At 33.7% G+C, this 52854-nt stretch overlaps 1 protein-coding gene and 3 pseudogenes across 1 annotated transcript; 1 reads left to right on the top strand and 3 right to left on the bottom strand.

Annotated features, from left to right (window-relative positions):
* The first annotated feature begins 12223 nt into the window (after positions 1 to 12223).
* LOC120113623 lies at positions 12224 to 13332 on the top strand (annotated as a pseudogene).
* Positions 13333 to 14786: 1454 nt separating this feature from the next.
* Positions 14787 to 30477, bottom strand: LOC120113634 (annotated as a pseudogene).
* A 4953-nt stretch (positions 30478 to 35430) lies between these two features.
* Positions 35431 to 37009, bottom strand: LOC120113646. Its single transcript, XM_039134727.1, has 4 exons — positions 36616 to 37009; positions 36322 to 36389; positions 35921 to 35973; positions 35431 to 35840 (listed from the first exon to the last, which is right to left on the bottom strand). The coding sequence occupies exons 1-4, from the start codon at positions 36865 to 36867 to the stop codon at positions 35431 to 35433; spliced, it is 783 nt and encodes a 260-aa protein (XP_038990658.1). The 5' UTR covers positions 36868 to 37009.
* Positions 37010 to 49190: 12181 nt separating this feature from the next.
* LOC120113645 lies at positions 49191 to 52009 on the bottom strand (annotated as a pseudogene).
* Positions 52010 to 52854: the final 845 nt, after the last annotated feature.

Here is a 52854-nt window from a genome sequence, read left to right as displayed (position 1 = left end):
AAGCAGCGCACCGGTTGAAATTCAACACGTCAAATTCTAGAGGCAAAAATGTTATAGAATTAGTTCATCTGACGTATGGCAAGCACCAGTTACATCCCTAGGTGGAGCAAATACTTTGTCTCATTTATTGATGACTACTCTAGGAGCTGGGTGTATCCTATTAAGAAGAAGTCAGATGTGTTTTCAACTTTCAAAATCTTCAAAGCGCGGGTGGAACTTGATTCTGGAAATAAGATCAAGTGTTTCAGAACATAATGGAGGTGAATACACAAGCGAATAATTTGATGACTTTTGCAGGAAAGAAGGCATCAAACACACAGTGGCAAACACTCCTCAACAAAATGAGTGGCATGAACAGAACCTTGTTAGAAGAACAAGCAATGTTGAGGGATGCATGCCTAGAAAAATCATTCTGGGCAGAAGCAGTCAATACCGCATGTTATTTGGTGAATCGAGCTCCATCAACTGCAATAGAGCTGAAGACACCAATGGAGATGTGGACTGGTAAACCAGATGATTATTCAAACTCTATATATTTGGAAGTATTGTGTACGTGATGTACAACTCCAAGAAATCTCAAAGCTGGATCCAAAATCCAGGAAATGAATTCTTGGGGTATGCTGATGGAGTAAGGGGTATCGCTTGTGGGATCCCACTGCCCGTAAAGTGATCATCAGCAGGGATGTTATCTTTGTAGAGGATAAACTACAAAGAAAAGAAGACGATGATAGCACTGAAAGTCAGAGACTACTCAGATACATGTGGAAAGGAATTTGAGCAAGGAGATTTTTTGAAGCAGAACCACATGATGAAGAACCAGAGTTCTGAAGCTCCAACAATTCGTCAATTAGATCGTGTGAGAAGACGTCCCAATTGCACTCAGATTATGTTATAGAAGGAAATGTTGCATACTGCCTTTTAATAGAGGACGGTGAGCCATCAACATACCAGGAGGCAATAAACAGTTCAGATGTTTCACTGTGAATGATGGCGATGCAAGAAGAAATTGAAGCCCTTCATAAAAATAATACATGGGACCTTGCGCCACTACCACAAAGGAAGCTGATTGGTAACAAATGGGTCAAATCAAAATGGTGACGATCAAGTTGAGATTATGCAAGACTGGTGGTCAAAGGATATGCTCAAAATAAGGTATTGATTTCAATGAAATATTCTCCTGTGGTTCGACTAACACAGTTCGAGTAGTTTTGGCAATGTGTGCTACATTGACTTACATCTAGAGCTAGATGTTAAAACAGCTTTTCTTCATGGAAATCTTGAAGAAGAATTTATATGCTCCAGCCTGAAGGTTTTGAAAAGAAAAGAAGAACTTGATTGCAGGTTGAACAACGGTCTAAAGCAGGCGCCGAGGTGTTGGTATAAGAGATTTGATTCCTTCATTATGTGCCTTGGATACAACAGACTTAACGCATACCCTTGTACTTATTTCAAGAGGTCTGGTGATAACGATTTTGTTATATTGTTGTTGTATGTAGATGACATGTTGGTTGCAGGACCCAACAAAGATCATATTGAAGAATTGAAGGCATAACTGGCTAGGGAATTTGAAATGAAGGACTTGGGATCAGCAAACAAGATTCTAGGGATGCAAATTCACCGAGACAGAAGTAATAAGAAGATTTGGCTTTCACAAAAGAATTACTTGAAGAAGATCTTATCAAGATTTGCAATATTGTAAGCCAATTTCTACCCCTCTTCCTATTAACTTCAAATTATCCTCCAATATGAGTCCTAGCAGTGAAGAAGAGAGGATGGAGATGTCTCGAGTACCGTATGCATCAGCAGTGGAAAGTTTAATGTTCGCTATTGGTTAGTCGGTACATGACGAATCCAGGCAAAGAGCCTTGGAATACAATAAAGATGATCCTGAGATACATCAAAGGGACCTCAAATGTTGCATTATGTTATGGAGAATCAAATTTACTAATCAATGGGTATGTAGATTCTTATGCAGGGGATTTGATAAAAATCTACTACAGGGTATTGTTCAAAGTTGCTAGTGGAGCTATAAGCTGGGTTTCAAAATTGCAGTCAGTTGTGGCTACATCACAACAGAGGCAGAATATGTAGACACAGCTAGTAAAGAAGCAATTTGGTTGAAGATGTTATTGGAGGAGCTTGGGCACAATCAAGAGTAGTGTCTCTATGTTTTGTGACAGTCAAGCGCCTTGCATCTAGCAAGGAATCCAACATTTCATTCAAGGACAAAGCACATACGTTCAGTACCATTTCATTCGTAAAAAGGTGGAATAAGGGACGGTAGATATGCAGAAAGACAACCAACATTTCATGACAATCAATATGATAAATTTACTTGGTGTCGATCCTCTTGTGCCTCAAAACGTAAGCAACATGATGGTACAAGGTAGAAAGAATGGTGAAGATATGATTGTTCCAATCAAATCTTCAAGTGAGAGATTGTTGAAAGTAAACAAATAATAATGGGCGACTTGAAAAATGGTTTTGGCTAATATAGTCAAAATTAGGTAACCAAATTGTTGAAAAAAAATAAAGGGATAATTACTAAATTTAATCACTAAACTTTAGGGTATTTACAAATTAGTCCATAGGTTTCAACTATAAATACCATAGCTCATTTAGCTTCAAAACCATCTCAAAGCATTCTAGCTTTATTCCAATACTAGAGAGAATTTATAGAGTTTCTTGAGAGTTGTTTTCTCTTTTTTATCAAGAGAGAATTATCATTGTTTTCTCCTTGTTAGATCGAGAGATGTTGTAATTCCTATTTTCTCATAGTGAAATTCTTCTACCATTGCCCGTGGTTTTTACCCTATATTATTTAGGAGTTTTCCACGTAAATTTTGTGTCTTCTTTATCTTCATTTTTATTTTCTCAAATTATCAGTTGCGATTTTTCTCTATCCGATAGTCGTTTTCCGCAATAAAAAACTCAAGAATTGCTTACCTTTTTAGCTCATGTTGTATTTGCCAAAGCTTTCGCATCTTATTGCATGCGGCTTAAAATCATATGTTACTTCTTGGGATCACACTTACTCAACATTGTATGTTATGAAGGTTGTAGATATAGCAGAACCAGATAATGGGGCTCCCAGATCATCCCAAATAGGTTTTATATGCAGAATGGTACCTCCGGCTGTAGTTACAACATCTTGCGGGCTTCCACATAATCATTTATATCACAAGTATTATGATTTTATGTTAAGGAACGAACTTATAGAATTTTAGAGAAGTCCAAACTTATAGAATTTTAAAAAAAGAAAATAAATTATCAATAGAAAATCTAAAAAAAATCTAAAATATAAAAGAATTTAAAAAATTCAGAATACGATTGTCTCCGTCCGTCTCCCTCGAATCCCCACAAGTAATATCTCTTGCTTCACTGTCGCTTCCCCATATGAAAATCCTGGGAAAATTCATGTTCCTTTCCCCTAAGCTTCCCCTACTATCCACGGATGATCTTTTCCTCGACATAAGCACGAAACTTTCCCCTCCTTTTAGAGAATGGTCCTTCCCGTTGTTCCCATGAAAGAACGTATCGCTTAGCTGTTGAGCTCTCTTCATATTATCTTTGTTCCAAGTTTCAAAATAACAACTTCCGTCCGGCCAAGAAAAAAACTTGGTTTAGCTTGAAATAGACTCATCTTTAAAGACGATGTTTTTATTGGAGTCAAAGGTTGGTCAACTTTTGTCTAACGTAGTTAAACGGTGCGAAGTAAGCTTGAAAATTAAAAATCATACACAAAAGTTGAGATGTCGTGGGCCTTACAATAAGTTCACACTGAATTCAAATGCTCATCCTTGAGATCAAATATAAATTAAGATGAAACCATTGCCAAGAAAGAAACAAGATGGGGAACTATTAAGAAGGAATTTAGTGTTGCAAATGATGTTTTCAGGAAGCTTGGAAATTGGAGCGATACATTTGACGAAATGCTTGTTGTTGGACAAGTAAAATCCAGGCACAAAGGACTCAACTGAAAATGGTAGGAGGTTTTCTCAAGTCAATTTTGTAGATCAAAGACATGTAGATGCTGCAGTGAAGCATAATAGTACTACTCATATTGAACATTTTGAAGATATTTCTTTCAAGTGTCGTGAAAAGATTGTTGGAATACTCAGTCTTATCCCCTTTAACAATTATGATGAAAACTTTCATGAATTCTGGTTTGTTCATGTTTAACGTGATCTGCATTCTGATATTTATGATTTCCCTGTTTTTATGCTTTTGATTGGACTTTTCTGCTCTGTTCTATGATCCCCCTTCGTTGTTTTTTGGTGCTGCCGATTTATTGTGCTTATCCCTGCTGTTTTTGAGCTGTTATGCTTCTTCTATTTTTTTTCTCGTCAGTAGAAAGGCTTAAGCAGAGGTGTTCATTCACTAGCTTAGCTGTTTTTCAAATATAATGTCTTTGCTTTTATCGAAAGCAGTTGAGCAGAAGTTGTTCACTGGTATTAAGATGGGTAGCAAATCTGTAATGGTTTTTCTCATGCCAACGAAATTTTCTCTTATGATATGACTATTCAATGAATGCATCACAAAGTATACAAACTGTAACGTCAAATCCTTATTATCTTTTTTTTTCCTTTTATGAAGGGATAAATTTTATTTATTCATCCAAAAGAAACCTCAAGTACAAATAAACATTACATCACTCAATTTTCAACACTTAAAGAAATGTAATAAGGGGTTTTTTACTCCCTCTTGGGATGTTGGTTGTTTGTTGAACCTTATTCTTGGATAATAAATTCTTACTTATCCAAAAAAAAAACACTTAAAGAAATAAACCAATAAAAAAATCAAAGAACAAAACAACCAACAACAAAGTCCAAAACTAAACACCCCAATTAACAACTAAACTAGGATTTGAAATAGAAATCTTCATACTTCCAACAAGTCTTAGACGAGTATTATTTTTAATATGTGAAAAAATAACATTGACCTGGTGTTATCTACTCTCATGATGCATATGATTCTTCTCTTGCCAAATATAATAGTTAAACGTATAACAAACTAACTGAGTGATAGTAGCCTGCAAATACTTCCCTTTACAAACCTTTTGCAATTAATTAATCAAGTCCATCCAACCATTGTGAGATCCATCATGCCTACAAGGTTGCAAAATAAATTGTCAAATTTGACAAGCATAATAACATTCACCAAAAAGATGGTAGCACATCTCCAATTCATCACCACAAAACAAACACCGAGGATCTATTTGACAACCCCATCTTAGCATCCTACTCTTAATTGGCAGCCTATCCAGCAACACCAATCAAGAAATAAAAGAGTGACGAGGATTGGCCAATCCTCCCCAAACAACTCTGAATCAAGGCACCTTATCCTGTTTATGTCACCCAAAAGTCCCCTTGCTTTATATCTCCCTTGCACATTTCCAACCAAAGACAACTCATCTCTATGTTTTATTAATTTTTTCCAAGCCCAGCTATGGCTAGCCTTAATTTGAAACTTTCATATAGTGCACCATTTCAATAGGTAATTCTCCACCCAAACAATTCAAAGAGAACGAGATTGAGATAAAATCAACCACAAACACTTCATCATGCATCTTTATTTCAAACTAATATGTCTTTAATCCTGAGCCTCCTTTCATACTTAGGGTGACAAATCCACTCCAACTTACTCTAACCCCTCAACTAAAAACATCATTTCCTTTCCAAAGAAAGACATTGCAAATCTTAGGGTGTCAAAACCTTATATCATTTATCAATGTTTGGCAGTATATCATGAGACTGGAAATCTCAATCAGTTGTCAACTCATTTAACTCGTGTAGTTAAAAATAATTATATGTCTATAATCAATTGTCCTATTAACGCAATTATTTAAACTTAAAATTTTAAAGAATAATATTCTCTTAACACTGTGACCACTTAATGAGTTAAAAAATAAGTATATTATAAATTTCTTTTCTAAAAATAACTTTATAAATATATTATATTTTTAATGATACTTGATTTATTAAATAATATTTTAAAATTTACTTATCATATAAAAATTATAAAAATATATGTATATCTTAAACGATTAGAGAGTCATTTATAATAGAATTAATTAATAATGTAATAATATAAATAATTATATTTTAAAAATAAAAAATTAAATAAATATATTATACATAAAATATATAAAATTGATTTAAAAATATTTTAAAAAATAAATAGCTCAATTTTTTCCATTTAACTCTGTCAAAAACTTGTCATCCAACCCTTAATCATGACTATGAGCTTCCTAAATGCGGCCTTTGCACAACATAAATACAATAAATGGGTAGTGCCATGATCACGTGATTCCAACAAATTACTCTGGTTAAAATATGATACCTAGTCCGGCCATACACACACAGTACACACTACACAGGTTGTCTCTTGGTCACGTGATTCAAATAGAATTTTTCCTTTCTTCTTTCCCGAGGCAAAATCGAAATCCATGCAATCGCCTACATTGTTTCTAAAATCTCCTATGCTATGGCTCAGATAAATCCATTCAAGATTCTTTCATTCAGATGCCAACACGTGGAGTAGAAAAATCCAAACCGCTTACGTACGATTTAAATGCCGATTATGGGTCCACCCATTTCAAGGAGGGAAAGCCGAAACTTAGGTGTGTTTGTTTGTTGTAAAATTAATTATAGAATTAGTTTTTTTTCGTGTTTGTTTCATGTAATTTGTTTTTTGGAAAATGTTTTTCGTGTTTATTTTACGTAATTTGTTTTTCGGAACGTAATTCATTTTCCTAGTAATAGAATTTCCTTAGTGTTTTCTGTAAAATGACTTACAGATTCATTTTCCGTAAGTCATTTTTCGAACTTTTCACTTCAAAGTAAAAATACTCAAAATAATTTTATTTTATGAATTTAATATTAATAAAATATTTTAATATCATTTTCATCAAAATATTAATTATTAAAATATTTAAAATATATTTATTAATATTTATAATAATATAATTATATTTTTAGTTTAATAATATAATCAATTATATATAATAATATAAGATATATATTTTTATTTAATAATATATAATAATTTTTTTATTATTTAATAATGAATAATATTATTTATATATTTAAAACATATACTAGTAATTTAAAATATACTAATTAATATTTTTAAAATATAATATAACACTATTACTTTAATAAATAATTAATATAATTTATAATATTTTATTTCACTAAAATATACCAATATTAATATTTTTTAATAAATTATAAAAAATATTTAATAATAATAAATTATTTTATATTTTAAAATAATAATATTAAGTTTTATGAGAAATAATATATTTATTATATTTAATATTTGTAATAAATAAATTTTAAAAAACTCTTCAACCAATGAAAAAAATATTTAAATAACATCTTCTAAACATCATAAAACGTTTTCCATATGTTTTCCAGAAATGTAATTCATTTTCCAGAAATGTAATTCATTTTCCAGAAATGTAATTCATTTTCCAGAATTCAAATTCCAGTAATTCATTTTCTAGTAATTCAAATTCCATTAATTCATTTTTCGGAAAACCAACTACAGGCAAATAAACATGCCCTTAAATAAAGAATTGAGGCTAGAACCAGCAAATCCACACTCACTCCATTTCAAAGAGAGCGACGCCGAGCGGACAATCGAGTGATTCTCTGTATCCATTTTAAGGTATTTTTTTCTTTTTGTTCTTAGCCTTCATTATATTTGCTGATTTGCATTTCTGTTTTGAATTTCGATGATCGGATTTATTTTGAAAGTGATTTATTTTTGTGTTCATTTTTTTCGAGCTTGCATTTTGAATTTTTGGATCTCTCTGAATTCGGATCTGAACTTCTCATATTCCGGATCTTAATATGTTTTTCATTGACCGAAACGATCATTAAACCACAGATCCTTGGGTTATTTTCCATATCCTTTTTTCTGTTTTTCTTGCTTTATTTATTTTTCAGCATAACTCAGCATTTACCTTCGCTTTTATTATTATAAATTATAATCTGTTTATAATAAAGAATACGAAACTCGTCGTCTAAAAAAATTGGTTAATTATAACTTGTTTCTTATTGTTTGATGAGCTGATTTAGTCATTCAATCAGATATTGAACATGCTTTATATCTCTTTTGAGGGATAAGCGTTTTCTTCGGGTTAGATTTCATATTTATTTTAATTTAACACGAATTGATGTTTAATAGAAACATAGTAAGAAGAATTGTCTCTATTTAAAAATACACGGATCAAATTTTTATTTATTTACAAAGGTATGAAATGTGCATCATCAAAGGAAAATCCTTTGGTCCCAGTGAAGAAATCTAGCGATTCTATTCAAAGAATATAACGCGATTTCGTTTATAAAATTCTCAAACTATATTAAAATGGATTTCATGTCTTTAACTTGGTTGTAATATATATTTTTACAAATGTTTAACATTATCACTTATCAACTATGCACATCTTGATTTAATTTATTTTTACTTGGCGAATACATATGAACGACAGCTGATTAGATAAAAAAATGTTTAACATTATCACTTCAACTATGCACATCTTGATTTAATTTATATTTGTACTTGGCGAATACATATGAACGACAGCTGATTATGATAAAAAGAAATGAATTTTTACCCTTTTTACGGCTGCCTTGTCTTGGTTTAAAGATTAAACTTGATTTAAGTCTATACTTTATTATAGACAATTATTATGTTTGCAATTGGTAGATATTTTCTATTATATAAATAGGTTAAAAAATCTTCATTATAAAATAATAATTATTTTATTTTACACAATTAGTAAAAAAGTAATTGGTTTTTAAAATTATATTAATAGAAAGATATATATAAAATATATGAAGAGGTAGTAAAAGTTATGAAATCTCTAATTTACCACCGCGTTTACTATCTAATTAGATTAGGGTGCAATCATTATTTGATGTGATATATATTGTCCTGTTTGTATATATAATACTTTTTTTAATATATATATTAGTGCGAGTATATATTCGACACAGAAGCACAAGAAAAAGTCATTATTATAGATAAAAATATGAAAAACATGAGTATAACATCTCAATTTTTAATTAATAAATTTTGATTTATTATTTTAAATAACATATAATATAATATATAAAAAGTTCATGAAAAACTTTTAAGCGTAAAATAATAAAATTGAGAAAAAAAATGAAATAAGGTGGTGGAAGGTGATTCAAGCTACTAGGACTGGATGGAGAATTGTTGTATACGTGGTCAGTGGATCGTCAAAGAACTACAAAGATTATTAGGTTGAAGAATATCTTGATTGGTCGTATTTATTCTCATTCTTGCAATAGTCATCAAAGAATTGTTTCTGACACAATTAGAACGAGCTGAGATGTACCCAATCTGGTAATAGAAATTATTTCATTGCGGATTCACAGGACGGTAAGGTATATCCACCCAAAATATTGAGATACTTACCTCATACTTTAGGTGTTACATCTCATTACCTCATACTGTAGTTGTTACACCTCAAAGAATCATTCAAAAGAGTGATGAGATATCTCGAGTTAAAAATAGGAATATTTTTGTTGTTATTATGAGTGTCAAGAGGGACATAAAAGCCTTTCAATTCTTTTATCAAGGTGAGATCTCTCTGCTCGACAATCGAATTCATTTGAAAGTGTAGAGTTGCATCTTTAATGGACAAAGGCGTGAATATGCCTTTGTCCCATTGTAAGAGGATATACCACGGTCTCTTCACCGGTCAAATAGAATTGAAATGCCTCTATTAAGTTTAAAGGAACTTACCATAATGTTGAGATTTTGTTGTTACCCAGATAGATCACACCAAAGCGTTTAGAATCCGCCTATGCATGAAAATAACTTCAACAGGCCGAAATGCCCTGTAAAATTGAATCATGGACTCTACCGATAATTTAGAAGTGTTGAGAATCCTTCACAATATATATGTATGGGCACAGAAATAATTTCGCCTAACCTAGGGTTGCTTAATTTGTACAAAAAATGATGCACCTCTGAACTGTGAATTTAGACAATTTTTTTAAACGTTGAGTTGCTATTTCTTTCGTCACTTTCTTAGGAAAAAAATTGCCTATTGAGAAAATTGTCTGCTTAATTTTTAAAAAAAATCAAGACAATACATCCAGATTTTAGACGCAAGCGTAATTTATAAAAACTTTGAGGTCCTCTACAACTCGTTTAGCGTAGAGAGATCTTCGTCCATTCGCCAGTTTAAACACTCTAATAATGAAAAAAAAAATAAAACTTACTTGAGGTCCTCTACAACTCGTTTAGCATAGAGAGATCTTCGTCCATTCACCAGTTTAAATACTCTAATAATGAAAAAAAAAATTAAAACTTACTTGACCAACAAAATGTATAACTCATCCTCAAGTATTTCTTCGAGGGTGTCCACTTACCTTCTCATTGATCGTTAGTGTTGAGTTGTCTCGTTTCCTTTTTAACTAAGTGAACTTTTTCACTATCTATTTGTTGATCGGTAAATAAAAGTCGAGATGCCTCCATTACAATTATATGAATTTACCTATTTCCCTTATCGAGCATCGAGCTGTTATTGATTTCTTATTGCCTCTTCAACAATATCGAGATCCCCGCAACATATTTAATCCGGAGATGTCTCCGCTTCAGTTCCTGCGTGATTTCATCAGAACATTGAGAATCCTCCACTATGGATGTAAACATGCGAGCTTTCAAATTAACGTTTGAAATAAGTCATCACACTTATTCTCAAGAAACAACGTCATAAATGCAATAAATGTTTTCTTATGAGTCTCGGGTCAAGTCACTTTATGATATTACCTCGACCAAGAGATTATTGTTTTACCTCATCTAGATCTCCTTGCGAGATACCACTCCACCTATTAAGCGTTAAACCTTTGGAGTTCTTCGAAGCCTCTAGAATACCACATCATTTAGGAATGGCAACGGGGTGGGTTTTGTTCCCCCGTCCCAACCTCGATCCCCGTCGGGAAATTTTTTTGCCTCGTTCCCGACCCGAAATGTTGTACCCAACCCGATCCCTAGAAAAACGTATTTTTCATAAAAAACGATCACAAAAAATGGAAAATTAGTCTACATTATTTACAATTCAAACTACAGTCACAAATTCAAACTCAATTATAAATAATTGCCTAAACTCCAAAATAAAACACATACATAATTAAACACATACATAATTATAAAAGCTAGAGTTTAGGGTTTAAATATTTAGGGTTTGAATTATATAATTAATATAAAAATATTATATATTATATATAATTAATATATAAAATATTATATATAATTAATATAAAAAATAAAAAATATTATATATATATAATCGGGGCGGGGCGGGGATACCTTGCTCCGAACTCGAACCCAAAAAATCCCCGAAAAAATCCTCAATACCCGACCCGACATGATTTTATTCAAACCCGACCCGAACTTGGCCGGGTTTCCCCGTCGGGTTCGAGTCATTCTGCCATCCCTAACATCATTTGAGTAATTAAAAATCACTTAATCCGACCTATGACATCTCCACGTGATTTACGATCTATTATTTAATAGTCGGATCTTTTTAATTTACCAACTTACGAGTAGGCATCATGACTCTACGTGTGACATCAATACTAAAGGTCATTGTAAAATCTATTAGCCAAGCCAAAGAAGGGGATCTTCTTCTTCATCAATTTTTTCTCTCTTAAAAGTTCATAAACTAGTTGATTTTAACCGTTTGAAATTCCACCATGACTAACTGACTCTAACTCTCTATATATACTAAAAAAGATAATTCACTTATAACCGTCACAAAACAAATGGCATTATCAATTATATTTATCATATTAATTATTTACTAATTAAAACTAATGAATTTTTGCTGTCATAAATTTTTTTCGTGACGACGCCTAGTTGGTGGATCCCATGGTCACAAGAGATTACCTATTACGTTGTACTCGTATGGGTGATGAAAGTCAAGAATTCTTCTCTATTACTCGTACAAAAAATGATTTTAGTGGTAATGGGTGGCGTGTAATTGGTGAAAGCGACGATTTTAGTATTGTTTCAGGCCTCTTTTAACATTGAAACAACCATGTGAACTTAGCTTAACAATTATTAGGGATGGACATAGGTCGGGTTTTGGATAATTCGACCTGATTCAAAAAATTTACATCCTTCATCCGATCTGAACTCAACTCGAATTTTGAGATAAAATCCGAACTCGATCTAAAGAAACCAGAACTCGATCCACTGAAGCGAGTTCCGATCACAAAGCCGCCATTCAGTCTGAGTCAAATAAAAAAGGCCATCGCACCACACTGTTTCCGACGCTCCGTTTTACGCTAATTCTCTTACGTAATTTACAACATCATATTGGCCTCTCTTTTCTACTACGTAGCCACCGATTACTTCCCCCGCCTTCCTCAGCCTCTCCAATACATAACATGGCCACTTTATTGGGCCATGCAAGGCTGCGTTTTGACCGGAGTTTGGGTAATCGCCCACGAATGCGGCCACCACTCTTTCAGTGATTATCAATGGCTCGACTACACCGTCGGCCTTATCCTCCACTCTTCACTCTTGGTCCCATATTTCTCCTGGAAATGTAGCCACCGTCGTCATCATTCCAACATCGGTTCTCTTGAAAGAGACGAAGTCTTCGTTCCGGAAAAAAATCCGGTCTAAGATGGTGGGCCAAACACTTCAACAATCCACCGGGCCGGTTGTTGTCAATCACCATTCAACTCACCCTACGCTGGCCACTTTACTTAGCCTTCAACGTCGCCGGCCTTACGACCGAAACACTTGCCATTACAACCCTTACGGCCCAATCTTCTCCGACCGAGAACGTCTCCACATCTATATCTCCGACGCCGGTGTCCTCGCCGTGGCCTACGTGCTCTACCACCTCGTGTTGGCCAAAGGGTTACCGTGCGTAATTTGTGTTTACGGAGTTCCATTATTGGTGGTTAACGCTTTCCTTGTAATGATCACATACTTGCAACACACCCACCCTTCTTTGCCTCACTATGATTCCTCGCAGTGGGACTGGTTAAGGGGAGCTTTACCAACCGTCGTGACAGAGATTATGGGATTTTGAACAAGGTTTTCCTTAACATTACCGATACACACGTGGCTCATCATCTGTTCTCGACGATGCCGCATTATCATGCAATGGCGGCCACCAAGGCGATAAAGCCAATACCGGGGGAATACTACCAGTTTGATGGGACACCAGTTTATAAGGCGATATGGAGAGAGGCGAAAGAGTGTCTTTACGTGGAACCAGATGAAGGGGACAAGAAAAAAGGTGCGTTTTGGTTTAGAAACCAGCTTTAAATATGTTGCATTACGTACCTGGGCAATGTTTTAGTTCTTGTTGTTTTACAGTGTTCAAGGATATGTAATCCGTCATAATTTGGTTGTTTTGGCCTTTTGGAACTTTCTATCTTTGTATTTTGGAGATGCCAATTGTTGATATGTTATGTATTGGTAAAAATAAATGCACAGCATGGTAATATGGATGGGCGAGCATTAATTACTTTAAAAAGGTGATCCCTAATAAGTTTTTATCTCAAATCAGCTAATTCAATATTGATTCCAACATAAATAATTTTTAAAAAGATTTATGAAATTATAATATTAAACTTTCTTATTAACAGATTAAATTCATTATATATTACTCAAGATGTATGCGTGACAAACGTGAAGTTGCATTATCTAGGAGTGTTTTAAGCATTCCGTCGTCGTTGGTTGTTTACTGGAACTTTTAGAGTTTGTATTTGCAAACGGCGATAATATGGATGACTGGTAAACACTGATACAAATAAAATAGACAGCATCATATTCCGGAAATGGCTAGCATTAGAAGTTTACTATGAAACGTGATATCTGATAAGTTTTAAGTTCAAATGTTAATCTTTATAATTTGCAGCTTTAAACATGGGATTCAAGTAACGATATACATATGTTGATAATCATTTCATTACCCATTTAATATATCATATTTCTAATAAATTAAAGATAATGCACTATCAATTGTGGGTAATTTACATTCTAACAACACTGAATTTAACATCAGTATATGCAAGTTACAAATATATTTTTTGGTTTACATCACTGAGGTTCTATTATTATTAAATAACTTAATGTCTGTTTTAACCTTTGTGGCTTTGTATTTTTGAAAAAAAATCACTTTGACTTTTTTTATTTATTTAAAATGGAATAAAAGAATTCTTGTCAAACAAATGGAATAAAAGAATCTTATTCATTTAAAAATGGAATCTAATAATAATTATTAATTTAAACTTAGTCATAACATAAACACTGAGAACTTAATAATTTTAAACTGAAATAGAAAAAGTAAATCATAAATTTTAACGTACTAAAATATAAAATTACAGAATAAACCTTTTTACAGAAGTTTTTTTTTAGCACTCTCCTTTTCACAGAAGATGCTTTATTATATAATGATGTTAAAAAAGTTGATAAAACGGACTAGGTAGCATTTCAATGATGATATTACAGTTGTCAACTTTAATACCACGAGTCTCTGAGAAAAAAGATTTTGTTCCAGAGCAGTATATATGGGGTATGTCGACTTTATATCTACAAAATGTTTAGTAAAACTTAAAGATTCATTATATTTAATTCAAATTTCAATACAGAATTGATTGATTATAAAATTAATAATTTGAATATAAAATATTTGAATTCAATTGATGAAAATTCCAACTAATAAATTCAAAATTAATTTCTTTTTAAACACCAACGGAAGAAGAAAAAAAAGGCAACCGAAAGGGGAAAAGGAATAGATAAAACAGCAACCCAGTTGGTTTATTAGCATTGCCTTGATACCAAAATGTGCAATGTTGATCTCTCGTCACCCAATCTCTTGCGTTTTTGCATAACTAGAAGCATTTCATGTGGACAATTGATGGTCCAGACTCATCATACTCTGCCTTTGCAATCCACATCTGCAAACAAATAACCCAATATTACTTGGATTGGGTTTGCAATCCACAAGGGTTTTGACCTGAATTACTCAAACCATTGTTGTTGCTTTTTTTGTCTTTTCTTGGTTGTTATAGTCTTAACCTAACCCTAGTCTGCCGCCTTCATACTTCTTTTCTTTCTTCCTTTCTTTAATTTCTGATTAGATCTCAGCCATGAACGACAACACATGAAAGTGTTGAAAACTAAACAAATCCACCGAAAGGTGGATTAAACAATGCACCGAAAGTGTGCACAATTAATGGCACATGACATTTGTTGATTTTTTTGGAAATGCTAAAATCATTTTTAGTCATTGTAATTTAGGGTATTTACAAATTAGTCCTTAAATTTCAACTATAAATACCCTAGCTCATTTAGCTTCAAAATCATCCCAAAACATTCTAGCTTTCTTCCAATACTAGAGAGAATTTAGAGAGTTTCTTGAGAGTTGTTTTCTCCTTTTTATCAAGAGAGAATTATCATTGTTTTCACCTTGGTAGATCGAGAGAGGTTGTAATTCCTATTTTCTCATAGTGAAATTCTTCTACCGTTGCCCGTGATTTTTACCCTATATTATTTAGGGGTTTTCCATGTAAATTGTGTCTTCTTTATCTTCATTTTTATTTTCTCAAATTATCAATTACGATTTTGCTCTATCCGATAGTCGTCTTCTGCAACAATTGGTATCAGAGCCAGATTTGAGTGTAATATCTGCTTATTGTCTTTGTGGTTGCCACCAAAAGGTGACCCTCCAACATAAGAAAGTAAGAAGATATTACACATTCTTTGAAGGTTCAATAGAACTATTCATGATAGTGAAATAGTGGGAGCTATCCGTAATAGAAGTCATGGCAACAAAATTTGATATTGATAAATTTAATGGGAGAAATTTCTCATTGTGAAAATTGAAGATGGAGGTCATCCTGAGGAAAGACGGTTGTCTAGCAGCTATCAGCGAAAGGCCGGTAGATTTCACAGACGACAACAAATGGATCGAAATAGACGGGAATGCTATGACAAACTTTCATCTAGCATTAGCAGATGAAGTATTGTCAAGCATCGAGGAGAAGAAGACAACTAAGGAGATATGAGATCATCTCACCAAATTGTACGAGGCCACATCGTTGCACAATAAAATTTTCCTTAAGAGGAAATTGTACACTCTCCGGATGTCAGAATCTACTTCAGTGACAGAGCACTTAAACACACTGAACACTTTATTTTCTCAGCTTACATCCTTAAGCTGTAAAATAGTAGAACAAGAACGTGTTGAACTTCTACTTCAAAGTCTATCTGATTTGTATGATCAACTCATCATCAACTTGACAAACAGTAATGTCACCAGTCTAGTCTTCGATGACGTTGCAGCTGTTGTTCTACAAGAAGAAAATCGGCGTAAGAATAAGGAAGACAGATAAGTAAATCTGCAACAAGCAAAAGCGTTGACAACGATGAGAGGGAGATCAACAGAAAGTGGCCAAAGCACAGTCACAAACATGGTAGTTCGAAGTCAAGAAGCAAGAAGAATTTAAAGTGCTACAACTGTGGAAAGAATGGTCACTTGAAGAAGATTGTTGGAGCCTAAATAAAAACTCCAATCCACAAGGCAATACTGCAAACACTTCAGATGATGGAGATGCTATATGCTGTGAAGCGTCAACCACCGTGGAAGGTAGAAAGAGATATGTAGACATATGGTGTAACATCCCAAAATACGGGTTAATGATTAAATTGTAAAGTTTCAAAATTTGGTGATTAAAGTAAGATGATTGAATAATTCAATGATTTGTTCGGAAATATTTCCTAAAAGTTTATAGTAATTATCCAAAGAATTAAAGGGCAAAATGGTCATTTAGCATGAAAGATATTTTCCCCCAATAATATGAATGAATCACGTGGGGGGGTGGGGGAAAGAGTTATCTGAAAACTCTTTCTTCTTCCTTTCTTCTTCTCCCAACCGTGGAAGCTAGGCAAAGGTAAGTGTTTTCTGAGTTGTTGATTATTTGTTAAATTAAAGGTTAGGTTTTGATCATTAGATGATAATTAAGCTTAAGGAAAACTTAAGTTATCTTATAATCAAAAGATGAAGAAGTTATAAGAGATTTAAGAAAACGAGTTTTTATATGAAATCATGAAAAAGAGTTGATAAGTTGAATTTGAAGTTAAATTTGACTTGTCATCATGATAATTAAGGAATATGAAGTGTTAGAATTGTATTTAGAACATATTGAAATTTGAGTATGATTCTTGAATTACATATGAGGGATAAAATTTTTAAGTTATAGATGATTTTCATGTATATAAGTTGGTTTAAGTAATGCTAGTTGAGTTTAATGACATGATAGGGGTTTAAAATAGAAGAATTAAGTGAATAATTGATGATTTTCGGGCTTAAAGTACAATTTCTGGGCAGAGGGAACCGATACCTATGAAGGGGAATCGATTCCCCTTCTTGAATGAAAAAATTTCCAGTATGTTCAGGGGGGCCCTAAAGAAAAAATGAAATTTGGTTCAATAATCTGGCTTAAGTTGTTAACATCAAGGTTAAGGTTTAGGCTTCTGATAGTTGTTTTGAAATGCTATATTTATGTAGATATTGAGCCTAAACAAGTTCTGGAATAATCAAAGGATTAGAATTGATTCAAATCAAACAAGGCTAAGGTGAGTGCAATTTTAATTGTACTTATATTATTGAACGAACATTGGCTTGCGATGAGCCAAAGATAGAGTTACTATGGTAAGAAGTGACTCCTAAAATGTTATTTGATATGTATATGTACATGAATACATGATGTGCATAAACATAAGAGCCTGAAACATAAGATATATGATATGATATACATGATTATATGCATATGTGATATATGCTATGAGATATGACCAATGTGAAATGAAATGAGCTATGTGAAAATATGAAATGACATATGAATATGCAATACGTGATACATGTGATATGATATGAAATACATGGTTACACATACATGTGGTATGTGACAGAAGAGAAAGAACAAGTGATGAGAAATATATTCATAAGAAATGCCCATAGTATATGATACGAGAGCTATAGGTATAGTTGGCATGCCAAGAGTCGAGGGGGTATTGTAGTCCTTCGGGATGTAGTGGTCCTACGAGACATATATAGCAGTGGTGACAACATTAGTGCACAACCTCACTGTACTCACATACGAGCTGTGGTGACAGGATTAGTGCACAACCTCACTGTACTCACATACCTCTATTCTCAATAATATACATGGGCAACAACAACAACAACAATTGAAATATAAATTAAAGTGAAAGTGATGCAAAAAGGTAGGTTTCATATGTGCATGACTTGGTTATATATGTCATAGGAAATATATCCATGCATTTTGAAATATCATGATCAACTGGTAAGAATGCATATTCATGAATCTACTGTTACATGTTTATTTATTGCCTCACTAAGTCTATGACTTAGCGTGTAAGTGATTTACACGTAGGTACCAAGAGACGAGAAGAACAAGAATAGAAGTGACAAAAACAGTATCATTACTACTAAGAGATCAGATAAGAAGTAATCGACAAAGTAGGTATTTTGTTGTGTATAAAGTGTTGGCATGTAATAAGTCGTTAATTACGAGTACTCTGATCGAGTTTGTATTTTGTGGTCATTTTTATGTAAATTAACTTATTTTGTTTTAAACAAAGTTTTAAATTTCTCTGTTTTTCAAAAGAGTCAAAGTTTGAAAAGTCAATATGACACCTCAGACTCGTATTCGGGTCGGGTACGGGTTGGGTTGTTACAGTTAATGGCATCAGAGTTAAGGTTTAGTCGATTCTCGGCATAAACCGGAGTCTATAGTGTTTTATAAGGTATACATGCCAACAAAATAGTGAAAACTTCTGATATGATGGAATAGTAAGTGTACTGTCTTGCTAATAGAATTAAAATATTATGTTATATTAGATATATGATCATAAGAGTTTCTAAAGTGAAATACAAGGTGATAGACCTGAAGGTAATAGCATTCACCTGCCTTGGCCAGGCAGGGAGAAGAGCGAAAACCTCAGGGAATGCCTGTATAAGATTAGAGAGTGATTCATGATGTTGAATGATATTATGATGTGTTTTAATTTTATACTTCTATAATTCATAGAATTAATGTATTGAAAAGAGTTGAGAACACCTAAGTTTAAGGGTGAATTTGAGAAATGTTCCATTGTTATGGAAATTTGATTAAATGGTAGGAAGATAATATTAGAAGATTTTAATTTCTCCAAAGTGGAGAAGTTAAATTGAGTAGTTTTATTACTACGTAGGTAAGCTAGAAGTATGGTGAATAAATGATCATTTGTAGAAGAATTTATGAATAAGTATATGAATGATCACTTTATAAAAAAAATGAAGCTCGATATATAGATTAACAAAGAAGTACAGCATGTATGAGTAAGTTAATAAGTTAAACAGATTTATTGTTGTGTTGATTTTGATTATGAAGGATAAGGAAGAACACGTGATTGGTTGAAGAATAAAAGGATTGGAGAACAAAAATTTCAGATGATTAAGAGAATTAGTGTTTAATAGAGTTAAGCACCATTAAATAAAGATAGAGATTCTAGCTTTCAACTTCAACCATAGAATTAGTTGTATTCTCCGCCAGAGAATCAAATCAAATGAGAGTCAGACAGACTAAAGCGGTAAGGTCTGATATTGAATATTAAATAAGGAGTTAATGATGATAAGTCAGGGTTAAAGACAATCTTTGTGAATTGGGGTTAAAGCTCTGTTAGAAGTTATGAAATTGAAGGAAAAAAATTATTTTAAAGGGATATAAATAAGTTTAAGTATTTGTATGTGAGATAAGGATTGAATGTTCCAGAGAAGATATAGAGTAATAGAAAAGTTTGAGAATGAGTAAGTCGGTGAACAATTTATAAGATAAAGGAAGTTATAATGTTCGATTTAATCAGAAATAATATTGCGTTGTGAGTAAAAGTCCAAGTTTGAAAAGTTGAGTAAGATATCATTGGAATATATATATATATATATTATATATATATAATTTGATTGAAAATATGGTATATGATGAGTGGATAAGGGTTGTACCCTAGATTAAAAATTAAAGATTTCGTTTAAAAAATTAAGGTGCTATTAATAGATTAAAAATTAAAGATTTCGTTTAAAAAATTAAGGTGCTATTAAATAATGTTAAAGGATATCCACTATTATAAAGTGGAGAATTTAAATGAGATAATTTAGTTGCTATGCAGTTGAGCTAAATATGGTAAATAAATATGGTAATGATAATGGAAGATTATTGATGTGAATATTGTTTCGGAAAAAGTTTAAGAAATAGATATGTCATTAATTATTTTATAAGATGGAAGATGTTGAAATGTTGAGAGTGAAACAAATAAAATTTCATGATACATGAGAATGAATGTGGATTTGATAAGTTAAGTAAACAATGTTGAGATAATTTGATTGGAATAAAATATAAAGTGAATTAATCAAGTATTATATGGATTTGAATATGGTTAGGTATTGGATCATATATATATATGATTAAGGCAATGAGAAGAGTATTTACAGGTTTTAAAAGGCGCTTTGAGAATAAAATAATGCAAGTATAAAAAAGGATAAAGAATAAGTATGTGAAAATAATGTTAAATATTAAGGTTATGAAAATGTGATAAATATTAGTAATCAAATAAAAGTATAAGTGTTATTATGATGTTTTTCATATAGATATGAAAAACGTAATGGAGTACAAAAATGAATGAATGATTTAGATTGCAAGAAGATTTTGATTTGTGAAGGAATAAAGAGATAAGGAAATTAATGATAGAGTTTAAAGGTTTAAGAATGAAAATGGTTATGATAAGGTGTAAAGTATAAGTTTGGTATAAAAGTAAGAATTTTTCAATTCTAAGTGGAAAGGATAAAGAGTTATGAATTTTGTATCAGAATTTCAGTAGAGACTAAATTTGGAGGTTTATGAAGAAACTGATTAGTATCCTTTATCATACTGAGGTAATATTTCTTGGATAAGTATGTAAGGTTATATGAAAAGATTGTTGGATTTTGTAAATTGTATGTCTTAATTATATCTGATGAAGATTTAAGATTATCTCAAAGTTATGGAAATCTTTGAAAAGGTCTTAGGAATTTAAATTAATTGTAGCATTGATATCTATGCATAGACAAATAGTGAGTTTAACAGATTATTCATACTTTAAAAAGGGTATGTATGATTGAGTTCAAAGAATCATGGGAAAATTATTTACCTTTAGTAGAATTTGTCTATAATAATAATTATCAATTGAGCATTAAGATGACTCTGTATGAAGTTTTATTTGGGAGAAAATGTCGGACATCATTAATTTGATTCAAGTTAAAGGATCAGAATTTTATTTTCCAGGATTTATTGAAAGTGGTTGAGGATAAAGTAAAGATAATTTAAGATAATTTCAAGATGACATCTAATCGACAGAAGTATTAGGCAGACTTGAGACAGAAATTAATTGAATTTTATGAAGACGATAAAGTTTTCTTAAAGTGTCGTATTAGAAAAAAAAATTATGCAAAGGGGAGCGTATAATAGAGTTTAAAAGATCAGAAAAAGAATGTCAGACTAAGTTAACCAAGTGTAACATGTATTGGTTTAAGGTTGTGTTTCTTAGCCATGTAAATATAGTAAAAGAGATAAGGATTTATTTATATGTATGAAGGAAACTTGAGATATATTTGAATGATAGTATTCTCTCTAATCAAGTTGTTAAAGATAAGTATGTTACTTTTGAGATGAAAAAAAAAGAGTATTGACATCAATTTCAAGATTGTTATGAGTAAAATTTAGAAAGAAATGTGTATAATAATTTGGATGAAGATGGTATAAGAATAAATGTTTGGCTTATGTTGTAAGTCATTAGAGATAGATGAAAGAAATCAACGGACTCATGATGTTGAGTGATAAGGATTGAGATTACCGTATGGATGGAACCTTATTATTTCCATGATGAGCGACATTATATTTATACGAATTTATAAAGATTAAAAGGTGTAGAATCGAATGAGTGAAAAGATAGAAATGAATGTAATTCCTTGCTGATTGAAAATAAGTTTAGTAATTGCAACCACGAAGGGAAAGTTAAAGATTTAAAGTCAGAAAATGTTGTCATAGGAAGAGTTATTATTAAGTTTGTTTAATGAGTAGTAGGTTTGCAAGTAAAGAAAGATATCAAAATAGTTTTTTTGTGACATTGTGTAAAAGAAATGTTGGAAACTATTATGTTAGTTGAATAGAATTATTGAGATTTTGTATGGACGGATTGGATCAAAGAAGTTGAAGTAAAGTGAAAAAAAATTAAGATAGTGGATAGTTAACAGAAGTTCTATATATATATTTAAAGAAAAAAATAGAATTTCTAGATAAGTGATAAAGTATTTATTAATGTCTTGTTCCGAATAAGATTCTCTATATAGTATAGCTCAGTTCTACATTCATTAGACCTTATGGATCTTTAAAAGAGGTGGAATTTGTATAGTGAAAATTCGAGGACGAATTTTCTTAAGAGGAAGAGATTTGTAACATCCCAAAATACGTGTTAGTGATTAAATTGTAAAGTTTCAGAATTTGGTGATTAAAGTAAGATGATTGAATAGTTCAATGATTGTTCGGAAATATTTCCTAAAAGTTTATAGTAATTATCCAAAGAATTAAAGGGCAAAATGGTCATTTAGCATGACATATATTTTCCCCCAATAATATGAATTAATCACGTGGGGGGTGGGGGAAAGAGTTATCTGAAAACTCTTTCTTCTTCCTTTCTTCTTCTCCCAACCGTGGAAGCTAGGCAAAGGTAAGTGTTTTCTGAGTTGTTGATTATTTGTTAAATTAAAGGTTAGGTTTTGATCATTAAATGATAATTAAGCTTAAGGAAAACTTAAGTTGTCTTATAATCAAAAGATGAAGAAGTTATAAGAGATTTAAGAAAACGAGTTTTTATATGAAATCATGGAAAAGAGTTGGTAAGTTGAATTTGAAGTTAAATTTGACTTGTCATCATGATAATTAAGGAATATGAAGTGTTAGAATTGTATTTAGAACATATTGAAATTTGAGTATGATTCTTGAATTACATATGAAAGATAGAATTTTTAAGTTATATATGATTTTCATGGATATAAGTTGGTTTAAGTAATGCTAGTTGAGTTTAATGACATGATAGGGGTTTAAAATAGAAGAATTGAGTGAAGAATTGATGATTTTCGGGCTTAAAGTACAATTTCTGGGCAGAGGGAACCGATACCTATGAAGGGGAATCGATTCCCCTTCCTGAACGAAAAAATTTCCAGTATGTTCAGGGGGTATCGATTCCCCCTGGGGGGAATCGATTCCCCCTAAAGGAAAAATGAAATTTGGTTCAATAATCTGGCTTAAGTTGTTAACATCAAGGTTAAGGTTTAGGCTTCTGATAGTTTTGAAATGTTATATTATGTAGATATGAGCCTAAACAAGTTCTGGAATAATCAAATGGTTAGAATTGATTCAAATCAAACAAGGCTAAGGTGAGTGCAATTTTAATTGTACTTATATTATTGAATGAACATTGGCTTGCGATGAGCCAATTATGGAGTTACTATGGTAAGAAGTGACTCCTAAAATGTTATTTGATATGTGATTCTTATATGTACATGAATACATGATGTGCATAAACATAAGAGCCTGAAACATAAGATATATGATATGATATACATGATTATATGCATATGTGATATATGCTATGAGATATGACCAATGTGAAATGAATAATATGTGAAATATGAAATATATGAATATGCAATACGTGATACATGTGATATGATATGAAATACATGGTTACATATACATGTGGTATGTGACAAAAGAGAAAGAACAAGTGATGAGAAATATATTCATAAGAAATGCCCATAGTATATAATACGAGAGCTATAAGTATAGTTGGCATGCCAAGAGTCGAGGGTATTGTAGTCCTTCGGGACGTAGTGGTCCTACGGGATATATATAGCAGTCCTTCGGGACGAATACTGAACAAATGTTCGGGTGCCCCATGAGGGAAATTATACGAGCTGTGGTGACAGCATTAGTGCACAACCTCAATGTACTCACATACCTCTATTCTCAATAATATACATGGGCAACAACAACAACAACAATTGAAATATAAATTAAAGTGAAAGTGATGCAAAAAGGTAGGTTTCATGTGTGCATGACTTGGTTATATATGTCATAGGAAATATATCCATGCATATTGAAATATCATGATTAACTGGTAAGAATGCATATTCATGAATCTACTGTTACATGTTTATTTATTGCCTCACTAAGTCTATGACTTAGCGTGTAAGTGATTTACACGTAGGTACCAAGAGACGAGAAGAACAAGAATAGAAGTGGCAAAAACAGTATCATTACTACTAAGAGATCAGATCAGAAGTAATCGACAAAGTAGGTATTTTGTTGTGTATAAAGTGTTGGCATGTAATAAGTCGTTAATTACGAGTACTCTGATCGAGTTTGTATTTTGTGGTCATTTTTATGTAAATTAACTTATTTTGTTTTAAACAAAGTTTTAAATTTCTCAGTTTTTCAAAAGAGTCAAAGTTTGAAAAGTCAATGTGACACCTGAGACTCGTATTCGGGTCAGGTACGGGTTGGGGTGTTACATATGGCTCATTGATTCAGGAGCAACATATCACATGACCTCAAGAGAAGAGAATGGTTCCATCATTATGAACCTGTCTCAGGAGGATCTGTGTATAGTTGCAATGATCATGCCTTAGAGATCATTGGCGTGGGAACTATCAAATTGAAGATGTACGATGGAACAATTAAAATTGTTCGAGATGTGCGACACGTGAAAGGCCTGAAGACAAATTTATTATCCTACAGATTGTTGGATAATAATGCAAGTAAGATTGAAACACGAAAAGGAATCATGAAGGTGTTCAGTGGAATGCTTGTGGTGCTAAAAGGCGAAAAAATAGCAGCAAACTGTACATGCTGAATGGAGAGACTTTGCTAGAAGCAGAAGCCTCTGTTGCCTCATGTAGTTCAGATTCTGCAATGCTATGACATCAGAAACTTGGACACATGTCAGAACAATGAATGAAAGTCCTTGTGGATAAAAAAGCTACTTCCAGGCTTAACAAAGGTATCACTTCCTTTGTGTGAGCATATCATAACAAGTAAGCAGCACTGGTTGAAATTCAACACGTCAAATTCTAGAGCCAAAAGTGTTCTAGAATTGGTTCACTCTGATGTTTGGAAAGCACCAGTTACATCCCTAGGCGAAGCAAAATACTTTGTCTCATTTATTGATAACTACTCTATGAGATGTTGGGTGTACCCTATTAAGAAGAAGTCAGATGTGTTTTCCACTTTCAAAAACTTCAAAGCGCGGGTGGAACTTGATTCTGGAAATAAGATCAAGTGTTTCAGAACAGATAATGGAGGAGAATACACAAGTGAAGAATTTGATGACTTTTGCAGAAAGAATGCATCAAAAGATAGTTCATAGTGGCAAACACTCCTCAACAAAATGGAGTGGCAGAGCGGATGAACAGAACCTTGTTAGAAAGAACAAGAGCAATGTTGAGGGATGCAGGTCTAGAAAAATCATTCTGGGCAGAAGCAATCAATACCGTGTTATTTGGTGAATCGAGCTCCATCAACTGCAATAGAGCTGAAGACACCAATAGAGATGTGGACTGGTAAACCATCTGATTATTCAAACCTCCATGTATTTGGAAGTATTGTGTACGTGATGTACAAAGCCCAATAAATTTCAAAGTTGGATCCAAAATCCAGGAAATGTAAATTCTTGGGGTATGCTGATGGAGTAAAGGGGTATCGCTTGTGGGATCCCACTGCCCGCAAAGTGGTCATTAGCAGGGATGTTATCTTTGTAGAAGATAAGCTACGAAGAAAAGAAGATGATGATAGAGCTGAAAAGTCAGAGACTGCACAGATACATGTGGAAAAGGAGTTTGAACAAGGAGATTCTTCTAAAGCAGAACCAGCACATGATGAACAAGAACCAGAGAGTTCTAAAGTTCCAACAACTCGTCAATCAGATCGTGTGAGAAGACGTCCCAATTGGCACTCAGATTATATTATAGAAGGAAATATTGCATACTGCCTTTTAATAGAGGACGGTGAGCCATCAACATACGAGGAAGCAATAAACAGCTCAGATGCTTCACTGTGGATGATGGTGATGCAAGAAGAAATTGAAGCCCTTCATAAAAATAATACATGGGACATTGTGTCACTACCACAAGGAAGGAAGCCAATTGGTAACAAATAGGTCTTCAAAATCAAGCAAAATGGTGACGATCAAGTTGAGAGGCATCGTGCAAGACTGATGATCAAAAGATATGCTCAAAAAGAAGGTATTGATTTTAATGAAATATTTTTTCCTGTGGTTCGACTAATAACAGTTCGAGTAGTTTTGGCAATGTGTGTTACATTGGACTTACATCTAGAGTAGCTAGATGTTAAAACAGTTTTTCTTCATGGAAATCTTGAAGAAGAAATTTATATGCTCCAGCCTGAAGGTTTTGAAGAAATAGAAAAGAAGAACTTGGTTTGCAGGTTGAACAAATCTCTGTATGGTCTAAAGTAGGCGCCGATGTGTTGGTATAAGAGATTTGATTCCTTCATTATGTGCCTTGGATACAACAGACTTAATGCAGACCCTTGTGCTTATTTTAAGAGGTCTGGTGATAACGATTTTGTTATATTGCTGTTGTATGTGGATGACATATTGGTTGCAGGACCCAACAAAGATCATATTAAAGAATTGAAGTCACAACTGGCTAGGGAATTTGAAATGAAGGACTTGGGATCAACAAACAAGATTCTAGGGATGCAAATTCACTGAGACAGAAGTAATAGGAAGATTTGACTTTCACAAAAGAATTACTTGAAGAAGATCTTGTCACGATTCAGCATGCAAGATTGTAAGCCAATTTCTACCCCTCTTCCTATTAACTTCAAATTATCCTCCAGTATGAGTCCTAGCAGTGAAGAAGAGAGGATGGAGATGTCTCGAGTACCGTATGCATCAGTAGTGGGAAGTTTAATGTTCGCTATGATATGTACAAGACCAGACATTACACAAGCAGTGAGAGTGGTTAGTCGGTACATGGCGAATCCAGACAAAGAGCATTGGAATACAGTAAAGAGGATCCTGAGATACATCAAAGGGACCTCAAATGTTGCATTATGTTACGGAGGATCAAACTTACTAATCAATAGGTATGTATATTCTGACTATGCAGGGGATTTGGATAAAAACAAATCTACTACAGGATATGTGTTCAAAGTTGCTGGTGGAGCTGTAAGCTGAGTTTTAAAATTACAGTCAGTTGTGGCTACATCCTCAACAGAAGCAAAATATGTAGCATCTACACAAGCTAGTAAAGAAGCAATTTGGATGAAGATGCTATTGGAGTAGCTTGGGCACAATCAAGAGTATGTCTCTCTGTTTTTGTGACAGTCAAAGCGCCTTGCAATTAGCAAGGAATCCAACATTTCATTCAAGGACAAAGCACATACGAGTTCAATACCATTTCATTCGTGAAAAGGTGAAAGAAAGAACGGTAGATATCCAGAAGATCCATACCAAAGACAACATAGCAGATTTCATGACGAATGCGATCAACGTTGATAAATTTACTTAGTGTCGATCCTCTTGTGGCCTGTCAGAGACGTAAGTAACATAATGGTACAAGGTAGAAAGAATGGTGTGAAGATATGATCGTTCCAATCAAATCTTCAAGTGGGAGATTGTTGAAAACTAAACAAATCCACCGAAAAGTGGATTAAACAATGCACCGAAAGTGGGCACAATTAATGGCACATGGCATTTGTTGAATTTTTTGGAAATGGTAAAATCATTTTTAGTAATTGTAATTTAGGGTATTTACAAATTAATCCTTAAATTTCAACTATAAATACCCTAGCTCATTTAGCTTCAAAATCATCCCAAAGCATTCTAGCTTTCTTCCAATACTAGAGAGAATTTAGAGAGTTTCTTGAGAGTTATTTTCTCCTTTTTATCAAGAGAGAATTATCATTGTTTTCTCCTTGGTAGATCGAGAGAGGTTGTAATTCTTATTTTCTCATAGTGAAATTCTTCTACCGTTGCCCGTGGTTTTTACCCTATATTATTTAGGGGTTTTCCACGTAAATTTTGTGTCTTCTTTATCTTCAATTTTATTTTCTCAAATTATCAGTTGCGATTTTACTCTATCCGATAGTCGTCTTCCGCAACAGAAAGAATTATATTCCTATTCTCATGTTCGTATATGCATTAGAAACTAGTCTTAATCATGAATGCTTTGAAGTAAAATGAAGAGGTAATACCTGCTGTAAGGTACTGAGAGATACCAAAATGGAGCCTCCAATCCAAACGCTATACTTCCGCTCCGGTGGTACAACCACTTTGATATTCATGTTGCTTGGAGCTAGTGTCGTGATTTCCTTTTTCATCCTGTCGGCAATTCCAGGGAACATAGTGGTGCCACCACTAAGGACAATATTTCCATATAGATCCTTTCGAATATCCACGTCACGCTTCATGATGGAGTTGTATGTGGTTTCATGAATGCCAGCAGCTTCCATCCCAATCATGGATGGCTGGAAGAGGACTTCGGGACAGCGGAACCGTTCAGCCCCGATGGTAATAACATGTCCATCGGGTAGCTCGTAGTTTTTCTCCACATAGGAGCTGGTTTTCGTGGTATCGAGCTCTTGTTCGAAGTCGAGCAACGTAAGCAAGCTTCTTTTATGTCCCTCGCGATTTCACGCTCAGCGATCGTGGTGAAGGAATATTCACGTTCCATTAAGATTTTCATGAGGGCATCAGTGAGATCACGACCGGCTAGGTCGAGACTCAAAATGGCATGTGGGAGAGCATAACCTTCGTAGATAGGAACTGTGTGGCTCACACCATCTCCAAAGTCCAACACAATACCTACACATTAACCTTGCATGTTAAGTCCAAAAGTAAAGTGAAACATAAGATTTATAACAACAAAAAAATATTATATCCACCTTTCTCATCATGTCATATATAGTACCAGCCAATAAAATTCTCTTCATTTTTTCGATGAATCTTTCCTTTTTTTTAATGTAAATATGAAAATGGGTGGTTAATTAAACGTTAATCATGAGTATCAATAATGATTGAATCAAACTCAAGTTTTTTTTCTTTAAAAGAAAGAGTTAAACTTAAATATCTTACTAATATTGATGTCTCTCAACATATTTTTGTTTTCTAACAATATCTAGGCAAAGAACATTTTCAATCACACATTCCATTAGATTTCAGTTGACCTATAAATATAAATATAATCATATGAATATAATGTTGAACAACGAAGAATCAGATAGTTGGCAATCAAATGTGCTAACCTGTTGTACGGCCGCTGGCATATAAGGAAAGAGCAGCCTGGATAGCGACATACATCGCGGGGGCATTGAATGTTTCGAACATAATTTGAGTCATCTTCTCACGATTAGCCTTGGGGTTAAGAGGGGCTTCCGTGAGGAGAATTGGATGTTCCTCGGGGGCAACTCGGAGCTCGTTATAGAAACGTATGATGCCAGATTTTCTCCATATCATCCCAATTGTTAACAATGCCATGCTCAATTGGGTACTTCCATGTCAAAATACCTCTTTTGGATTGAGCTTCGTCTCCCACGTAAGCATCCTTTTGGCCCATGCCGACCATCACATCGGTATGTCGAGGGCGACTGACTATGCTGGGGAACACTGCTCTTGGAGCATCATCTCCAGCAAATCCAGCCTGAAAAGTTTATACATCGACCAGCAACGATCCAAAACACTGATCAATAAAATCAATTCTCGAAAAATAATCAGAACAAATCAAATAATGAAAACTAAATCACATTTAAAGAAATACCATTGGTAACTAATACAGAGAAACGGAGATCTGTTATGAATGTTTACCTTCACCATTCCAGTCCCATTGTCACAAACAAGTGGCTGAATATCTTCTCCATCTGCCATTTTCTATGGCCTGTTTCATACGAAGCCGAATACAAAAATCAATAAACGCGTATGCGAATTGAGAACAATTGGAAATGAACTTCAAATTGAGAAACTCAATATGCAAATGTTGGACTGCACTGTAAAGATCAATTTTATTTTTTATTTTTGGAAAGAATCACATATTTGGAGAATAGAATTTCAAATTTGGAAGCATGCTAATGAAGCAAAATGACAGAATCATCAATAATTAAACGCAAAATTAGGTGAAAATTTTGAGAAGTTTACTTTAAAGAGATCCTGAAGTTGAAGATCTGAGCATCCAAATCCGATCAAATTAATACCGAATAAAATTATAGAGACATGTGCTGATGAAACAAACAAAACATCTGAACTCAAAATTATAAAGCGATTCTCACTTTCTGTTGCAATTTTAACGAACTGTTCAGCTCTCAGAATAATGCGGTTAAGCTACCCGCTATCTTTGTTTAAAAGAAGGCGAATTTGTGAATTCACTTCAAATACGATCTTGTTAGATCTTTGGCTGTTCGATTCTCATTTTCTACCCCATCTACGGGCTCTAATTTTCCCCCACGCTCATGACGGAAACAGCTGGCTCGCTTTGTGATCGATGATGACTAAGAGAACCGTAGATTTATCAAATTTGAATGAAATTTATCTTCAATTTCTTTCTTTTTTTTTTATATTCTTTAATATATATATATATATATATATATATAAGAGTATTGTTAAGAAATGTTAGAATTTGAACTATTTAAAAAATTCAGTGTTAAATGAAAATATAATTTTTTTTAAAAGTATCGAATTTAAACATTGTATTTGTATGATGAATATTACTAATAATTAAGAAAAATCATGAATATATATTATCTCATGTTGTAATTTTTTATCTATTATTTTACTTGAACCCTAATTAAAAAGTATACTTAATAAATTATAAGAAACATAGAATATTGTTGCTTTTATTTAATATTTTGTTGGTCTATTATGCACGTGGGAAAGGGAAAAAATGAAGATTTTGCTATAATCAAAATATCTCATTAGAAAATGGTGTCCATCTATGTTATCTCAGGTAATTAACTTGAACCCTAATTAAAAAGTACTTAATAAATTATAAGAAACAGAATATTGTGCTTTTATTTAATATTTTGTTGGTCTATTATGCACGTGGGAAATGGAAAAAATGAAGATTTTGCTATAATCAAAATATCTCATTAGAAAATGGTGTCCATCTTATTTGAAAAATAAATATAATACATTTACTTTTTGGATTAATATAAAAATAAGTGTTTAAATTATATTTCTTTTTTCATTTAGGTATTTATTTTTTTTATCAATTTAAGTGCCTAATATTTTTTATGTTATCATTTAGGCGCTTATGTCGAAACATCAGTTAAAAATTATGTTAAAAAGAAGTTAACTAATCAATATTTAACACGTAACTTGATCTTTTGTTTTCTTTATTTTTAAAAAAAATAAAATTCATAAATTAAAAATAATCAATTTCTCTTATTTTTCATAAAATACGTCAAGTCCTTCAATTCCGGTACCGACCATCACCACCGCCGAATGCCGATGACTACCCACTCACCCTTGGCCTCCAGCCCGCCGACCATCCTCAAAAGGACAACGGTTCTCGCCGAATCTCAAAAAAGCTGGAAAGTACTAGAAACTAACTAGTTAGTTACATCGCCAGTTACCAATTAAAAGTAATAATTTACTCATCCTTTTGTAGATAATTAACAACTTCATTTCCGTTTACTTACAATACTTAGAAAAGGAGGATAAGATGACAGAAGTTAGTTAACATGTTTTGCAATGGCTTAAACCATATATGCGTTAGGATTCTGAAACAAAGGTTAAAAAGAGTTATAAGCTACTTCATTAAACCATATATGCATTGAATAAATTCAAACATCCATTGGTCAATTTTCAAAGGATCTGGATATTTCTGAAGAATCCAAAGTTTGGCATGAACAACATTTCCACCAGAAACAGAATCTTATTATTTTGTTCCAAATGGTGCCAAAATTCCCAGAATCTACACAAAAGGAACACCAAAATCTTAAATGCAAAAGATAAATCTTAGAACAACCAGAAATCATACAATCAACAACAACAAAAAGAAACCCGTCCTTCACCTGAATCAACAAATATAACGAATTTTCTGGAAAATGGTTATTAATCAAGTAACACTAGAAATAAGTCAACATTTGCGTCCTCCAGAAAAAAAATCCAGAAAAGTAAAAGACGATATTAGATATTTAACGATCAAAATAGCAAGACAAAGGTACTAAAGCGTGTAAATTTAGTTAGGAATGAACACAAGATTTTATTATAGGGGTGTACTTATAAAATTTAAAAAATATATAAATTTATAAAATTTTAGGTGATAAAAATAAATTTTTAATAAAAATTTTAAAAAAATTGTCTAATATATAAAAAATTTAAAATTTGGGGGACTGCCCCACCAGTCCCTCCTATGTCCATCCCTATGTTTAGCCTTTAAAAATCCTAACTTGTTACATTTCTATTGAAACCCAGAAAATATAGAGTAAAAAAGATCAACTTTAAACATTTTCAGGAATAAACACAAAAAAGAAAGAGGATCAAAGTTACTTCATAAAGCAGTAAAACAAGCAAATCGGATTCGTTAAATTAACAAATAAGGCCAAAAAAGCTGATAATTTTTTTGAGTGAGATTTGGAATGTCTTACTCTTGCATTTTCATCAGCATTTATCAAGACAAACTCATTCCTGCTGTGAGAACCAGCAATGAGTTGACTTGCAGTGTCCATAACTCAGTACACCAACAAAAATAAGAACAACCCAACTCAGAAAAACTCGGTCTCTTCTTCATAATGAAGTCAAAAACAATAGGAATACCAACAACTTCCTCTGAAAAAAAAAATTGGACCCTGACCAGTATACTGTGCCTTGCGAAGGTGGTGCCTTGTAAGAATGGAACAAATTTTGGGATGCATGCATTCCAATTTCGAAACGCACCATATTGGAACAAACATCGGTGCGCCATATTTTAACTGCAGTTTTTTTTAAGAATGCAGTTTTCTAGCGATGAACAGTGGTTGCCAGCAGTTGGTCTTGATGGTTGATGGGATGCAATTGTAAACTTATATAAATTAGATGTTTCAATCTTAAATAAATAAATATTACTAAATTAACTATAATAAGATTTGAATGCACGAAAGGTTATTATCAAGAAATAACTATTTCATATTTATTATTCAATTAATTAATATTATTTGTTAGATGTGGAAACACATTAAATATATTGATTTACTAAACCAACTCTTTAACTAAAATAAATATATAAAATGTAAAGAGAATTAAATATGAAGTTATATGGCATATATTAAGCATTAAACCATCTATGGTGATGTTGTCGAGAAGCACTCTACGATCCAAAAACAGCTCGTTATGGTCTAGTGAGAGAAACCGGATGAGGACTGGATATACCTCGATCATTATGCATATGTTTTCAATCGGTAGACTGTTTCGAGATTGACGTGGAGGCTGGCTTTGTGGTTTTTCAAATTAAATTTGGCTACACATCGAAAAATTCAAAAATGAATATTGCACGTTAAAATATATTATTAAACCGATGCATTGAAATACATTAATTAAATTAAAATAAGATAAAATTATAAATGATCATCAAATTATGATAAAATTCTATGTGTTATCTTTTATAGTTTTGTTTGAATTGTTTATATGCTGACATGTGCCAATATTTTATGAATTTTTATTAAGTACGTTAACGATTTTTCAGGGGAAAAAGTATGTTGACGACACTTTGTTTGTGCCATCGTATTGTTGATTAGAAAAACGAATCTAAATAAGGATGCGAGAAAAGAAAGAGAAAGAAAACTAGGGGCACTTCACTATGATGATAGGTCGAGTTCCTAATGACGTAAATACTTGCTCCAATTATCTTCTAAGTCCAAAGCATGAGCTTCATTAGTGAATAAAACCAAGGAAGAGAAAATATTCTTACGAAGGTAGGATGGAATTAAACCCGAGACCCCTCTCGGGCTTAGCCATTGAGCTAACTTAAACTTGAGATAATTGCACCAAATCCCATATTTGTTCATCTTTATTAGTGCCTTGCTAATTGTTTGTTCTTGGATTCATCAGATTCGTCATCTTCATCGGAATTAGCTTTCAGCGCCATCACCTGTACAACATTATTTGCAACTAGTTCTTAAAAACATAAGATCAAAGGAGCAAGCCCAACGCAGTAGTTAGTGAACACATGCTGTTTGAGCTCAGTACATTTGTCCACTATAAAACATTTACATCCGCCACATTCCCCACCCTCCTCTGGTTTACATGATATATTGTTACTTGACCTTCATGGCCCTTCTATTGGCTGACTTGTGTAATTAACATTTATTAATTGGCTCTTTTCTATTAATATAATAATAATAATGAATTTTTAATTTAAATAATAAACATTTACATCTATAAATAAAAAACAACCATATTACAATCAACTAAATTTATAAATGAAATTAATGTTAAATTAATATATCCCCATAAATTTTGGTCATTATGTTGATTTATTCTTACTCCACATCATCATATTAGATGTAAATAAATACTCAAAATTATTGAAGATAGATCTTGATTTAGTTATAATAATAATAGTTTATTAACGAATCATCATTATTAGATATATCTTATATTAGTATTAATGATGTATATACAGAGGCGGACCCAAGATAAAAATTCAGGGGTTGCACAGGATAAAAATTCAGGGGTTGCACAACAAAACTTTTATAAAAAATTTTAGAGGTTGCACAATATTAAAGGTGACACTTGTATTAATTAAAAAAATTAGAAAAAATTAACACTAAGTAATCTAAGTAGACAATTTTGAGGGGTTGTCTGGGATACCCCGGGCAACCACACACTCCGATATATTTTCTTTATTTAATAAGAATAATCATTACTATTAAGTAAAAAATATTACTGAGGAGTGGAATAAATTCGAGCTTTAAAAACAAGTAAACAAGCATAGTATGTGACGGGCGACCCGGTCTAGTTGGAAAGGATTGAGCATGACTGGACTTTCATGCTCTTTCTTTAGTCAAAAGATGAACAGTAATTACGTAAGCTTAGGTGGCTCCCCACGTACACGTATTTCCCACTTAATCAACCGCATGGTAGAAATCAGAAAATTTGTAGCGAACTAGTAATCATGATTAACAGGGAAAATTATTCCTCCAATTTATTTAACATTAATCCCATCATTCATAAAATAAAACCACTAAAAAAGACCCACCTTTATCAATCCAAAGCATCGCTCCATCCAGAATCTCAAACATAAAAAAGAAAGTCTGGAAACTACAGTATCTAATCATCATCAGAAACTGCAATTACATTGTCGTTTTGGCCCAGCAGACTGCTTATCGATCGAGCTTTAACCGTCCCCAGCTTCATCACTGTCTTCTGATCACTTCCTTGTTTCGACAATGGCGGTTGCGGATCTTCCTTCTTTGCTGCATTGCTTTTAACACTGGCGATACTCCTCAGCCTCCCTTTTCCCAAGTGATGCTCGCAGAGCGAGTAACCCACGAGTGTTTGTTGGCAACACCGCCATCCCCTTCCATTAACTCGACTGCACCTCGAACCTTCCATTAACGCACCGTTTCGACTTCTGAACTTTTTGCCACTCTTTTCATTATTATTATCGTTATCTTTCTTCATTATTCTTATTTTCTTCAATGGAAACGCCTTCTCTCCTTCACACCAGCTCCCCTCAGCTTTTTTCAATGCAATAAAATACAACGCCGTTCAATAATCAACATTATATTAAAAAACACACTATAATTTGATCTCATACCTTGATGGGATAGAGACCCCCTTCCTAGTTCTTCACCGGAAACACTTTTCTTCCTAGAAAAATATATATAAAATTAAGCAAACCCAGAAAGTCCATAGCCAGGTATTAGTTAAAATGGGGACCATTCCAATGTGCACCACATAGAAATATATATTAGCTAACCAAAAAGAAAAAGAAAAAGAAGACTGAGATTAGATTGGATGGGAAGCTGATATATATATAATAACCTAATAAAAACAGTATTTCCACTTAGTATTATATTTGATTATACTGTATTTTGCATTTTCTTTTCATTAATGTTGGTTAAAAAACTTATCAAGGAGTAATTCTTTTCAACCTTTTTAGTTTTTTACTACAACAGTTCATGAAGTAATAAAAAGAACATTGGCTGGCTTTCTTACCTGGTAGTGTAATTACTCCTCTTCTCCCCATTTTCTCCCCTTTCGTCCTCTCCTGTTTGCTTCAAAACCTACAAGAATAAGTTAAAAATACAAAGGATCTCACTTGGGTAAATTTGTATTTGTTTTTTTACCTAATATATGAAGCTTTCATGGGTGGTGCAAATTAGTCAAAGTGAAAAGAAATTTTCAGACAAGATGTTATTTTTATTACAGCAACCACTAGTGCACTCTTTTTAACAACCTTAAAACTATGATAGAAAAATGACCAAGTAATCTTTGAATCATTGAACTAACCGAGTGATCTTCTTTCTTTTTCAGCTCTTTTCCATGTGTTGCTCTTATTGTTGTTGTTTCAGGGACAGCAGATGAATCAAGGTCCTGGGTGGGTTTCTGTCGACGGATCGGGTGACTTGGTTGATCAGAAGGTGGAGGAGACAGCCACCGTTGCGGGTGTTGCACCACCGGAGACTTGTTGAAGTTGGGATCTGATGAAAGAGGTGAAATCGAAGAGAAAGTTTGCTGAATCGGTCTTTTTCTGATCCTCATAATCGATGAAATATATAATTTTCTTTAAGAAAATTCCGAAGGAAAAAATCAAGAAAAACCAGAGAAAGAAAATGAATATTTTTTCGGGAAAGAAATGGGAGAAGGAAGGAAAAGAAAGTGCAAAACCCAAATACTACAACTACTCTAACATCATCCAGACCAATAGTACGCGGTGAAGGAATCAGGAGAAGGTGATAGTGAACGGGGAAGCCAGGGTGGCATTGAGAGTGGGCAGTTTTATCGTTTATACCTTTTTGATGACATTGGTGGGTCCCTCTCACTCTACTCTTATTAATCCAAATTTCTATATTCATATACATTTATATTTAATTGGGTAAACTATTCATTTAGTAATTAAATTATCAGTTTTGGTTGTTTTAGTATTTAAATTTTCAATTTTTTTATTTTCAATTTTTTTAATCATACCTATCGTTTAGTTTGTGTTTTTTTTTAATACATCGTCGTTAAAAACTTAACATGTTTAGTACCTAAACACCAGTTTTGATCCGTTTTAGTACCTAATTTTTAAACACATAAATAGAACAATTTTCTATAATCATTGAAACAAAACTAGCAACTGAAGATCACGTAAGGATCATACAAGAAAATGTTAAAATTTAACCAAGAAAACTCGAACAAAAATAGATACAAACATATCTGATCATATTGGCAAACGAACCACAAAAAAGGATCAAGCTACTGAAAGACCACCGACAAACCGTAAATTAGACTTGAGCGACTTGAAAAGCTATTTACGAATGCATAAAAGATATCCAAATTCAATTCGATGGTCTAAAGCATAGAAAATCAATAATATAACAGATAAACGTCATATTGATTAGTCGTGGCGATATTTAATTAACCCTTAAAAAATATAAGTGAAAAACAACAATCAAACGACCGAAATATTGAAGTATCTCAAAGCTAGGAATTAGTTTTGTTGATATAATCAGTTAGAAGTGGTTTGGATGATTGTTAGCAAGCCACTTCCTAACTAATTCTCCCAAACACTTGTACAGTTAGCACGGTCTCCTTTGGAGATATTACGGTTATTTTTCAATAAACTCTAGAGAGTGCTGCCTTTCTTTATTCATGCATGTCTCCTTCCGGTGGCGAATCCAGAAATTTAATAATACGGATCTAAAATTTTAATTTTATTTTCATAAAAATAATGGATATGTAAAAATTGTAATTTTTTTCCTTTAACACATTAAACTAAATTTAACCACTTTTCTAAAATAATAGGATGCACTTGACCCCTATAGGGACTGAGTGCATTTGCCACTGTCTCCTTCTACTAGTATCATCGTTCATTCCCAGATTATAACACGAAAAATATATCACAAGACGGAAGAAAATGTGTCAAAATAATTCATATATAAATAATTATTACAAAATATAATCAAATTACTAATTTACATGTATTTAGAAAGACACAATCAATCTATAAACCAAAATATATTTAGACATAATATTTAAGTACTATAAACCTCAAAATAAGTGAAGGCTTCACTGACAAAATATGGGCGATTACTCACATCCAGTGATAAAGTTTAGGGAGTTTTTATTACTCCCACACGAGACATGAAGCCTTTAAGAACCTTATTTCCATTCAACAAAGATCTCGTCATCAAAAATATGTTTAAAGTGGTAAATGTTTAATGCTTTTTTATTACTTTAGTTTATTAATTAATAGCAACTAATTTTATTGACTAAAATGATAATAAAATGTGATAAGGTTAAAAAGCGGGAATTTCGGGGAAGTCTAAGGAACAAAAAAAAATTAATTTAAGGTTAAAAAACAGTGAATTTGGGACGTAACCGAAAACGCGATAAAAATCATAACATTTTAGGTTGAACGCAACGCAACTTAAAATGTTATATTTTTCTAACATTTTCAGTTAAATAGAAAGTACATTCTTCATAACATTTTCGTTTGACAACCGAAAGTGTTATATTCTTCGAAATATTTTAAGTTCAACAAAAAATATTAGTAAAAGTAATATTTTAGGTTGCGTTCAACTAAAAATGTGACTTAAAATGTTATGATTTTTATCACATTTTTAGTTGCGTCCCAAAATAGTAGTTTTTTAACCTTAAATTAGGCTGCCGCACAACAGAACTATTCTAAAAACTCAACTAAACAACTTTAAAAAAATTGATACAAACAAACACCATTATCGATGATAAAATATAAAGACAATAAACACTAATGTAAAAATGTATATAACAATGATGAAACGTTGATAAACTGACTTTATCATAACTCAATTTTAACTTATCATTGATGATTGTGAGTACCTATCAATAAAAATTAACTAACATGATGACCCAAAATAATATTAGATCAGTAAGATAATTAAATAAACACTAATTAAAAAGATGATCTCAAATTCAATCATAAAAAAAGATCAGAAGTGTTACAGGAGTAGACAAAGAACAGCTACAAGAGTAGATAAAAATATTCAATATTTTATATAAAAAAAAAAGAAGAAAAAATATATAAAAGAAGAAGAAAATTAAAAATACGATAAAAAAATCATGACAAAACTTAGAGATGGAAGAAAAAATAAAGAGAAAATCAGTGGTAAACGACCAATCAAAAATTAATGTCATTGCTTGTAATTAAAAAATAGAAAAAGGTGAGGCAGAACATAGATTACTTTAGCCTTTTTTAATTATAACTATTATTGATTTTAGAGTAAATTACATAGTTAATATCTAAACTATCAGTTTTAATCCGTTTTAGTACCTAAACTTTCAATTTTTTCAAAGTCATATCTAAAGTTTACATTTTGTTTCATTTTAATTCCCCGTTGTTAAAATTTTAACGTGTTTAGTACCTAAACTTTCAGTTTTGATCCATTTTAGTACCTAAATTTTCAAAAAAAAAATCCAAAACTTAAGTATGATTTAGGTAGTAAATGTTTTTTGGTACCTAGACTTTCATTATTAAGTATGGTTTAGGTATTAAACGTGTTTTGGTACTTAGATTTTCATTTTTTTCAAAACTTAACAGAGGAGTGCTAAAATGAAATAAAAATAAAATTTTAGGTATGATTTTGAAAAAATTGAAAGTTTAGAAACTAAAATGGATCGAAACTGATAGTTTAGGTACTAAATTTATAGTTTACCCTTGATTTCAATGTTAGACATACCATGATTAAATTACTCGTTTACGTAATACAATGATTAATGTTCAGGTTGATCATAGTGTTTAGATACTTCAACCACAATTCATAGTATGCATATCTGTATATTTATATTTGTCATATTTTGTGCTTTTATTATAATCATAAGGATATAATATTTATATCATGTTAAAAATAAATTTAATAAATGGCTAAAGTTACAAAAATAAGAAAAACTTCAAATCTTTCACATATCGAAATAAATTACACTCGGTATAAACTAGAATAACATGAATCATATTTATAGCTAACTGTTAACATATTTAGAGAATGTCCACAACGAATGTATTAAACACTACTACTGATATGGTCATGGATAAATCGGGTGAGGATGGGTGGGGTAGTTTTCCCCATGATTTTTTTTTTAATTTTCTTATATTTTAATTTTTTTCTGTATATTTTTCATTAATAATGTGTTTTCACCCTCCATAAAATTTTACAAGTTTGTTCATTTTAAAATTTTACAAATTCATCCATTTAACATAAAATCATGCGTCACACTGGATATGTAATATAAAATGAGACCTAAAAAAAGGGGACTAAAACGAAACTCTAGTTTAATAGGTGGATGTATTTCCTCATTGTGGTCCACAGATCAAAACGCTCATTCCTTTCTTGCCTGCATTTAATACAGTCTCATATGATTACCTTAAAATCAAGTTTGAGTGTCTTCTCCATAGCAATCTTCCCGCGGAGTTACTTCAGCTGAAAAATTGCAACTTTTCCTTTGATGTTAGCTCTACGTAAATGCATTTTCTCCCGTTGCTGATGTCATCTATCAGAACATTCAAATTAGTCTTTTTCATCTACTATAAGATCTTTAGGTTGTTCTATCTCTCGCCGGCGTCAGTGTCGGCTCCGGCAGCCACACTTCATTTGTATTTAGGATGCAACAAGCTGGACCCAAAGAAAAGGGAAGGGCATGGGTTTGCGCCAATAACAAAGATGAATCATGGGGTTGCAAAACGAAGAAAGAAATAGTTGGGGTTGGGACCATCTTCACGTGCTGATGTGCACCGCCCTTAACTTGGAGCCACATTTCCAGTTTAATGAAGAAAGGCAAGTCTAATAGTGTTTGTATTGGCCGCACTATAATTGATCTGCGTGCTACGTGATTTTGGCTTATTAAAGATAGGTTGAAAAATTAATTGTATTATAAGATGACATTTCGATTTAGATATGTTCGAATCTTATTCGAAAATTCGTTACAAGTTCACTAATATTCTGGACTTCAAAATCAAATGTGATTGCTTATCCAAAACGATTAGTTTTACTCCTCCTATCCTCTTATCAACTCATCTTATATCAATATTTACTTTTATATTTTTTAATACTGATATTTAAATTATTCACAATCTTCTCCCTATAAACCTCTAAGTTAAAAGTAATTATATTTTATTGACCAAGGTTTTTTGGCGAATAGGGTTTTGCCCTCTTTCTCTGTGTCTTTGTGACAGTTTCTAGGGTTCTGCCCTTTTATTTATTTTCTAATCTATCGTGAGTTTTTCTTCCTAGCAGCCACCTGCTTATTCGTTCAATTATGGGTGAACTAGTGCAAACGTTGGACAATTTGAATCAGGAAGACGATGAAGAAGCCCCCTTACTCCTCGCAGGGCAGGAGGGAGAGACAGGTATCTCCTTTGAAAATTGCTTTGTAGGTTTTTTCTTAACATCAAGCCAAATCAACTTGCAGGCCATGAGAACTATGATGGCTAATGTTTGGCATCCAATCGAAGGAATCTCGATAGCTAAATTAAGCGAAGGACGATATTTGTTCAGATTATACCATGAGATAGAAGCTGACGGAATAGACTCGGATGGCCCTTGGTATTTTAATTCCCATATATTGATACTGCACAGATTACAAGTAGGTGAAGATCCAATGTTTGTACCGCTAAATTCAGTAAACTTCTGGGTTCGCATCATAGACTTACCAGCAGGTTTCATATCGTAGCCAGTAGCACACCAACTAGGAAGCTTCATAGGTCGTTTCCTCCTGTACGATACCACAACAATAACTCGGGGATACAAAGGATATATGAGAATTAGGGTACAAGTACATATCAGCCAACCACTCAAAAGGAAAAAGAAAATTGCACTGCCAGGTGGAACCCATACCTATGTATCTTTTCAGTATGAAAAATTGAGGCTCTTTTGCTTTCTATGTGGTAAACTGGGACATGGAGACCCTCTTCACATTGTCAAGGGACAACAACCTTTGATCCCCACAATGGGACGCATCATTAAAAGCCCCCCACGTTAGCGTAACTTTCAAACAAGCCCCTGGCTATGAGAGGAAGGACAGTTTGGCAATGCTTCACAAACCCCTGCTGGAAGAGGGAATAATCAAAAACAGTTGCAAAAGAACACACAGAAAGAAGGATATCATCAATTAGCAGATACAAAAAAAACTCGTACTCTTCAAAAGATCGTTAATGAGTGAACCCCTTAGTCAAACACACTTTCAAATAGCACACATTAAAACCCCTATCAACGGCAGTATTGGATGTGGATATGTTGGGAACAGAAGAAGACAGTCCATTAGATAAAACTGAAAGTAATAAAAGACACAAATCTACCACCACCGCCTCAATCTGAGACTCACATCAATCAAAAAGAACAAGACTTGATATCGGCAGGCCTGAAGAACCGGGCCAGCCAGATGCAATGAAACTCTTAAGCTGGAACGTCTGAGGTTTGGGAAATCCTCGGACGGTTGGTCGTATCCGGCAAATGCTGAGAGACATTAATCCCGCTATGGTCTTCTTCATGGAGACAAAGTTACAAAGCAACAGAATGGAGAATGTTTGAAAATCGTGTGGTTTTACTCATGGTATAGATATCAACGCAAGGGGAAGTAGTGGAGGATTAAGCCTAGCTTGGCGTAACTCTGTAATGTCTCCCTTCAATCTTTTTCAAACTCACATATGGACGTTATTATAAAACTCAGACTTTTATGGTGCACCAGAAGAGGCTAAGCGCAGAGAATCTTGGGATCTACTCTGACAACTCGATGATTACCCAACCTTACCCTGGTTGGTAATAGGTGATTCAACGAAATTCTATACTCCCATGAAAAACATGGTGGCCTAGATCGTAATGGGAGCCAGATGACTGGATTTCGCCAGGTTTTGCAAGATTGTGGACTAGAAGATGTTGGTTTTACTGGGCACTGGTTCACTTGGGAAAGAGGAAGAAGAGCGGACAATAACATCAGAGAACGTTTAGTCAGAGGGGTAGCAAACAAAATTTGGTGGGAGTTATTCCCTAACAACAACCTCTCAGCTCCTCCACTCCTTTTCGGACCATTGTCCTCTTTTACTTGATACAATGGGACTGGAAACTCCAAAACGTCACTGGCACTTCAATTTTGAAGCTTCATGGCTAATGGGAGAATCATGCGTCCAAGAAGTCAGCAACATCCGGTCAGAATCATCAGGATCAGTTCTGGACAAACTAGCACGTGTCAAAGAGGGTATGGACAAATGATTTCGAAAAACCTGTAAGGAGAAACAACTATCGACAAGAGAACTAAAAAAGAAATTGTCAGACTTAATGCAACAAGCGCCGACAGACGAAATATTAGGGGACATAGCAGAAACCAAACTTCACCTAAACTTGGAAGCTGACAAAGCGGAACTTTATTGGGAGCAACGTGCAAGGGCAAACTGGCTAAAACACGATGATAACAATACCTCTTTTTTTCACCGATTCGCTTTTCAAAGGAAAAAGCATAACAATATTCAAAGATTGGAATCTGAAGAGGGAGTATATCATGAGGACGAAGCGACAATCCAGAACATGGCCAAGTCCTATTTTTATGAACTGTTTACCTCAAGTTATGAAGGATTAGATAATGACATCCTTATGGGGATTGAACCGAGCATTTGAACAGCCATGAACGACAATCTGCTACCTTATTCGCAGGAAGAAATTACACAGGCAGTAAAATCCATGATCCCCCTAAAAGCCTCTGGAGAGGATGGCTTGGGAGCAGTATTCTACCAAAGGTTTTGGCATATCATCGGACATGAAGTCGCAGAATTCTGCATCGGGCTACTGGAAGGCAAATTCAAGATGCAGGAGGTAAACCACACCCACATAGTCCTAATCCCAAAAATTCGATCGCCGGTCAAATTAGCTCAATTTAGGCCAATAAGCCTCTGCAACATCATCTTCAAGATTGTCTCAAAAGTAATTATGAACCGCATGCAAGGGACCCTTCAAGTCTGCATCTATGAAGCACAAAGTGCCTTTGTCCCAAAAGGTTTATCACGGACAACATTATCACCGCTTATGAACTGCTACACTCTTTCATAAAGAAACGAGAAGGTAAATCAGGTTTCTTTGCCCTTAAACTCGATATGAGCAAAGCTTATGATAGACTCAAATGGCCTTTCCTATGGTCAATCATGGAGAGAATGGGTTTCTCCACTAGTTGGATTGAGCTAATTAGACGTTGTGTGAGCACAATATCTTACTCAGTAATAGTCAATGGAATTGAAGGAGATCCATTCACCCCACAAAGAGGCCTAAGACAAGGCGATCCACTCAGCTCATATCTCTTCCTTATATGCAGCAAAGGTTTGTCATCTTTACTCAGACAAGCCACATTATTCGGTAGTCTCAAAGGCGTTCAAATAAACAGATATGCTCCACCTATCTAACACCTACTTTTTGCAGACGATTGCATAATTTTTGGGGAGGCCACGGCAAAAGTAGCATGTGAGCTAAAAAACATACTTCGAACCTATGGAAACAGTTTGGGCCAAAGAATCAACTTTGATAAATCAGGCCTATTCTTCAGTACAAACGTGATAGTCTCAAACAAGATGAATGTTCGTCGAATCCTTGAGGTAAACAACACTTCGAATCCTGAAAAATACCTAGGTTTGCCTGCTTTTGTGGGCAGAAACAAGAAAAAAGCTTTTGTTCAATTCAAGGAAAAATTCCAAGACCGAATCCATAACGGGAGTATTCGAACCTCATCACAAGGAGGGAAGGAGGTCATCAAATCAATTTTACAAGCACTTCCGCAATATGCCAAGAATTGTTTTCTATTACCAACAAAAAGCCTATGCTTAGAACTTGAAGGGATCATGGCTAGATTATGGTGGTAAAAATCTGAGAAAAAACAAGGAATTCATTGGTGTTCATGGAAAACTTTAAGCCATTTGAAGGAAAACGGTGGATTGGGCTTTCGAGATTTAGAAAAGTTCAATGTAGCACTTCTAGCAAAGCAAGGCTGGAGATTAATAACTAACACAACATCACTAGTTGGGCGGGTTCTCCGAGCAAAAATTATCCTTCATCTAACTTCCTTCACACAAGACTGGTAATAACCCCTCATACATATGGAGAAGTATTTGGAGTGCAAGAGGATTGTTGGAAAAGGGATTACGATGGAAAGTAGGCAACGAACATTCCATCTCAGTATGGAATGATTACTGGTTACCAGGCGTGACGCCCACCTATGTGTCTTCCCCGAGAATAGAAGGAATAGATCGGGTGGAGGACCTAATAGATGCAGATTCAAAAGCATGGAGAAAAGAATTCATCGATGAAAAACTTTCGAACAGAAGAAGCTTCAGTGATCCAATCTATCCCAAAATCCAGGTTTGACAAACCTGACGTCCAGGTTTGGAGCGGTGAACATACAGGGGTTTATAGCGTTAGAAGTAGGTACAAGTTGCTTCAACAAAACAACTCGATCACACCATAAGACTAGGGATGGGTATGAGATCCGACCCGACAGATTTTGACCATATCCGATCCGATCGTATAGGGTTTTTTTAAAAATATTTCGAGTTTGGGTTGGGTTTTATAAATGTGATATTCGGGGCGGGTCAGATTCGGATTTAGGGTAAAAATACCTGACTCGACCCGGGAAAAAAATATAATTTTGCCTTATATATTTATAAATAATTACAATAATACCCCTCTATATATATATTATTTTTTTAATTAAATCACTGTTTTTATTTAATAAAAATAATATTTTTATTATTATTTTGGGTCAAGTTCGGGTTAGGTGGATTGTATATATATTTTCAGGTCGGGTGAATGATGTAAAATTTTCGGATCGGGTTGGGATGTCCGAAACATGCCCATCCCTTCAGAAGACGCTTTGCTTTATAATAAAATTTGGGAGACAAACTGTCAAAGAAAAATCAAAATCCAGGTGTGGAAATTCGGTCGAAACTATGTACCCACTAAACAAAATCTTTACCAAAGAAGGGTAACAGCAGACCCTTATTGCAACCTCTGTACAACATCAATAGAATCTGGACTACACGTGCTACGCGACTGCTCACTAACATCAGAGGTTTGGTTCAATCTCGGTTATCAATGGCCAAGACAGCATCTAGAGTGGGATTTTAAGGAATGGTAGAGCTGGCTGTTTGAAAATCTCACAAAGGAACAACAGAGTCAAATCATGGTCAGTTTATGGGCATTATGGTTTGCACGAAACAAGAGCCTACATGAAGGGAAAATCACCACAAAAGAAGAGATCATTACCTTCATCCGAATGCACTGTCGTGAGTTCACAGAGGTCACAAAACGCCTCAGTTTCCAAACACGTCTGCACAAGTAAGATGGTCCCTTCCGCCCCATAATTTTGTCAAAGCAAATTATGATGCCAGATACATACATTCAGAAAGAAATCATGGTCAGGTGTCATTATACGAAACGAAGAAGGTAAAATCACGGGGCTTGCAGACGATTTACCTCCAACGTACCTTCCGCGTTTGCAGCAGTACATGCAACAGAACTGGCAATTGATTTAGGCTTTAATCGGGTCATCGTTGAAGGTGACTCACGAACAGTGACCACAAAACTAGCCTCAGCAGAACCGGATTATTCTGAAATAAGGGCATGGATATGGGAAGCTCAAAATCGGGCAGCTCTTTTTCTCTCATATGCCTTCTAATTCATTCCTATAGAAGGCAATCAAGCAGCTCACCTTATAGCGATGGAAACCTCAGTAGGCGAAGAAGATGTGTACTGGGTGGAAGAGGCTCCCCGACGAGCGACCCAACAAGCGGTGAGGACAGGCGTTGTCTGGATCCACCTTAGCCGATCACTCTGAAGAATCCATACTAACGAACGATAAAGATTCAAAACTATCTTCCACTTTTTCTCCTTGCTTATTATCTTCACCGCTTCATCCTTCTGGGCAAGGGAAGAACGGCCGCTCCTGATTTGTTCTCTCGTTTCTTTTAGTTTTTACTGCTTTATTAATTACTTTTTATTTCTTTATATATAAGGATCAGTTTGTATATATTTTTTTAATGGTGCACATTTGGCACGCATTCCATTTTGCAATAAAGGGCCGTTCACATTGTCGTTCTAATGTAAGGTAGTTTTAAAATACGATTAAAAAAATATTATCGAAAATATTAATATTTTTTTATATTTTTGATAAAAAAATTACTAAAAAAATTATTATTTTTTACTTAAAACATTAATTTTTTAACATTTCTGGTAAAGTATTTAATATTAATATTTTTGATAGAAAAAAATAATATTTAAGGTAACACTTTATTGAATATGTTAAACATTTCCGATAAAGCGCTAAATAATAATATTTTATATATAAATAATAATATTTTCTTTAACCGTATATTAAGATATTTTTTCGATCACATTTCAAAAAAATGTTAAAAAATAATTATATTTAAACATATTCAAATCTATAACCTCTGGTTAAGGCCCATTCTTCAAAATTGGACGTGTTATCGGACATCGGAATTTTTAAAAATATATTTTTCTAATAATGCGAATAGATTATAAGAAAATATTTTTATTTTTTTTTAATTGTTTATATAATACACAAATAGGGATGGTAAACGGGTAGGTCGGGTGCGGATACCCTCTCCCCATCCTCATACCCACCTAATATTTTTCAATCCACCACCCGTCCACCACCCATGATGAGTACAAATTTTTAAATCCACCCACCCACGCGGGTACATTTTCAAATCCATCCCCACACCCACTACCCACTAGCGACATACCCATCTAGATCCGTCTGACAACAAACTAATGGGATGTTGGAGTTGGTTCCCAGACAGTTCGTGATGGGGTAGCAACGCATGCTTCAATTTGTCAGAGGAGTGACTCTACGAATGTTATGGAAACAGATTGTAGGGAGCATGTAGTCGCAGAGCTGGATTGTTGAGTTGCTTTCGATGTTAATGCTCATAATGTGCCTAATATGGGTTTTGAGGGGCTAAAGAATATGGAAACTGCTGCTTTTGATGTTAATGCATATAGTACGGCTAATTTGTGTTTGGATGGATAGTATGGGCTAAAGAACATGAAAAGTGATGTGGTTAGTGGGATTATGGGTTTAATCAAAGAGCCAAATATTTCCCTAATTAAAGACCAGATTAAAGACTAAATATCCTTAATATTTGGTTAAATTATATCTTATATATTATACAATATTAAAATTTATAAATTAGTCTCTAAAATTACACGTAAATTCATAATGGTCAAAAAATTTAATAGATATTTAGCTGAGCGGGCAGATGCGAGGCAGGCGAATGCGGGGCGGGCAATGTCTCAAACCCATTACCTGCCCACCACCCACGACGGGTATCACTTTATAAATCCACACCCACCCACTACCCGCTAAAATTATACTCATCCCCGCTCCAATTGGAGCGGATACGATGTGAAATCCACGAAACTGTACCCGTTTATCATTATCTTACAAATATAATTGTTCGAACTCTAAACTTTTAAAAAAGCTTCTAAAATGAACAATATTTCCTTCAACCTTTGAAATAATTTGATGGATACTTAAAAATATATATTTTTAAACAAAATCAAATTTAAAAAGTAGTATGAAATTTAATACAGCTACATTATAAAAAGTGACTGAAAGCATGAAATACAAAAGTCACCTCTAACATAAAATTCTCTATCTGTCCCTGAATTCAGATATAAATCTTACAAAAATGACAGATATGTTCTTATCGAGTTCATTTCCATCATACAAATTAACAGCGACTGAAATTGTTGCATGCAATACTAACGTGGTTCAATTGACAGTATCAAATGTTGGATCAAATGCAATCTTTTAAAAAAAAATATTTTCCATATCCAAATCCCGTGATGTATAAGTAGGGATAAAAATATATATAAAATCCTACATTTTATGTTATGATTATTTTTGTCAACAATTTCCAAATAAATTGAAACTCTGTACTGATTATGTGACTTTAATCCGAAGATTTTATGTGAACATGGTTTATTTTACCTAGCTTTCCCTTGGTGTTGCCGCATCTTAATTTCCTTTACGAGGAGCTCAGAATAGAGAAGCTCATTCCATGAATCCGGAACACCAGGAAGGCACCAATGGCTGCAATCTTGGTGCTTCACACTTTCCGCTCTTTCCTTTTCTGACATACGATGTCCTCGGTGTCTCCGGTAGATCGACGGGTGACCGTCCTTGCGGAAATCTGTCAATCTCGTAATGTTTAAGTATGTGACATGCATTTTCATCCCTTTCAGCACAGATTCTAACACCAACATCTTGGGTAGATACCGTCTTAGAAGCGTCTCATTTCTGATCGGCTCGATCTGGGTATCACACGCTCCTCCCGAATTCCATTGCCCCCCACTGGAGAAAAAGGTTCAAACTATGTTGAAACATCTTGAAACGCTACATCATAATAACTAGTTTGATTTTCAATGGACCGAGATGTTTAAGCTAGAGACGAGTAAAATTTAGTTCAAATATGTTTACCTGAAATGAACAGCAGAGTATCCCCTGAAGAACACCATAGTCTTCAAAGGATCAACATTGGCATCGACCCATTTAGCCCACGTCGTCAAAGCTTTTTGAAACGCCTCAAGAACATTCAATTCATCGTAAACATGATCACCTTCTTGATAATAATCTTTCCTACAATACATAATTTGACACAAAAAATAATCATCGAAATCAATAATACAACGAAACTTCAATAGGTACATATATAATTAAATATAAAAGACCAACCCTTTCGAAGTTTTCTCATGAGTCCACCAATGTCCGTGTTGAATATGAGTATCTGCAGACTTATATTTATCGGATGATCTTCCAACGAGATCGAGCCGGAGTGTCTCCTTCTTGGTTCCATGTCCATCCGGCATTTTCCATTCTCGGACCAAGAACGGTGACACAAAGAACTCGATAGTACAGTTATAATCCTATCCATCATCATGATAGTAAGTTTCATCAAAGATACAATGTGGAACGAAGATTAGCAAATTTCTATCACAAACTAGGAATAAAACCTACACTGAAGATGACACGGTAGGAAGGCTCCCCTCGAAAATAATGTCTTCCACGAGCTTCGTAAATATCTTTGGATTTTTTACAGCGCCTCGTAGAATGCAAAGGAGAGATTCCCACATGTTTCTGTTTAAGGAGTCGCCAACAAAAACGAGTCGTTTCCCCCTCAAAATCTCCAGCATGTGCCCACCATTCATTCTTCAGGAAATGAAAAATAACAGTACTCTTATTAGCTTCAAAAATAATAAACAAAATTCATTCAACTTAAATTACGGTTACAATAGCCTTTTCGGGTACATGCGTTCATACGATTGCAAACATTTATTACGATCATTATATATCGCATAAAAGAATAATGATTTCAGACCGTCCTAATATCACTGTATAATGATCGCTATTCTAATACGATATTTAAATCCACGCTCCATGTGAACTTATAAAAATAATGGAGAAAAGGTTAACCTTGTGATTTCGACTTTTTTATATAAAAAAATTGGTATCGGCGGCTGATTAAAAGATTATTTATAAATTGACCAAATGTTTTTTCTTCATACAATTTTATGACAACCAACTAAATTATAGTCAGCAGTGTAAATTATGAATAAATGAAATTATTCTTTCCTACACGATTAATTCAAAGATGGAAACATGAACATAAATTTGCTAAATTCGATTGACTTTTCACTAATGATGAATCCACTCAATTGTGCTTAAAGGGTAAATCCCTTACTTGGTCGATCAACTAGTAAAAGGAATAATAAAAAATTGTTGTACCTTGGCAGAATACACCCTTTAGGCTTCCATTTCCATTTCAGATAACCTTCATCACGCCTTCCATTGGCAAAACAACTAAATTGATGATCCACAAAGGAACAAGACCCAGGTTTATAAAGCGGGTAAGATTTATCCTTCACCCATTTTCCGTCGAACAAATCGCAATTCATCAATGACTCGACCCAATTACCAGTCCCTTTATTAGATGATGCCCTCGAACTAGGTTTAGCAGGAGAAATCGTGCTCTGATTACTTACAACGGTGGAGTTTTCAGCGACGCTTGTACTCCGATTAGCCTTCGAAACCTTTTTCTTTTCACTCTGGTTGCTTGAACTAGGCGGATTTGCAGGCGGGAATGGATTCTGGGTGTTGTTTGTATTCGTGTTAGGATGCTGAAAACTCGTGTTTTCCGAACTTATCTTGTCGGAAGAATCGGATTTAGCCGGGGAATTTTTACTCTGATTAGCTGAACCGCCACCGTTTTCAGAGACGATTGTAGTCCGATTACCCTTGGAATTTTCTTCCTTTTGACCCTGGTTGCTTGTACTAGTAAGATTTGCATGCGAGAATGAATTCTGGTATTATTCAAACTGGGAGAACGGGTTTCGGGTAACTGCTGTGACGTTTTATTAAACGAAGAAGATGAAGAGTTAGGAAACAAGTAATCAAAAAGGGAAGAAAATTGAGACCTATAAGGGTCACTGGAATTTGAAAACCAAGGAGAAGAAGAGTTCGAAGAAGGGCTAAAAGCTAAGAAAACAGTGAAACCGACGAAGGCAAACAAGAAGCAAGCAACAGTTCTTCTCGTTTTAATGATTGAAAACAGATTCTTAAACTCTGTTTTGATGTTTGCTCCATTGATAGACATGAACTTTGCTATTTCCACCATGGAAGGGGAAAGCCTTAAGCCTTTCTTTGAGTCTCTTTCTAAAACTCGGAAACGGAAAGGAATGTTGCAGATAAAGAAGTGGGAGATAAAAAATAAAATGGTGCTTGGGGAGAGGGAAAATTGAATAGTAGGAGAAGGTCGTTTATTAGACTTGTACGGAACAATGAAAGGTAGATAAAGAAGGAATAAAATATTTTGAAGATCAGTTTTCATGTAATTTACATTTTCATCATTTGAGATTTAACTTTCCTTTTTAAATCTAGGGTAAAGTATAAAAATGTCACTAAATTTTTTAAGCACATGCATTTAGGTCCCTCAACTTTTAAAACATGCAACACATCCATCAAACATTTAGTTCGTTTGCAATGTGATCTCGACGTAACCGGCCTTTTCACTGCCGTTAAAAGAAGATGATGTGGCACTTGAGAAAACTATTTGCAGCTATAAAAATTAGGGTAAAGTATATAAATGGTCACTAAACTTTTCAGGTGCTTGCATTTAGGTCCCTTTAATTTTTAAAACTTGTCACACAGTCATCAAACACTTAGTTCGTTTGCATTGTAATTCCCAATGTAATTGGCAATTTCACTGCCGTTGGAATAAGATGATGTGGCATGTGAGGAAACCGTTCGCAGCTGAATAAAACCTCAATTGAATCAGACTAAAAATAGCAAACCCAATTTTGTTCCTCAAATTGAAACCTTAAACCCTAAAAACAAAATTATTCTTCTCTTTATTTGGTCAACAATTGCAAGCAATGGATACACCACCAAATGCAATCCCAATTTGTTCTTCTGGAATGTCAGTTATTTTACGCACAGCTTGGACGAATAAGAATATTGGAA

Source organism: Hibiscus syriacus, unplaced genomic scaffold, assembly GCF_006381635.1.
Source record: "Hibiscus syriacus cultivar Baekdansim isolate YM2019G1 unplaced genomic scaffold, ASM638163v2 tig00110213_pilon, whole genome shotgun sequence".
NCBI lineage: Eukaryota > Viridiplantae > Streptophyta > Magnoliopsida > Malvales > Malvaceae > Hibiscus > Hibiscus syriacus.
The sequence above is the reverse complement of the archived record's forward strand: the minus strand, read 5'-3'. Positions and strand labels throughout refer to the sequence as shown.

What these genes read in the sequence shown, in the direction of transcription:
- LOC120113646 (XM_039134727.1), bottom strand. Translation starts at nt 36,867, where the DNA reads ATGAGGATCAGAAAAAGACCGATTCAGCAAACTTTCTCTTCGATTTCA. An exon ending in AAAAGAAAGAAGATCACTCG is followed by an intron (nt 36,390 to 36,615) that starts GTTAGTTCAATG and finishes TTATTCTTGTAG; the next exon opens with GTTTTGAAGCAAACAGGAGA. An exon ending in GGGGTCTCTATCCCATCAAG is followed by an intron (nt 35,841 to 35,920) that starts GTATGAGATCAA and finishes CATTGAAAAAAG; the next exon opens with CTGAGGGGAGCTGGTGTGAA.